General features: G+C 55.8%; 3 protein-coding genes and 1 long non-coding RNA gene across 6 annotated transcripts; 1 reads left to right on the forward strand and 3 right to left on the reverse strand.

Moving 5' to 3' along the window:
* Nucleotides 1-26124: 26124 nt before the first annotated feature.
* IER5 (immediate early response 5) lies at nucleotides 26125-28802 on the reverse strand. The gene has a single exon (XM_084211127.1). It carries the CDS (start codon nucleotides 27445-27447, stop codon nucleotides 26734-26736), a length of 714 nt encoding a protein of 237 aa, XP_084067253.1. The 5' UTR covers nucleotides 27448-28802; the 3' UTR covers nucleotides 26125-26733.
* A 1011-nt stretch (nucleotides 28803-29813) lies between these two features.
* LOC311157265 lies at nucleotides 29814-37587 on the reverse strand. The gene is made up of 3 exons (XR_014616402.1): nucleotides 37481-37587; nucleotides 37101-37312; nucleotides 29814-31305 (listed from the first exon to the last, which is right to left on the reverse strand). It is a non-coding gene; the product is annotated as an uncharacterized lncRNA (long non-coding RNA).
* A 95-nt stretch (nucleotides 37588-37682) lies between these two features.
* Nucleotides 37683-51612, forward strand: STX6 (syntaxin 6). 3 transcript variants are annotated; one of them, XM_084211496.1, is made up of 10 exons: nucleotides 37683-37791; nucleotides 40250-40430; nucleotides 40991-41074; nucleotides 42776-42838; nucleotides 44895-45017; nucleotides 46245-46351; nucleotides 47853-47947; nucleotides 49454-49503; nucleotides 49626-49840; nucleotides 51014-51612. In XM_084211496.1, the coding sequence occupies exons 1-9, from the start codon at nucleotides 37757-37759 to the stop codon at nucleotides 49815-49817; spliced, it is 930 nt and encodes a 309-aa protein (XP_084067622.1). In that variant the 5' UTR covers nucleotides 37683-37756; the 3' UTR covers nucleotides 49818-49840; nucleotides 51014-51612. The 3 variants fall into 3 exon arrangements, with proteins under 3 accessions (XP_084067622.1, XP_084067621.1, XP_084067623.1); XM_084211495.1 differs by having other exon boundaries at nucleotides 49626-51612; XM_084211497.1 differs by lacking the exon at nucleotides 51014-51612 and having other exon boundaries at nucleotides 49454-49753.
* Nucleotides 51613-52360: 748 nt separating this feature from the next.
* On the reverse strand, nucleotides 52361-59212 carry KIAA1614 (the record flags this gene model as incomplete). Its single annotated transcript, XM_084211326.1, has 9 exons — nucleotides 52361-52777; nucleotides 53003-53187; nucleotides 53316-53428; nucleotides 53808-54012; nucleotides 54692-54821; nucleotides 54897-56128; nucleotides 56721-56870; nucleotides 58014-58077; nucleotides 58609-59212. The coding sequence occupies 9 exons, from the start codon at nucleotides 59210-59212 to the stop codon at nucleotides 52584-52586; spliced, it is 2877 nt and encodes a 958-aa protein (XP_084067452.1). The 3' UTR covers nucleotides 52361-52583.
* Nucleotides 59213-60948: the final 1736 nt, after the last annotated feature.

Genomic DNA, 60948 nt, shown 5'->3' on the forward strand with positions numbered 1-60948 from the left:
TCTTCAGTTCTCGGTCTCAAGGTTGTTCATTGTTCCTTATCTATAAAATTCTTTCTCCTGTCCAGCTGAGTCTGTTCAGCAGGACAGACAGAGGCACTCTGCCTGCCCCTGGGGCACTGTTATCTTTTATACTAAAAACTACGTGTACAATATTTACAATCACTTCCCAATCCCCATCACCTGTGTTAGACAGTGAGCTTCTACTCTAAACCAATCCAAAAGTGCCACCATCACAGCAGAAGGTGGAGGCCAAGAAGAAGAAGGAGAAAGGCTGGCCATGCCCAGATTCCTCCATCTTGCCCCCTGAACTCCCACTCTAAAAACCCCAAAAATCTATTTTTCACCCAGTGATAAATTCACCATCCTTCTACTTAAACTTTTGTGGCTTGCAGATCTTCATCTAAGCTTGGTAATTTGCTCCACAGGTCATAACCAAAACCACAGGCACCTGGGGCTGTGTGCCAGGGTCTCTGAGCCCCCTGGCAGGGGTCTGGGCTGCTCAGGACAGACAGAGGGATGTCCTGGCTCCTGACAGTCTCTCCCCCCTCGCCTTCCCCAGAGCTCACACCTGGGCAGCTCCAGGTGAAGGCAGCCAGGAGCTCAGGGAATTGTTGCTGGGAAACTGTTGAGGAGCCCTGGCTGGAGCAGCACCTTCATTCAGGCTGGCCCCTGGGTTTGGGCCCTCCTTCCCAGCTCAGGAAGTTGCAAATCAGAGCCTTGTTCAGGATGCTGATGCTAATCAGAAAAGCACATCTGCCAGGCAAGCAGGGTGGGGTGTGGTGGCCTGCTGGATCCCATTTGTCAGTGTGATATTCTCTGGAAAATCCTCTTTGCCCAGGATCTTCTCCTGAGAAGTCTCAGAAAAGAATGAAAACAATAATTATGTGATCGCTTAGGAATGTGGTCTGGAGATCGTTTACCAACAGGTGCAGCTTTGATTGGTTCCATGTGAATTGTTTTTAATTTATGACCAATCACCATCAGCTGTGTCAGACTCTCTGAGTCGGTCAGCAGCTTCCATTATCATTCTTGTGAAGCCTTCTGATGCATGCTTTCTCTTTCTTTAGCATAGTTTTAGTCCAGAATAATATAGCATAACATAATAAATGTAGCATAATATAATAAATTTAACATAATATAATCAATGTAGCATAATATAATAAATATAACATAATAATAAATCAGCCTTCTGAGAACATGAAGTCAAATTCTCATCTCTCACCTCATCCTGGGGACCCTCACAAACACCACACCCATTAAAGGCTTTGTGGGGTTTTTATTTTTCCCCTCAAACCACTCCAGGGCTGGGGTGAACTTGCTCCCCCTTTGGTCTCCAGGTGCCTGGACCAGCTTCTCCTCTCTGGCTCTTTTCCAGGGTGGATCCATGAGCACTGCATCCCTCTGCCTGGGGACAGTGGGATGGCATCCAGTGCCACCAGGGACATCATCCTTTGTCATTCTCCAGGCTGGAGAGGAAACCACCAGCCTGGAATGTCCACCTTTGTCCTGCCTGGAGCGTGTCTGAGCCTGTAGAGAGCTTTGCTCTTCTGCCACTGCAGCCTTGGGGATTTGGTTGGCCGGTTCCAGCCTCCCAGAGGGACCCACAGCAACCCAGGGGATGCAGGAGGCATTAAAAAATAATGTTCCCTGCATTAAAAAATACTGTTTCCTACATTTAAAAAAATATTGTTTCCTGCATTAAAAAATATTGTTTCCTACATTAAAAAATACTGTTCCCTGCATTAAAAAAATACTGTTCCCTACATTAAAAACCATTATTTCCTAGATGAAGAAAGCCTCTCCTGGCGCTGTCTTGCTGAGTCAACTGTACTATCTAACACTCCCCGGCACATGGTGTGAATTTTGGGACTGTGCAGGGCCAGCATGGGCTCGATGATCCTTGTGGGTGCCTTCCAACTCAGGATATTCTGTGACTATAAAATCTGTATTTTGCACAAGATGGATCTGTTCCATTTCCCTATAAGCACACACACCCCCCTGCTGTCAACCTGCCTGCTGAGCCCCACCAGCTCCAAAGCATTGATTATATGATAAAATAGAAATAAGAAGTAATAAATAAATATAAATAATAAAATAATGTGTCATTAAAGCTGCCCCATGGAGGACACCCCAGACAATTTTATTCCACTCCTGCTCCAGCTCTGCTGGGTGCCAAACCCATCCAGCACAGACAGCAGAGGGTTAAATAAATGTTTGCTGCACTGCCTTGAGGAGCTCCGTGGAGCTCCAGCCCTTTCCCCAGCGCCCAGTGTGAGGATGATGGGGAGCACATCCCTCATCCCTCTTGCTCTGAAGCTGGGAGGCTGGGGGCTGAGCCAGCTGTTGGTCCCAGATGTGATGGGCAGAGCCGAGCACAGCCCCAGCTGCAGCAGGAGCACGCAGGGATGGAGAGGGATTTACAGAGAGCTGCTGTGCCTCCCCCAGGGAATCACCTCCCCTCCTTGCTGCCATTCCTGGGCAGGGATCAGGAGGAGAGCTGCTCCCCCAGCCCCTCATCTGCTTCTGCTGCAGGTGGAGGATGCTCCTGGCCCTGCTCACGGCTCCTCCCAGCCCAGGCTCAGCCCCTGGGGGACACAGATCTCAGCTGGGACCCCCAGAGCTGGAATAAAACGGGGTAATAGCAACTGGAGGGTGAATTAAACATATGAATCACTTCCTCTCCTGGCTTTTCCTGCTCCTGTTGTTTCTCTTATCCCCTCGCTTGGAGCTCGGTGAGAACATCCATTTCCTGTCCTCCCCTCTCTGCAGTGAACACCAAGGGGGTGATTTTGGTCTCATCGTTTCCAGCTGGCATCCAGGGAGTGCTCCCGAGGCCATTTCTCCACCACAGGGCAAAGCAGAACCCTCAGCCTGCCCCTGTCCCCTCTCCCAAACCTCACCTGCCTGCCCTGCTGCAGCCTGGGGCTCTCTCCATCCCCCGTGCACAGCCCGTGCTCTTTTTATGCAGCCTCCACCTGCCTGAAGGTTGGGATGGGAGCATCCCCCCCCCCAAAAAAATGCCATTTCACCAGGGTGCCAGTGCCAGCTCCAGAGCCCTGAGGGGGCTCTCCTGCCATCCCCCCACCCCAGGAGCAATCCTGCCTGTCATTAGGGAGCTCAGGCAGCCCTGGGGAGGGGGCTCTGGTCCCCCCACCCTGGTGGCACATGGCAGCAGCGGGGTCCCCTCCCCTTTATCAGCGCTCCAGCTCCCAGCTAATTACTGCCTGCAGGGAGCTGCTGCCAGAGACACCAGCCAGGAGGGACAGCCCAGACAGCAGCCAGCCTGGCAGGCACAGAGGGTGCCAGGACAGCTGAAAGGCAGATGGATGCAGCCACCACCCCCTGAGTGCCCAGGAAAAGCCTCTGCCCACAGCCTGGCAGGCAGCACAGCAGGGCAAGGCTTTGGCACCAGCTCTTCCTCCCACTCTGGGGCTGTCCCTGCTCTCTCTGCTGCCAAGGGGGAGGATGCAGAGCAAAGCAGAGCTTGCAGAAGCCCCCAGCCAGGCTCTGGTGGGACCATGAGGCTGCAAAGTCCTTTTGGGTGATCAGGGAGCCACGGGCTCTGCAAAGGGGCAGGAGAGACAGAGCCCTCCTCATCTCAGCAGCAGGAGCTGCTCAGGGACATTTGGTGCACCCCTAGGAGGGCACTGAGGGTTTGGGGTGGCAAATGGAGCTGCAGATCCTTGTGCCAGCAGGCAGAGAACAGGGACAAGGCTCCAGATCAACCTCCCTTGCAGGGATGGTGCTGAGGGGAGAGATGCAGCTCAGGTCAAACAGGACATTCCTCTGGCTGCCCTGGAGGGCTCCAGCCCCTGCCCAGGGGGCTCAGAGACCTTGGCACACAGCCCAAGACCCCTGTGCCTTTGATTTAGCCCTTGGAAAAAACAATTGCCAACCTTTATATGAAGGATTACAAGCCACGACAGTTTAAGTAGAATGATGGTGAATTTATCACTGGGTGAAAAAATAGATTTTTGGGGTTTTTAGAGTGGGGGTTCAGGGGGCAAGATGGAGGAATCTGGGCATGGCCAGCCTTTCTCCTTCTTCTTCTTGGCCTCCACCTTCTGCTGTGATGGTGGCACTTTTGGATTGGTTTAGAGCAGAAGCTCACTGTCTAACACAGGTGATGGCATTGGGAAGTGATTGTAAATATTGTACACGTAGTTTTTAGTATAAAAGATAACAGTGCCCCAGGGCAGGCAGAGTGCCTCTGTCTGTCCTGCTGAACAGACTCAGCTGGACAGGAGAAAGAATTTTATAGATAAGGAACAATGAACAACCTTGAGACCGAGAACTGAAGAGCTCTGACTCCTTCTTCAGTGCTGGGCTGGGAAAAGAGACTTTGTGACACATCTGGGGGTCACTGTGAGCAGCAGAGACCCCGAGAAAACACCTCAGTGCACCAAGGTTTTCAACCCTGGGAGCACTCCAGAGCCCAGCTCTGAATTCCCATGCTGAATAATCACCTTTTCTTTGCTGTCTGAGACAGCTGAGCATTGAAGCACTGCAATTTCCTCGTGGGGAAAACTGTTTTGTCAGCTGAAGGAAGAGTAAATTGGTGCAGTCAGAATTTTCATCCACCTCCCCTCAACGTGAGCTCCTCCTGTCCCCCACACAAGGCAGTCTGAAGGCTTCCAGCACCTCAGGTGCCAAACACAACAGATCCTGCCAGGATCCAGAAATAGATATGGAAAAGATTCCCAAATTCTCAGCTGCAAAGAGGGGGGGTCACACCACAATGCCAGAAGATGCTGTCACAGCAGACATCACCTGCATCTCTAAGAAAGGTCAAAGCAACAGCAGAAAAGTTCCATTACAGCAACAAAAGCAGATTTAATCATAAAAGGATGATTTTATCAGTTCCTGGGAGATGCCACAAGACATACACTGATACTTTTGTGTTGCAAACACTTCCCAAGCTGCAGGGAGCTTACAACAAAAATTCCAATAAAGAATTCCAGCTCCATGGGAGACAGGAAGGAACAGAGCAGGAGATCAGGGCAAGGGCTGTCTGCAGAGATCCCAACCACAGTGGCACTGAGAGGAGCAGGGATTCAGGAGCAAGCAGCACTGGGGTGAGAGGTGCGAGCTCAGAGTGGTCCATTGCACCAAAAACCAACAGAAACAGCCCTGAACTCATCCCAAAGCACAATGAATTTAGAACAACAGTCAGATCATCTCCAGGGTGTTTGTTGGTTGGTTTTTTTTTTTTTTTTTTCTTCAGACACAAAGGCAATTAACCTGTGGGATTCATCAGCACACAGCTAATTGAGAGCAAGGGCTCAAGGGAGCTGCACACAGAGCAAGCAAAGAGTACACACAGCAAAGAGCACCCACGCTGCCTGGGGATGGGGTAAAATGTCCTCCAGGGTGATGTTCTGTCTGGGTTTGGAAAGCCAGGTGTCTGCTGAGGAAGGCAGGAGCTTCCCTTGAAATGGGAAATGTAAACCCCCTCCTCTGAATTATTATAAATTTGAAATTAAAAGGCTCTCAGGCAAAGGTCTAGGAGTAGGAATAAAAGTTCATTATTAGGAAACTAAAACCACAAATGCAATAATAAAAAAAAAAACAGTGACAGAGTCAGAGCATGCCCTGTCCCCCTGTGTGTCAGGGTGGTGGCACAGCCCCATCCCAGGGGCTGGCACAGTCTCATCCCAGGGTGGTGGCACAGTCCCATCCCATGCCTTCCTTAGCAGATGCCTGGCTTTCCAAACCAAGACATTTAGTCAGATCAGAGAGAAATCCAGGAGATGTGAGTCCCTCCCAGCCAGGGAAGGTTATGGTGACTTTGGAGAGGGCTGGCACAAGGAAGGGGTTTGCCTTTCCTGGATGAAGCACTGGCCATCTCCAGGGGCAGGCAGGAGGGCAGGGATTCCCTCAAAGCCCACATTTGTGGCTCTGGGATCCATCCAGCCCTTCTCAGCCCTCTTTGTACACAAGGGGATCACCAGGTAAACCCCAAACCCCCCACATTCCTGAGGAGCTCCATGAGCTGCCTGTCCCACCCCAGTCTCTGAGCTCTGCCAGGGATGAAGATGAGGATGAGGAAACTTTCCCAGATGTTTCTGGAGGGAAGTTCACTCTGCCCAGCAGCCAAGATAATGACTGTTCAAATCCACTGCAGCTGCTGCCAGAGAGGAGAATTGTTCAGAGGGGAAAAAGGATGGGCTAGTGACCCACTGCCTTCCATCCTGTGCTCCAGAAAGGCACAAACCTCCCCAGTTTGCCTGATTGCATCCTATGGCATCACCAGAGGCTTCAAACTCACCTGATGAGAGAGAGTTGCTTCTACCTGCAGCATCACTGGGACAGTCCCCAGCCCCACGTGGGGCAATGCCATCACCTCTCGTCACCCTCCCAGCTCTCAGAGCCTGCAAACCTGGTGTCAGAGCACAGACAAACTCATTTTTATTTCATAGACCTCCACAGTCTTCTTTTTCCAGGCTTCTTCACCACCTGAGCTCAGAATTTGTTTGGTTTTTGAGCACCCACAGCTCTCTGCAGCAAGCACCACACAGCTCCATGAGTCTGGATCCTGCTGCTTCCAGCTGAAGCCCCTTAGGCTTCACATAAAATCCAAAATCTCCTCATTCCCACACCCCCTCTCTGAGTCACTGGTGATTTCACAGAAAAACAGCTCCAGGTACTCCCCAGACCTCCTCTTCCTCACCTCAGAGAGCACCCAGCAGGGAAGCTGATGGCAGCAGGAAACTCCAGCACCATGGCTCAGGGAGGAATGGATCTGGCAAGGAGACCTGACCAAATGTCTTGGTTTGGAAAGACAGGTGCCTGCTAAGGTAGGCAGGAGCCTCTCCTGAAATGGAGAATGCAAACCCTCCCCACCCTGAATTGCTATAAATTTTAAATTAAGGGGCTGTCAGGAAAAAAAATATGGGGGCAGGAAATAACAGTTCTTTAATAGGGAAGAAAATAAAAGGATAAAATAAACAATGCAATACACTAGAACAACTCTGACAGAGTCAGAACACAACCTGACACTCTGTTGGTCAGGGTGTTGGCAGCAGTCCAACTGGAATTGTGGCTGCAGCCCTCCTGGAGTGTTGGGCTTGGCTCTGTTGGAGCAGGGATCCTGCAGAAAAGGGTGCAGTCTTCATCCAAAGATCCACTGGAAGAAGAGGCAGCTGCTGTTCCTCTGGGGAATCCAGTGGAGAAGCTGTGGAGTTATTCCAGAACCTCCAGATTCTATCTGGGTAGGAATGCTTGGCTCCTCCCTCTGGGCTCACATCTCACAGTGGGATGCTGTGGTTCTTATCAGCCATGCAGTGACATTCAGTAGCCTCTTATCAGCAGATGTTCCCTGCTGAGGGAGGAGTGGTTGTGATCACTCAGAGAGAGAGATAAGACAAACTGCCCACTTGACACCAGACAACTGCCATACAGATGGTGATGGAATACTCTTGCCTTGCCATCTGGGACACCAAACCAAGGTGACCAGACCAGGTTTTACCCCAAACCTCCTCTGCCTGCCAGAAAAGAGGCAGGATGGGGCCTGGGGCACTCCTGATTGCCTTCCAAGAGCACAGCAGCAATGCTGACAGTCATCTCCCAGCTGGGCCAAGTGCTCCAGGCCATTCCTCAAGTCCCCTGGAGCAGAGCTGTCCCCAGGGAGATGCAAAGCAGGATGAGAACAGGAGCCAGGAGTGACAAGGCCTGGAAGAGGATGTTTTACAGCTCGAGCCAGGCAATGAGAAAATCATTCATCTCCACCAACTCACTGGGCACCCAGGAGGTTTTTATTTTATTACTTTGGAGATGGCTGAGGGTGATTTATTGATCAGAGATGCTGCTGAACAATTAAAGTGAATGCTGCATCTGGATGCTCACAGGACAGGAAAGTGCCAGAGTTCAGAGGGGGATGCTGATGCCTTGTGCAGGCTGAGCTAGAGCAGAGGCTGGACAGGGCTAAAGAATAAAGCAGGGATTTATTAAAGGCCTCAATGGATCCACCTTGGGCAGCACAAGAGCCCAGCCAGGGCTGCACCCAAGATGGACCAAAATGGTCACAAAATGCACAACAGGTCACAGGGTCTGACACTTTGATCAGTTCTGCTCCATTTGCATCTTGGAGTTCATTGTCCCATTCCAGCTTTAGCCCCTGCAGTCCCATCCTTGTTTTTCTCCCTCCAGCCCACGCTGTTTGTGCTCTTGGGCTGAGATTTGGATCATTTGTCCCTGGTCCCCAGCTGGAGCAGGAATTGTTTTGTCTCCCTGCTCTGTGCACAGAGCTCACCATCCCCTCATGTGAAGCCCAGACCCACACACTAAAGCAGCACAGAACCTGAAAAACACAAAAGCTCCAACCTGAGGCATCAAGAGGAGCACCCTGGAGTGCTTCATACTCTGTAAGCCTGCAGAATATACGCCAGGAGATGCCTTTGGAGGCATCCAGAACAGGGAAGAAGCCTGGGGGGCCATCCCAAATGGCTGTGGGGTGCTCAGGCACAGCAGGAGCAGAGGGGACAGCACAGGACACGAGCATTCATCCACAGGCTCCTCCTGACCTAAACCTCCCTCTGGTCCAGCACAAGTGTGTAGCTGCAGAACACTTCTGTTCTAAAAAAAAAGGAGAAGGAGGTTCCAAACAGACAGCAAATCCATGCTCTGGTGCCAGCAGAGCAGATTCTCTACATCAGTGTGGTCCTGACCTGAGCCCAGCCCCCAGCCCAGGAAAAAGGAAAAACAACACCAAGACTTGAGAACTCGCTGCATAAATCCTACATTTTTGGCAGATGGGGAAAGGGTCCCCCAGTGCATGGCCAGGAGCAGCTCAGAGGTGGCTTGGGGCCAGGCTGAGGATTCCTTCACCCCAGGTGTGTGTCCAGGCTGAGCACAGCAAGGAAAGCCTCGAGGAAATGCTGAGTTCAGCTGCTGCGAGACAACAAGGAGGCAAAAACAAAAATGTGCAAAGGGGCAAAAACTCTCTGGGAGGGGCTGGGGTCAGGAAACATCCCTGGGGCACCCCAGCAGTGCCTGCCTCTCAGAATCTCTGCTGGTCTGAGACTCTGAGGTATGTCCAAGCCTCTTTCCCCAGCCCAGCAGTCAAGGAAGGAGTCAAAATTTTTGTGTTCTCGTTCTCAAGGCTGTTTATTATTTCTTATCCATAACATTCTTTCTCCTACCTGCCAAGGTCTGCCTGGCAGGTCGGGTTGAGGCACACTGGTGTTACCTTTTCGTACTAAAAACTACCTGTACAATATTTACAATCACTTCCCAATGCCCATCACCTGTGTTAGACAGTGAGCTTCTACTCTAAACCAATCCAAAAGTGCCACCATCACAGCAGAAGGTGGAGGCCAAGAAGAAGAAGGAGAAAGGCTGGCCATGCCCAGATTCCTCCATCTTGCCCCCTGAAATCCCATTTTAAAAACCCCAAAAATCTATTTTTCACCTTGTGACAAACTAACTATTATTCTATTTAAACTCTTTTTACTTGCAATCCTTCATATAAAGGTTGGCAATTGTTTTTTTCCATAGGGCTAAATCAAAGGCACAGGGGTCTTGGGCTGTGTGCCAAGGTCTCTGAGCCCCCTGGGCAGGGGCTGGAGCCCTCCAGGGCAGCCAGAGGGATTTCCTGGGTTCCTGGCTCTGCAGCCTCCTCTGGAGCAGCTCGCCGTGGGCAGGAGCCCCATCTGCCGGCTTGGCCACGGAGGATGCACATTGCAGCTCTGCAGGGAGAGGGGAAACCTCCAAGGCACACAGCCCCGAGCTAAACGGGCAGCAGGGATCTGTATTTTCACAAGGACATTTCTGCTGCAGGGAACAGTGTGAAAGATCCTAGGTTTTTTGTTCCTCAGATATCTTGCTGCATAGAATAGCTCTTCTTTTAATTTTTTTTCCCTGCTAAAGTATAGGGTCTGTTCTTAACTTATTGTGATGCTAGCTCATTATCATATATTCTGCAGGCTTACAGAGCATGAAGCAAAGTTTGCTCCAAGGTAAACAAGTCCACATCCAGCCCTCTGCATTCCAGCAGAAAACCAGCTTCACCAGGCCACTAAAACCTTTACCAGGCAAACCACCCCCCCCCCCAAAAAAAAAAAAAATCAAAGAAATCTGCAAAAGGAACCCAAAAAATCTGCAAAAATCACCTGCTGCCAAGCAGCCACAGCAAAGCTGGGGACAGGAGCACAGAGATGCACCCACTCCCCAGCAGGATGCAGCAGTAATTTTGTACCCCCGAGCCCCAGCAGGGTGGAAGCCAGCCCCCAGAGCCCGAGGAACAAGCCCCTGCTGGCAACAGCAGAGAAGGTGGGCTGGGAAAACCAAGAGGCTGCTGCCAGGGGAGCAGAAATACTAAATATTTACACAGCCTGCCATCAGCCCTCAGGCAAGGGGGTGGCAACTCTACAATTTGAGAATTTAAAAGTGCAGCCAGCATAACAATTTTTGCATCACTAAAAGTGCAGGAAAATTACTTAAACGTACCCAACAGGGGGAATTAAACTCAGCCAGGACAAAGGGAGCCAAGTGCTTAAGCAGTGGAAAGAAAAATCCCAGCACCTGGGGGTTTGGTGGGGTTTAGTGGTCAGGAGGTACCAGTGCCTGCAAAAACAAAGGCACTGCTCCCCCACCAGCAGAACAGAGCCAGGATTGAGGTGGGAAATCTCCCAGTACTGTCAGCAGCACCAAAGGGGCTCCCAAGGAGGAAATATCTCCTTCCCTGTGTGCTGCAGGAGAACAGCAGGGGAGATGTGTCTTGGTTTGGAAAGCCAGGTGTCTGCTAAGGAAGGCAGGAGCCTCCCTTGAAATGGAAAATGTAAACCCCCTCCCTCTGAATTATTATCATTTTGAAATTATTACTTTAATTATTCTTTGCTCTCAGACAAAGATATGGGAAGAGGAATAACAGCTCTTTATCAGGAAAAATAAAAATACAAATGCAAGAGTACAAAAAAGAAAACAAACCACTGCCAGAGTCAGCCAGGCCCTGCCCCCTGTGTGTCAGGGTGGTGGCACAGTCCCATCCCAGGGTGGTGGCACAGCCCCATCCCAGGGTGGTGGCACAGTCCCATCCCATGGGGTGGCACAGTCCCATCTCAGGGGTGGCACAGTCCCATCCCAGGGTGGCGGCACAGTCCCATCCCATGGGGTGGCACAGTCCCATCCCAGGGTGGTGGCACAGTCCCATCCCAGGGGTGGCACAGTCCCATCCCAGGTGGTGGCACAGTCCCATCCCATGGGGTGGCACAGTCCCATCCCAGGGTGGTGGCACAGTCCCATCCCATCCCAGGGGTGGCACAGTCCCATCCCAGGGGTGGCACAGTCCCATCCCAGGTGGTGGCACAGTCCCATCCCAGGGTGGTGGCACAGTCCCATCCCAGGGTGGTGGCACAGTCCCATCCCATGGTGGTGGCACAGCCCCATCCCATGGTGGTGGCACAGTCCCATCCCACGGTGGTGGCACAGTCCCATCCCATGGTGGTGGCACAGCCCCATCCCATGGTGGTGGCACAGTCCCATCCCAGGGTGGTGGCACAGTCCCATCCCAGGGTGGTGGCACAGTCCCATCCCATGGTGGTGGCACAGCCCCATCCCAGGGGGTGGCACAGTCCCATCCCAGGGGGTGGCACAGTCCCATCCCATCCCAAGTGGTGGCACAGTCCCATCCCAGGTGGTGGCACAGTCCCATCCCAGGGGTGGCACAGTCCCATCCCATGGGGCTCAGCCCTCCTGCAGTGCCAGCTGTGGCTCTGCTGCAGCAGGATCCTGCACAAGGGGGGAGTTTTCCTCTGCAGCTCCAGGGCTGCTGGAGCTGGGCCTGCTCTCCCTCTGGGAATGCAGGGCAGGAGAAAGCTGCTCCTCTGGGAATGCAGGGGGCAAAGGCTGCTGTGCTGTTCCAGGGCAGATTGGATCCAGGTAGGAATGCTTGGCTCCTGCCCTGGGCACAGCATCTCCCCATGGGATGATGGAATTGGATCAGCCCTGCAGGGACACTCACTGGCCATGGACAGGAGATAATCAATAATGAATGGCCCATGAACAGCAGAGATCTCCTGGAGGGAGGATTGGCTGTGGGAGAGATAAAGAAAACTGCCCAGTGAACAGCAGAGAACTGCCCCAGCTCTGACAGATGGGAATTGAACACACACCCCAGGTGCATCTTACAACCCAGGACAAAATGCTGCTCCAGTCTGATCCACAGCCCCAGCCTTCCTGCACCAGGCAGGGCCAAAGGGGAAGCTCAGAGGAACAAAACAACCTAACCACCCCCAAAGAGCCAAACTCGGAACTAAGAGCCCTGAGCTGAGCTTAAATGCAGCCTTTGGTACAGGGTGTGGGGGGATGGCCAGGTGAGAGCAGTTGGGACCCAGCCTGGCAGGTGAGGAGAGGTGAGAGCAATGTCCCATCACCCAGGTGCTCCCAGGTGAGCCAGGACACGCTGCAGTAAAGAAAATGTCACCTTGGGAGAGTGATGGGGACAGGACAAGGACCCTGCCAGGAGCAGCACAAAACACTCACCATCCTGTCCATGTCCACCCTCTTAGTGAGCCTTGCACCTCCAGGAGGAATTCTGGAAGGGTGTTGAGATGTTTGAGCACATCCAGAGGAGGCTGGAGAGGGGCTGGGAACACAAACCCTGTGAGGAACCTCTGAGGGAGCTGGGGGTGCTCAGCCTGGAGAAAAGGAGACTCAGGGGTGCCCTCATCACTGCACAGCTCCTGAAAGGTGCCTGTGCTCAGCTGGGCTGGGCTCTGTCTGCAGCAGCACTGACAGAACCAGAGCACACAGCCTCGAGCTGCACCAAGGGAAATACAGGCTGGATATTACAGAAATGGTGATAAAGTTCTGGAATGTTCTGCCCAGGGAGGTGGTGGAGTCCCCATCCCTGGGGGTGTTTAACAAAGCCTGGATGTGGCACTGGGTGCCAGGGTTTAGTTGAGGTGTTGGGGCTGGGCTGGACTCGATGATCTTGAAGGTTTCTAGTTCCAATCTAGTTAAATATTTTTTTTTTTTTTAGATATTGCCATTGTCTCCTATAGGAAGGCAGAGAAGCCATTGCAAAGCAGGATCTTCCCCATCCCAGTGTCTTCCCCTCTCCCAGCCAGCAGGTCTGCCCCAGCAAGGTGTGTTTATGCTGTACCTGGGCTTGGCTTCATCTCTGAGCCTCTTTCACATCAGGCCTCGCCACAAGAAATTGACACCCTCCACTGCTGGCCCCAGGGAATGATCCCTGCCAGGGCTCTGGGGACGTGCGTGGGGTCTGGGGCAGATGCAGGCAGCACCAGCTCTGGAACAGCCACACACTGTCCCACCCTGGCATCCCTGTGCCAAGTGCCACAGGCTGGGGGTGGCCTGTGCTCTCCTTACAAGGACACAAAGCCAAAGTCACAACCATTTTCCCCACCTTTTTTATATATATATATATTTTTTTTTTTCTTTGAGGGCCCCAGGTGCCAAGAGAACAGGTTCAGCAGCTCCCTGGAAAAACCTGGGAATCCCCATGGGATGGAACGCAGTCACACAGCGCTGACGTGCACTTCAGGGGTGGGGTGGCACCTTTGGGCCTGTCCCACCTCCTCTGAGGCTGGGGCCACAGGGGACAGAGTGACAGAGAGCAGACTGCGTCCCCCGGGAAGAGGCAGCACATCGCAGCAGCCGGATTTTCCCTGGCAAGCTACTGCCAGCTTCCACGAGAGGGCTTTGCTGCACAAGGAAAGGAGATGAGAGGAGCTCCTGCTTCCAGCTGGGTCCTGCTTTCCCCCCCACATCTCAGCCAGGGCTGAGCAGGCTCCAGCAGGACACGGTCACCAAGGATTACACCCAAAGGTGACACCATTTGTGGGGAGTGACGGTATTGACGCGCCTTTTTTTGTCACTGAAGCCTCTCTTTCCATGGTGAGCTGCATCCCAGGCTGGCCACAGCTGAGCCCAGCTTTCCCAGGGGGTTCTGGCACTAAACCTGTCCCCAAAGCAGGGACACACCTTCAGCACCCCCTTGCACAAGAGGCTGGCCCGTGCATTTGGAGAGGTGTCACTACAGGACATGAAATAACACGACGTGGACACGCCGCTGTTCTCAAGGTGGAAAAGGGGAACTTAGTTTCTGACTCCAATATTTGTAGATTTCCAAAAGTGACAGCAGATTGCAGGGTGACAGTGCCACCTCTCCAATGACACTGGACAAACCAACAGTCCATGGAATTTCTCCTCCTCCATAAAAGAATGCAAAACAACGAGTTATTTGCATAATATCTGTGAGAAAGTTCATTATAAGAATGCAAACATCAGAAGGCTTAGAAAACCTTAAAAAATCAGGGTGACAAAGCCTCTCTTTCCATGGTGAGCTGCATCCCAGGCTGGCCACAGCTGAGCCCAGCCTTCCCAGAGGACTCTGGCACTAAACCTGTCCCCAAAGAGGGACACACCTTCAACATCCCCTCGCACAAGAGGCTGGCCCGTGCATTTGGAGAGGCACCGGGCTGTCCCCGCAGTTCCTCCCAGCAGAGCCGGGCGCTTTGAAGCACATCTACTGATGGATGGGCAGTGCCTTGTTCCCACGGAGATAAGCACCCTTGGCTGCCACCGTGGGAACTCGCAGGGCAGAGGGGGAGGAGCAGGAGAGAGGACGATGAGTCTCCTGCCCCCGGCACGGCCGAAAGAATTCCCCCTGATTTCCGTGCACGCTCAGGTGCCGTGAGTCACGGTGCGGGTACGAGTAGGGACAAGCCAAAGGCCACCGGCTCCGGGAAATGACAGCGCTGCACCTGGCCTGGCCAGCCCTGGGCGTGTCCCTCCACACCAAGCCCGATCCGAACAGATGCACCTGGGGCTGGCGAGCGCTGCCTTGGATCCTGCTGGTTTCTCGGGGTCACCCACTGTGGTGGTGTTCACAGGGGTGCCAGGACGAGGGAAGAGACGAGAATGTTGACTCCATGATTTATTATTTTATGATATATATTATATTAAAGCTATACTAAAAGACTAGAAGAAAGGATTTCATCAGGAGGCTGGCTAAGAATAGAAAAAGAGTGATAACAAAGGCTCGGACTGACCGAGACTGTGATTGGTCATTAATTAGAAACAACCACATGAGACCAATCCCAGATCCACCTGTTGCATTCCACAGCAGCAGATAATCATTGGTTACATTTTGTTCTTGAGGCCTCTCAGCTTCTCAGGAGAAAAATCCTAAGGCAAGGATTTTTCAGAAAATATCATGGATGAAGATCCCCCAGGTCCCCGAAACTCAAACAAATCCCCAGAACGGTGAGGTCTGGGCTAGGACAGCCACTGAATCCCACGGGGGGCTGAGTTCCATGAGGGCAAAGCCCGGCTGATCCCTTGGCAGGCTCTCTCCAGGCTGCCTGGAGGGCTGGAAGCACACAGCATCCCCCCCCCAAGGTCACTCCAGCCTGTTCCACTCGGGATTTAACACGAAGCGACGCGCGGCCGGCCGGGAGCCGCAGGGGATGCTCCGGCTGCTTCTGCCGAGCAACTGCTTCCCCCCGGGGCTGTGCTGGGAAAAGCAGCGAGGGAGGCACGGCTGAGCACCCGGCCAGGCTCCCCCTGCCCCGGAGCTTCTGCACACCCCGAGGAGACGCGGTCTGAGTTGGATATTAGGAGGAGACACGGGCGGCTGCGCACCGGGGGCTGCAGGGAGCGCCACGGGCACAGAACCGGGATTGCCGGGCTGGCACCGCAGCTGAGAGGGAAGGAGCTGTGGGAAGGGACAGCGAGGCACCGGGGTGACCTGGGAGGGACTGACCTCGCCAGCATGGCAGCGTTGGGATCAGAGCCCAGCTCTGGGCTCGGCTCGCCGGGCATCGCAGCCACCCTCCCTTCCCTGCGGACACGAGGTGGCTCCTTCCTCCCGCACCCTGTTTGTTCTGACAGCCTTCCCTGCTGCCTGGGTGTGAGCCCCCTCTAGGAGCGATCGGGGGTAGGATGGTCAGGACGGACGGAGAGCAGAGATCTCTGAGGCCAGGCCGTGGAACTTGTGGGTTATTGCACAGGGCCTGGGTGCAGAGCCCTGCTGGGAGCTGCCAGCCACAGCCCAGAGAAGTAAAGAGAGAGAAGGCAAGAGCGTGGTACAGAGGATGAGAGCGCGAGGAAGAGTAAAAGAGAGAGAAGTTCCCGTTACAGGACCATAAATCTTCTTCTGTGCTGAACATTCTAATTCTCACTAACCAATCTAGTACAAGATACAAATCCTACAGCATTTACATACAGCCTGTAAGAATCATCACATTACCACACTGGGTTACATTTTAAACCCTAAAAACTCCTCTTTGGGCCCCTTCTGCCAAGCCAGTAGGGTCTGCTCTGACCTTGGACCTGCCTGCAAGCAGAGGGTGTTGTTTGATCAGAAGGGAATTACCTTCAGCCAGCCACACCATTGTTTTCCAGTTGTTCAGTAACTGAGGTATCTCAGAGTTTGCTTTCATTTCAATCTCGCTTATAGTTTCTGTATTCTCAAAATCTTTTGCCAGGCAATCATATTTATAAGGGTTTTCTGTTTTATTTTCCCCAACATCCCCTGAGAAGCGTCTCCTGGTGCTGTCCCAGTGGCAGCCAGCTCCGTGGCACTGCTGTGAGCCCAGCCCCGTGGCACTGCTGTGAGCCCAGCCCCGTGGCACTGCTGTGAGCCCAGCCCTGTGGCTGCTCCCTCCCCAGCTGGCCCCTGACCAGGGACATCACGTCACACCCTCCCGAGCTGAAGGCAAACGCTCGCTCCTCTGCTGTTTCCAGGAAGGGAATTTCAGTGAGCCCGGTGCAGGGAGCGCTGCCAGGACCAAAGGGAGACAAGGTCAAGCACGAGGCATGTGTCACCCTGGCCACCACCCTGCACATTGGCCCTTCAACACAAAACAGTTCCTTCTGGGAAACCACAACAAGGACAAGGCTGGGAGAAATTCAAACTGCTGTCCTCTAAGGACAGAGCCACGCTCCGAGAAGGGATGGGAGAACAACACCACAAATATCCAGGGGGGTTTATCACAGATTCACAGACTCACAGAATCACAGAATCACAGAATGATGAGGTTGGAAGAGACCTCCAAGATCATCGAGTCCAACCCATGCCCTGACACCTCAACCAGACCATAGCACCAGGGGCCGTGTCCAGGCTTTTATTAACACATCCAGAGATGGTGATTCCACCACCTCCCTGGGAAGAGCATTCCAGTGCTTTATTATTCTTTCTGGGAAAAACTTTTTCCTAATATCCAACCTGTCCCTTCCCTGACACACCTTGAGGCTGTGTCCTCTGGGTCTGTCAGTGCTGCCTGGTGGGAGAGACCAACCCCACCTGTCTGCAGCCTCCCTTCAGGAAGGTGTGGAGAGCAATAAGGGCACCTCTGAGTCTGCTTTTCTCCAGGTTTTTAGCCAGCTCCCTCCATCCAAGGTTTACATCCTGCTGACATTTGCTTTCCACTAACAGCAAAGCCACAGGGCTGGGACACAGCAGTGAAGGAAGGGACCCAGGCTGGGGGCTGGGTGCTGCCATGGCCCCTGTGGCACGGGGTAAATCCCTGCTTGCAAACACCACACAGGGTTTTGCAGCTCTCCCTGGCCACCCATGCCCCACCACAGAGGAGGGAATCATAGAATAATATGGGCTGGAAGGGACTTTAAAAGATCCAATCCTCCTGCCACGTGCAGGGACACTTTCCTCTATCTCAGGTTGCTCCAAGCCCCATCCAACCTGGCCTTGGACACTTCCAGGGATAGGACATCCATTTATCTGGGAAACCTGCTCCAAAAGACAGGAAGAAAAGTCCCGATTCCCTCCCCGGTCCGTCCTTCCGTCCCTCCTGCCTTCCCACGGGAGCTGTGCCTTCCTCCGGATGTGGCTCCTCCCAGCCTCCCCACCGTGTCCAGGGCTCTCGGGGTCAAACATTCCCAGCAGAGCACACAAGGCTGCAAACCAACAGTGGTCAGCTCTGCCCTCCCCACACCCTCACCTCTGAGAGTTTTCCATCCACTCAGCCCTGGCCTGGGGGCAAGTTTGGGGTTTCTCTCTCACCCCACAGAGGTGAGGGTGTCCCATTGCCCCTCCCAAGTTGCCCATTCCCACAGGACTGTAGGTGCTTGTTGATGTTGCACCCTGCTGTAAAACTGCCCCGGGCCAGTTTGGGGCAAAAAAAAAAAAAAAAAACCAAACACATCAATTCCTCCTGCCTTAAAAAGCAGCAGTCCCATTGCCATGGAGATAGAGCACTGCACTGCTCCCACAGCCTCCCTCCTGGAGGCAAGGCAGGGACACTTGGTGTCCCCAGCATCGTGCCTTGGGGACAAACCTGTGACCTGCTGGCTTGGCATTTCCACCAACACACACTGCTTGGGAGCAGCTGGCATGGAGAACCACGGGTGCTGGCAAAGCCCACCTGCCTGCACGGCTCCATGCCCAAGCTGGCAGGAGTCAGCCTGAGAAACTGAGTGGGACACGCTGAAACAGCCACGGCCTCCCTTTTTTATCCCTAATGATGCTCCAGCCACACTCCAGCTGGGACAGGGGGACAGCGCTGGGGGGGATCTGCTGCTGCTGCTGTGCCACACTGCCAGCATCCTCTCTGCTCCTGTGCCACACTGCCAGCATCGTCTGCTGCTGCTGTGCCACACTGCCAGCATCCTCTGCTGTGCCACACTGCCAGCATCCTCTCTGCTGCTGTGCCACACTGCCAGCATCCTCTGCTGCTGCTGTGCCACACTGCCAGCATCCTCTCTGCTGCTGTGCCACCCTGCCAGCATCCTCTCTGCTGCTGTGCCACACTGCCAGCATCCTCTCTGCTGCTGTGTTACACTGCCAGCATCCTCTCTGCTGCTGTGTCACACTGCCAGCATCCTCTGCTGCTGTGCCACCCTGCCAGCATCCCCTCTGCTGCTGTGCCACCCTGCCAGCATCCTCTCTGCTGCTGTGTCACACTGCCAGCATCGTCTGCTGCTCCTGTGCCACACTGCCAGCATCGTCTGCTGCTGTGCCACACTGCCAGCATCCTCTCTGCTGCTGTGTCACACTGCCAGTATCCTCTGCTGCTGTGCCACACTGCCAGCATCCTCTCTGCTGTGCCACACTGCCAGCATCCTCTGCTCCTGTGCCACACTGCCATCATCCTCTGCTGCCTCCAGGAGGGCAGCAGACACCCACAGGACTGCCACAGACCAAGCACTGGGGCTCGCACCTCTGCATCCCATGCTCCTTGCATCCTGCCCTCTCTCCCCTTTCCTGTCTCTCCCATCCCACCCTCCAGATTTCCGAGCCAGCCGAGTCCTTCCTGCCCTTCCCAGCAGGGCCGGCGTGTCCCATCCGCCGGGGCAGCCTCGGCTCCTCCATTCATTCCCCTCCCTGCTCCCCGCTCCCCGCCTGACCCGCACCGCTGCCAGGGCGGAGGCTGCGGCTTGCCAAAGCAAACAGCACACGAGGAGGAGGAGGAGGAGCAGGCAAAGGGCAGAGTCCAGCAGCGGGCCCTGCTCTGGGCTGGGGAGGTTCCTTCCCTTTGCTTTCCGAAAGGCAAGCAGCGGCAGTCAGAGACAATCCTCGGCTCAGCAGAGCCCGGGATGCTGAGCAGCACCTCAGGGGGCTGAGCACCTCTGGGAAATTAATTTCTATTATTTATTTAAATTTAAATTATCTATTTACCTTTAAAAAATTGCCTTAATAAAATGTTACAAAATTCAAAATATTTACACCTTGGCTCAGCAGAGCCTGGGATGTGGAGCAGCACCCCAGGGGGCTGAGCACCTCTGGGAAATTAATTTGTGTTATTTATTTACCTTTAAATTATCTATATATATATATTTTTTAAAATACCTTAATAAAACTTTACAAAATTCAAAAATTTTTTATCCTAGTGCCCAGGATGCTGAGCAGCATCTCAGGGGGCTGAGCACCTGTGGGAAATTAATCTGTATTACCTGTTTTCCTGTAAATTATCTATTTACAGATCATTAAAATGTTTTTTTTTTAATTACCTTAATAAAACTTTACAAAATTCAAAATGTGTACACCTGGGCTCAGCACAGCCCGGGATGCTGAGTGGCACCCCAGGGGGCTGAGCACCTGTGGGAAAATTAATTTGTATTATCTATTTACCTTTAAAATTTATATTTTTCAGAAAATCACCTTAACGAAACTTCACAAAATTCAAAAAATTTACAAAACCCATTATTAAATGATTCTTAATCCATCAAGCACCCTTTGTGCCATCCCTGTGTGGGTCTGGGGTGGGGGCTGAGCTCCACGAGGTACAGGAAGCCAAGGGAAAGCCGATCCCGGGCTGGAGTTCTCCTGCAAGCAATTTAAAGCAAGCTCTTTTCCTCCCACTCTGCTCGCTGCCAGGAAAAGCAGCAGGAAAATATTTCCCTGGGAATTGTTTTTGTTCCTTCCTCTGTGTCTGAGCGCATGAAGCTCTCCTCCCTCCGCCTTGGACATGCCTCAACCTGTCCCGAGGCTCAGATTAATCCCCTGCACCGCCAGGGACGACAGCTGAGGTCAGACGCTGTCAGCAGAGGCAAGGAGGAGGAGGAGGAGGAGGAGGAGGAGACCTTCCCCCGAGGAAACCACATTCGTTCCTGTGAAAAATGCGTATTTTATGATTGGCTTTTCGCAAATATTCAAATGAATATTATATGTGTTGCGTTAGGAAGTGATGCTGCGTTCATTTTCTTAAGTAGTGTGTTAAATACAGTTTTAGGGTATAACATAAGGTTAAAATAGAAACTGTGCTATGTAGGATACTTTTTATTCTAAAGAGAGGACTCTCACTGAGATAGCAGCCACAGGACACCTCAATCTTTCAGAGAAAGAGAATTTATTGCTCCATTATCAGAAATGAACTTCTTCCTGCCTCGCTCAGCCCTGCAGACGCTGTCAGGATTCAGAGGAAGAAGCTGACACTGCCCAGACAGAATCCTGTGTGTGAATGGAATTGATGCATCATGGATGAGGTGTATGAATATGCAACAGGCTGTTGCTTTTAAGGGTTAATCCTCTGTTCACGTGGGGCCTTTTTCAGGCTTGTGCTGCCCAGAAAAAAGTACCTGAAATGTCTGTAACTCTTTGTTTCTATTGTCTCATATTGTCCTAATCCAAATTGTCCAAAAAATTTTATTACTCTCATTATATCGCTATTTTTACAACAATTTTATTACTATTCAACTTTTAAAATTTTAAAACCAAGCGATTGGCGTTTTTCACAGTTCCCAGACAGAGCAGAGAGCATGAAAAAAGACAGCCCTGGCTGCTTCTCCTTCTGAGCAGGAGGTCACCCTGCTGCAGAGCAGCACACCAGAACATCCCACAGGATGGGGACACCTCACTGCTGGTCCTGCTGCAGAGCCTTAAGCCCAGCTTAAGTGTAAGGCTGGTCTGAGAGGCGGGGTAGCTGCAGGCAGCAAATGGATCTGCAGCCAGGCAGGTCACAGCATGTCACTTTTGGGGCATGCAGGTGCCCAAAAAAGGCTCAGTGACAATGGGTACCTCTGCTTTTCTGCCAGCCTGGGAAAGGTCTGGCTGGCCTCCTTGGCTGGGGCTGCAGGAGAGGGGAAAAGGATGAGGTGTCCCCCCCCCAGGCTGCCCCTGCAGAGAAGAGAGTGCAGGGCCAGCAGAGCCCTACAGGCAGCTCTGGGCACCCCACTGCCCAGGAGGGAAGGGAGGAGGGAGGGAAAATGGGGAAATTGGGATGGGGGAGACGGCATCGACCTCAAAGCCGGTCCTTTGGTGTGCAAGGTGTTCAAACACCGCCTCAGAGCAACTGGGAGAGCTCAGCCCCAGTAAATGATGCTCCTCAGCCCTGCCCAGGCAGTTTCCCTCCCTCTCCTCCCCTTTTTCCCTTTGCCTCGCGTGAGTGCTTGGGAAATAAACGATGACTATTTGCCTGCAGCTCTAAGCCCTTCCCTCCCCCTCTCCCCAGGCTCCATCACCAATAAATCACCCCGCTGGGAGAGAGGGCCAGAGGAAACCAGAGGCACAAAACCTCAAACAGAGCCTTTTTTTTTTTTTTCTTTTTTTTCCCCCTGCTCTCCCAAGCAGCTCTGCATTTCATTAGGCGGCCAGGCCAGCCCTCGCCCAGCTGGGGAGAAGGAGGGAGGGGAGGGGGCCCCTCAGGGTTTGCATGTCGGGAGCAGAAATCACAACCAGAAGGCCGAGAGGAGGGAGTTGTTTGTGTTTGTCGCTCATCCCGGTGCTCGCCTGGCCCTGACCCTGCCTCCAGGAACCCGTGCTGGCCTGGGATTACTCTCCTCTCTTGGGTTTCCTCCTTGCCAAAGCGGCTCTGGGCACCTTCCAGCCAGCTTCTCCCCACTCCAGTCATCCCCTCGCGGCGCCGACCCCTCTCTCTGCCCCGCTCCAGCCTCTCAAAGGATCCTCCTTGGAAGAAGCCCTGGAGTTTTCCATGAGCCTTAGCCCTGCCAGCAAGCTCCGCAGCCTTCCCCTCCCCCTGGGCTGGACCACCCTGCCCAGGAAAACACCGAGCCTCTCCCTGCTCCCTTGCAAGAGCCCCCCAACCTGCTGGGGACCGGGGAGGGGGGTTAGACTGAGGGTGGGTCCCCCCAGCCACCCTAAATATATATTGGCAGAGCATTACTGGCAAGCACAGTACATTGGAGACAGATGCAAGCCTCGCAGCAGCACGGGAGGTGCCTCTCCTCAGCCTTTGGAGCTATCATCAAAGCAGTGCAGCACTGTGCCACAGTACATCCCCACTCCTCCTTCCCCCCAAAATACCCTGTCCTGGGCTTCAGCCTTTGGCAAAGCTTCCTGCCAAAGCTGCACTGGTGTCCCCGAGCTCCTCAGGCAGGGAGAGACCCCAGGAGGTGCACCCCCCAGGGATGATCCAGTACCCCCAGGCAGGGAAATTTCTCAGGAGGTGCAGCCCCCGGGGATGCTGTGGTACCCCCAGGAGGTGCAGCCCCCGGGGATGCTGTGGTGCCCCCAGGAGGTGCAGCCCCCGGGGATGCTGTGGTACCCCCAGGAGGTGCAGCCCCCGGGGATGCTGTGGTACCCCCAGGAGGTGCAGCCCCCAGGGATGCTCTGGTACCCCCCAGGAGGTGCAGCCCCCGGAGATGCTCCGGTACCCCCAGGAGGTGCAGCCCCCGGGGATGCTCCGGTACCCTGAGGCTCCCCGTGCCTCCCCAAGCAGGGAGAGGCCCCAGCAGGCACAGCCGCGCTGCTGGCCTGCCTCCCGCCCCCCTCCCAGCAGCCTGCCGGATTCCTGAGCGCTGACACAGGATGCTCCAGCAGTGAGTGTGCAGAGCCTTCCTCCTCTTCCCATGCCCCGGGAGAGGAGGGATGGCCGGGTTGCATCAGGCCAGGAAGGAGCGAGAGCAGCCGGAATGAAACGCGGAGCTCCTGCGAACCCCTGGCTGCCCATCAGCTCCCAGCCCCGAGGGTCTCCCCCAGCCCGGAGAATTTCCCCCAGCCCCAGGGTCTCCCCCAGCCCCGAGGGTTTCCCCCAGCCCCTGCTGGCACCTTTAAAGGCCGGGATGATTCACACCTTTGACACTCCCTTCCTGGTTAGAGCCGGTTCGAAGTCCTTCCCTCTCCCCAGAAGGTATCCCCGAGGAGAGCCGCAGCCAGGCATTGCTCCTGGATGATTACAGCAGGAGAAAAGTGAAAGGCTGCTGCCTGCCCTCCTTCCCAAGCATCACCCCGGCAGCCCAGCTGCCACGCTCCCTCTGCCAGCATCTATCCCACCCTCCGGCGGTGCTGGAGGATTTTCCCAGCGCTTCTCCTCTCCCACGGGAGCTGACCCGAGCTGGGGGAAGGGCAGCAGCCGAGGCCAGCGCTTCCAGCAGCTCGTTACTATTCTAGGAAGGGTAGGATCCTGCCATCTTCCCATTAAGTCATCTCCTCCTCGACCCGGTGAGGCAGTTTCCATAGGAGTCAACCTCTGTCCCAACTGATGGAAGTTTTTATTTTTATCTGGCTTATTTATGCACTTCTCTTCCCTCTTTCATCATTTGCCTGGGCAATGAGTTGAGGTCATTAGCCTCAGCTTGAGCTCATTCCCTGTCCTTGCTCAGCTGTCCCCTCTGTCAGCCTCATCTCTGTAGCTCTGTGGGCAGAAAGAAAAGTCCAGAAAAGTACAAGCAGCATAACAGAAGAGATGAATTAAAGAAAACACACACAGAGCAGAAAAATTGATTCCAAAGGTAACACAGTGCCATTATTAGGGGTCTTTTCGATTTCAAACAGGTTTGGTCCAGACCCCTCAGCAGAGCTCGCCTGCAGCCATGACATCTCTATTTTTTGTTTATTTTTTCTGTCCCCCCTCAGCCACAGCAGCCAGGGGCACCCTGGGGACACAGGGGAGCAAACCCCACAGGTAAAAAGCCCAGCCAGGAGATCAAACCAGGCGTGTGTCAGCAGAGCAGATGGAGCTGGGCCGGGTCCTTTGGGGACACAGAAGGGAGGACTCGCTCACCTCAGGCAGCTCCACGGGAGGTCACAGCAGCCCCAGGGAGCTGCGTGGGCACCTGTGGGCAGTCTCTGCCCTGCTGGCAGAGGCCAGCAGCAATTAAAGTGTTGCACAACTGTCCTCTGGAAGACAGAGTAGATAGGAGCTCTGCTGGGTGCTCTGTGCCAGAGGGAGGTTGGGTCTTGTCTGTGTAGGGACCACAAAAACCAGCAGGACCAGGTGATCTTCCAGGGGTTGGATGCCTAGAAGACTTTTGGAAATGTCAAGATCAGGAGTGCCCCCATCCTATTTTTGGGATTTGGAAGCTGGGCAAAATCATTCACTTCCATGGAGATGCTGCTGGTGGACAAAGAGGACTGAGAGTTGCTACCCCCTGCCTTGGGAAGGAAACTGTGCTGGTGCAGGAGGCTGTTTCCATCCTCCAGTCCAGCTTCTGACCCTAAGAGCAGGAGAGCTGGGGGGAATAGCACCGTGTAGCCATCCTCCTTCTCCTGCTGTTCTCCTCTCACTGGAGAGATGCTCCTCGCCTCCCTTGAGACAGGAGTGAGAGTGTGGGGCTCTCCTGGAGAGCACCTGAGGGAGGGAAGCAGGGACAGCGCCTTCCCATCACCTCCCAAAGGTGAGTGAGCGAAAAGAAATGTCTCATCACACCCCATTTCCTTGTGTCATCTACCAGACTGAAATTATGTCACCATTAGTGAAATTACCTAGAAAATTAAGATGGTAGGACTTTTGCTTTTACCTATTAAATTATACATCAAGTAGTAGAGCTGCCTCAAAGCCACCCCAGACCAGGCAGTTTCTCCTTCTCTCTCCCATCCCCCTGCTTTGGGATGACCCAGCCCAACACTTGAAGTTTCTCACAGGTCCAAGGTGTTAAAAATCCCACACTGGTCACTTCTCACGTCCCCCAAAAACCCGGGTTCCCAAGGTTCAGCCACATATCCCAGGCTGCATTTCACAGCACACAAACATCTTCGACTTGCCAGAGATGCAATCCCCAGTTGAAAAGTTCATTAATTAGGAGCAGAGAAGCCTCTAGTGAATCTTCCAGCAAGAAGCAAGGAAAAAAAAAAAATTCCCCCACAATTCAGTCTAATTACAATGCCTTGGGGCACTCCACTCACTGTGAAGCCGAGGCCAAACTTTTCTCCCCACCCCTAACAGCAGGAACTTTAACCCAGTTATAGTTTTACTGATAATGAAAGGGGGAAAAAAAAAAAAAACACCTCCTGATATTTATCGTTTGAACTATTCTGCAAGTAACAGCAAAGAAAAGGCACAGAAACACTTCCTGCAGAGCAGTAGCTGCGTTCTGCTGGGTGAAATCCACTCACACAGGTCTGTGAGCCGGCAATGCTGGAGGCCAGCGCTCAGCCCAGCTGTGCCACAGGCTGGTCAGACTGCACCCAGCTGCTCTCCTGGGATTTAGCAACCGCTTTCCACCCACAGACAGTGACTCTGCACATTAGGTACTTTCAGAGCAAGACCTCAAATGCCACGGCAGCTCCGGCCTCGGGAAGAGGCCGTGAGCAGCGGGAGCTCCTGGAAGATCGCGGGAAGGGCTCCAGGCACCCTGACATAAGTTCCCTTTCTTCCCCAGCTCCCAGAAGAGCTGGACTCCAACCCACCCCAAGCCTCTGGCGAGGCTGGGTGGATCCAGCCACAGACATGCAGAACCACACCCCGGCTGCTGCCTGCCCTCCTCCCCCTCGAGCCAGTGGGGCACAAACAGGAACTAGGCTCATACAGTTGAAAATATTTAATACGTGTTGTACACGTAGAAATTACATTTTATACAAAACATGATACATCACTGAAGGAGAACACTGTACAAAATTCCCTACGGGAGCCCCAAGCCTTTATACAACAAAGACCGGGAGTTACCAAGCCTAACAAACAGGCTCAAGGACTTTCCGTCAGAGCGTCTGTAAACTTCGTTCCTCTCAATAAACACTTTTAAAAAGCACCATGTAATAGTTCTGACCTAAACCTTTCCAAAATAGACACTTTATTTAATAAACTTAATACTTTCCAAGCTTAAAATATCACCCGCCAGGGGCGCCCCCGGGGTCGGCGGCAGCCGAGGAGCCTCCCCCAGGCGCCGGGGAGGGCGGCGGCTCTGCCGGGAAGGGGAATTCCGGGAGGGCAGGGCCGGGGGCGCTCCCAGGGCGGGTGCCGGCAGCCGGGACCCGGCGGGGAACGGGGAAGCGCCGCCGCTGCTGCCCCGCGGTCCTTCCCGTGCGGCGGCGAAGCGCGCCGGGTCTGGCCGGCGCCGGAGCCCCGCGGCGCTCGGTGGGTGTCACCTCCGGGCCCCCCGGCCCGCGGCGGGGAGCCAGTCTCTGCGGCCGGGCCATCAGAAGGCCACGATGGCCGTGCTCCAAGGGTTGAGGGTCCGCAGCACCGGCTCGTCGCAGCAGATCTGTCCCGGCTCGGCCGCCGCCTCGGCGGGCGCCGTGCCCGCCGCCGCCTCGCCGCCGTCCAGAGGCGGTCGCCGCCGGCCCTTGGGCTCCTTGCTGAGCAGTCCCGAGAAGCTGGAGCCGAAGATGCTGATGAGGCTGGCCACGTTGCCCGTCTCCATGTCCTCCTGCTCGCCCGGCGGCGAGGGCGGCGGTGGCGGCGGCATCGGCGGCGGCTCCTCTTCCTCGCGGCGGGGCTTCTTCACCGGGGAGCCCGCCTGGCCGCGCTCGCCGGCGCTCCGCTTGCGGGGGCAGTGCGGCGGCGGGGGGGCCCCGGCGCAGCCCCCGCGGTTCTCGCCGCAGCAACAGCGCCGCGGCCGGGGGCCCTGGCAGTCCCTCCCCGCCTCGTCCTGCGGGGGCGGCGGCGGCGGCTCCTCGGCCGCCCAGGCGGCGGTGCGGGGCGACGGCTCCTCCTCGGGGTGGCCGGCGGCCGCGGGGGGCGGCTCGGGCGGGCAGCCCGGCTCGCTCAGGTAGACCTGCCGGGCGCTGCGCAGCACCAGCGACACCAGGAGGTTCTTGTGCAGCTTCAGGCCGCCGCGCTGGCCCCGAGCGCTGTAGATCTTGCCTAGCGAGATGCTGACGATGCGATGCGCCTCCAGCTTGAACTCCATGGGGAAAGCGGGTGGGCGAAGGGGAGGACGGGGGTAAAGAATTAAAAAAAAAAAAAAAATAAAGAAAACAATTAAAACTCCCGGCCGAGCGGGGATCCACGCTTCACCCCAGCTCCGCACGCCGCCCCTTCGCGCCGCAGACTGAGCGAGCCCACGCGCCCGCCCGCTTTTTATACCGCCCCCGCCTCGGCCAATCAGGGCGCGCCGCCGGCCGCTCCAACCGCCGGCTGGCCCCCGCGCGCGCGCGCCGGCCAATGGCGGCGCAGGGCAGCGCGTTCGAAAGCTCGCCCCGCGGAGAGGGCTCTTAAAGCGGCAACGCCAGCGCGCCGCGCGGGGTGGGGCCCACCGCGGCACCCCCGGCTCGCGGCACCCCACGCGGGAACGGGGGGGAATTTTAGCCTTGGAAAGCGACGGAAACGTTGCTCGGGGAGAAAAAAAAACAAACAACAAACCGAACAAAACATATCAAACCCAGCGCACCCTCCGTTTGGTCAGGTTGGGAATGTTTCCCGCAATTTCAGCCCCTTGGGTGGGATGTTATCGTGCTAGAGAAGGAGCTTCTGGTGGTGTTGGCTGGAGAGCGAAGTGTGTCTGTGAGGATTTCAGGGAAAATCTGCCCTGATGTGGAGCAGAAAGCCCTGCTCGCCCAGCTGCCAGGTGGAATTCTGCTCCAGGGGTCTGTCAGTGAAGCTCTCAGAAAGCCCAGGGCAGAAAGAAGATCCACAACAGGGTTGGGAAGGGCTATGGGGAGTACAAATAGGGCATCTCCAAGCGTGATGGGGACCACGGCAAACTGGAGCACCTTGGCTGGGAACTGGAACACCACTGGGCTGTAGCTGTGAAAGCGGCTGGCAGGATCAGCAGGGTGGCTGGGGGACACAGGGGACGACACTGTCGCCCCCAGACACAGCTCCAGGCACCAGGGAAGCCTCTGAGAAAGGTTGGAAGGTGTTTCAGAGCTTGGCGTGCAGACCCTCCTCCTTCCACCAAGGACTAACCACCATCTGCAAGCAGAAAAGAAGTGAAAGGGCCTTACAATTAAGGAAGTTCAACATGCTGCCCCAGAGTATCAGTTCCCACTCCCAGATGACACATAACAACTTGCTTCCATCCATTTTTTCCCAGGGGATGAATCCACAGACTCCCCCAAAGGAAAGCCACAGGCTGTCATGATGTTTTGCTGGCCTGTAACCCTGTCCTGGCTTTCTGGAAGGACAAAAGGGTGGATGGTCACAGAGGTAACAAAAAGAAGGTGAAGATGAGGCCACACCAAAGCATGGTTGACATAGCAAGAGCCTTCTTAAAAAAAAACAACCAACAAACCCAAGCTCAGGACAGATGTATGTTTTCCTCCTGGTCAAACACAGATGGAAAACCTCAAATGCCACTCTCTGGGTGTCAGACACAACAGCATGTCAGCCTGGGTGTTGACATCTCAAAATGCCCAGCCCTCCTCCACCAAACCTCCACCATCTGAAGCGACCAGACTGGTGCATGCTCAGCCACACGGCCAAAACAGCCAGGCCCAGACAAAAAGTCCCGGAGGCAGAAGGTCCCAGCTCAGCCCAGAGCAGGGAGAGCCTGTCCTGGTCACAGGGAGTGGGGCTGTCCCCTCCACACCCGGCGTGGGAGGCCAGAGGGACGCGAGCTCCGGTGGGAACCGAGGCTCTCCCGACCTGCCAAACCTGCTCCCCGCACCTCGGGGCCAGCAACACCCTGTCCTAAGCCCTGGGGTCAGCCTAACCAGCCAGGGCAGCTCTGGGCTTGCATGCCTGGGACTGCAGTCATGGCTCTTCACCCACATCTGCCCACCACCAGTGTCCCCTTGGTGGCACAGGGCTGGCTGTGCCCCTGGAAGAGCCATCACCAGCTCTGGGACTGCTGTTTGCCACATCTGGGCACTTGCATCTTCGGCAGAGGGTCAGAAAGGCAGATTTATACATCTCAGCTGGGCATACCCCAACTCAGGGACAAAAAGCAGCAGTGCAAAGTCACCACACCAGCTGGGAAAAGCCCAGGGCAGGAGGAGGAGGCAGAGCGTGGGAGCTGTGTGGGGTGAAGATGCCTGGATGGGAGCAGACTGACCTGTTCTGCTGCTCACCACCTCACCCCGATGGCATGAGGCATCGCTTCTCCCCAGTCCCTGCCTTTTGGCCGCTACCCTGCCTGGGAATAGGCGGCCCAGCAGCCTCTCCCGGCTCTGGCCAGGGATCAGCAGGATGGGGATGGGGACTGAGTGAGCCCTCATCCCTCTTAGTGCTCAGACACAGCACCAGCAGGGAGGAGCAGAGGTGGTACCCAGCACAGGAGTTTCACCCACCAACAGCATGCCTGGTGTCAGGCACAGCCATCAGCAGGGCATTCCTGGGCCACCAAAGCCCTGCCTCGACACCTGCCTGCTCTCTGTGCCCTTTGCAGAGATGGGGTGATGGTTTTTCCTTTTCCACAACAACATCTCATCTCAGAATCATGGTCCAAGACATTTGCCAAAGCAAAGGTGCACGCACACCATATTAATATCATTATCTAAAGTGGGCTGTTTCACAGACACATTTCATTCTCATCCCTGGGAGTGACCCAAAGACTAGACTGGCTTTTAGCTTGTGGGTCAAAGCAATCTTTTTCATTTGTTTTCTAGCAGGATCTCCCTTGAATGGCAATCATCCCTCGGGGGGATCCAGGGAAGAGGCAGGCGGGGGAGTCCCAGCAGCAGCAGCAGGGACAGCGGCAGCAGCCGGTTGAAGGCAGGCAGTATTTTGGTGGCAGCCCTGCCGCTCCCTCCCAGGCTGATGTCATGCTTTAGTAACTTTGAGGCAGAGTCACATGGCAGCTTCTGAGGTCAGCGCCTGGGGTGGCTTTGTCTGCCTTCCTTGTGCCTGCCCCGAGGCTCTGCCCGCGCCCGGAGCGGCCCCGCTGGCGCTGACCCCGCTGGGCACGGCGGTCTGCAGCTACCCAGGGCTCGCATCCCCGCGGTTCGCACAGCTGGGCACAGCTGGACGCACCCCTGCCCTTCGGTGCGCCCGCGGCAGGGACATCGCCCCCAGCCCCGCGGGTCAGGGGGGGATACGGCAGAAGGAGGCGGAGGGAAAGGGTGTGACCGGCCGCTCTAATCTCCTCATGTGATCCAGCGCGCTTGGAAGGGCTTTGACGAACAATTAACAATCCTCCGGCTCAGCTGCTGTTTCCCGAAATAGCTCTGGCAGCAGGAGGAGGAGGAGGAGGAGGAGGAAGGGGGCGGCCGGGCTGGCTGGCAGACAAAGGTGGCCTCTCCGCCAGCAGAGCCGCGGCCGGCACGGTGGCCAGGAGGCAGCCCCGGTGGGCCACCTGGAAAGGAAAACAATGCGACATAAAAGCAGCTCGAGGGAGAGAGGAAGCAGCTTGTGGTACGACTAATAATCGCAGAAGGCTGCGCACACACCACCGGCTTTTTTTTTTTTTTTGGAGGCGTTTCAATTCCGAGCGGAGGAGGTCGGCGCCGGGATGCTCGCTGGGGATCCGTGCGGTCGCGTCTCGGCCGGGAGCGGCGGGGGATGCTGGGGGAGCCCCGGCTCCGGCAGCCCCGCGGCTCTGCCGCCCCCCGAGCCTGCCTGAGCCCCGTCCCGGCCATCTGGCTCCCAGCACGGCCACCCCGCGGAATGAGGATGTGGTTAGCGAGATCCTGTTCCGACAGCGGCGCCTGACCCCCTCTCAGCCCCCTGCCAGCTCCTCGCTGTCACCAAATGTGCGGGCCAGGCCCCAGGGGGAAGCCAGATGCAGTAAAGAGGTGGAAAACCCTCCAGGAAATTCGGGTCTCCTCGAAGCATCCATCACCGGCTGTCCCAGCGCCACTGCCGTGCATCGATGCCTCTCTCTTCTATTCTGTGAAAAACGTCAATCGCTTGTTTTTTAAATTTTAAAAGTTTAACAGTAATAAAATGGTTATTAAAATAGCAATATAATAAGAGTAATAAAAATTTGGACAATTTGGATTTAGGACAATACGAGACAATAAGAACAAAGAGTTAGGGACAGTTCAGGTACCTCGTTCTGGACAAAATAAGCCCAAAAAAGGCCCCACGTTTACAGAGGATTAACCCTTAAAAGCAACAGCCCGTTGCATATTCATACACCTCATCCATGATGCATCAATTCCATTCACACACAGGATTCTGTCTGGGCAGTGTCAGCTTCTTCCTCTGAATCCTGACGGCGTCCTCAGGGCTGAGCATGGCGGGAAGAAGTTCATTTCTTCTGATAATGGAGCAATAAATTCTTTTTCTCTGAAAGATTGAGGTGTCCTGTGGCTGCTGTCTGGTGAGAGTCCTCTCTTAAAAAAAAAAAAAATCTTACATAGCATAGTTTCTATTTTAACATTTTGTTATACCCTAAAACTATATTTAACACAGTACTTAACAAAATTAATACAGCATAACTTTCTAACATAACACATATAATATTCATTTTATTATTTGTGAAAAGCCAATCACAAAATACACATTTTTCACACATTCAGACCAGGATTCATGAGTTAGAGCCTTCCTGAGAGGAGGGTGGGAACAAATCTACCAAAAGCCCCTCACCACCAGCAGTGCTGAAGAAAAAACCTTCACGCCAACAGCTGCCTGGAGCAAAAGCAGAACTTCAGGACAGCCAAAGCCCCTGGGAGATCCAGGCACGTCCCCAGTGATTGCTGACGTAAACCAAACAGGACAGGGAGGAACATTTCCAAATGGGAATCTATCCACAGCTTGAGTTCATTTCTGGATGGGAATAAACATCTAAATTGCAAGGCACCCATGTGGAGCTCAGGAGGAAGAGGAGGAAAGTTGCCTGGGGTTGGGCTTTTTTCCCAGAAAAATCAATGATTCACGTGGATGCCGCCTGGACCTGCCACAATCGGATATTGGTAACTAATCCCCCAGGGTTCCCAACTGCCCTGCTTTATCCTTGCTTGGAGATAAGGTCAGAAGAGCTGGGAAGCATCCCAAAACACAGCCCAGAGAGCCAAACACTAATCGCTGATGAATGAAAGCCAAACACAAGTGAAACAAATACAAACAAATCAATACAGACGTAAACCCAAAGGAGAGGAAGCAGCTCCCCTGGCTTCTGAGAACGCTGAGACACACGCCCCAAAACCACAGCGAGGTGTGAGCCTGCAGCACAGCCACCTACTAGAAAGCAAAGGGGTTTTCCAAGGTTAAAACCCCCTTCCCATGGCAGGGATCATAGAGCTGCTATCCCAGGGAGGGAGGACTCTCTCCTACACTTTTTTTTTTTTTTTTTTTTAGTTTTCACCAGAGATCTGGGATTCCCCCTTCTCCCCCTGCACAAATGGTTTAAAATTTCCCTTCCCTCCCTCTGAGCCACTGGCTTGGGATTTCCCTCTCATCCCCCGGAGAACAGTGACCTGTCCCTCTGCCCATCAGATATCCTGCTGCTCCTCCAGCAGCCTCTCCAAACACAAAGAGGGGGGAAAAAAAATCCCACTCCCAGCTATCAGCTTCTTCAGGCAGCTGTTTCCCTTGGAAAAAATGTGACCCCCTCATCTTTCAGTGGGTTATGGTACCGGTTTGGGTTTCCTGGGGAAAAAAATGCATTTATTTGTCTGGGGTTTCCTATCAGACAACCCTTCTATTGTAGTCCACCTTCCTGTATGTTTTTTTGCCCTCTCTGACACGCCTGCAACGGGTCCTGTGCCACTTCCAAAGGCTGCTTTGTGTCCAGGGCATAAAGAAGCAGGCCAGCCCTGGGATGCAAAGCCCGTGTTTTTCACTGGAGTGATTTCCTCCCCAGCAAACTCTGAGCTCAAGCAGGCAGCAGCCTCGGTGACTGGGGCGAAACATCCCCAATTAATCACTGCGCAGCCACAGCCGGCAATCCGCAGGGTGCTTTGTCTGCCCAAAGGAGGCTCTGCCTAATTATCTTTCCCCCCTCTCCTTGCATCTCAATGTCACCTTCCTCGTAGCCATGGGGCAAATGACAGCCGCATTCCCAGAGTGCAGATGTGTCCTCGGTGCCTTTGCTTCCCGCTAAGGCGGGATGGGGAGGTGGCACGGGGATGCTCCCGAGCCACCGAGCTGCCTGCTCTGCTTCCCGCTTCCATCCAGGTCCCCCGGGGGATCAGGGACCTTGGGACCTGCCAGAAAATCACACCACGAGAGGAGTAGCCACCGCTGAGAGCAACAAGGGCAGAGCAGATGCTCTGCAAGGGCAGAGCAGATCCTCTGTGTGTTAAATCCCTCCTCCCACCAAGGAAAAATGCGAAATGAAACATCTGTGCCTGGCAGCAAGGTTGGCTGCCTCAGCTCCTGCTGATCTCTGCCCCTTCCCTCTTCCTTTGACCACCTTGTTCTTCTCATGGTTTGTGGGGAGCCTGGAGCCCACAGAGATCATCCATGGACACAGGAATTACAAGGAAGTTTTTATGGTTTAAAGGCTGCCTGAGAAAAGTTCCTTCTGATTTCAAGCATTACAAGGACCCTGGCAGTCCAGCACCTCACTGCTTCTGCAATTGAACTATCTCTTTTTGGATACTTGTAAGATCTCAGCATCCCTGGCATCCCACAGCAGGCAATCCCAGGGATTCATCCTGGAGAAAGACATCCTGCCCTTCCTCAACTTCATGTCCCCATTTCATTCACCAGAACACTGAATATTTTACTCCACACCAGTGTTTTGTATTGTCATCCCTGCCTCAATCCTCTTAAAACCACCACTGACAATTTTCAACTATCACTAAAAACAAAAACGAGGTGGAAAACCACCAAAGCATCCGAAAGCCTTTATGGCTTCTTCCTTCAGCTGTAAAACCTTTTCAGGGGTGGGGAGGGGAAAGTCCCCTCTACTTTTATAAATCCAAATTCAAACCATTCCAGCTTTTCCCTGAGAAGAAAAGGCACCTCTTCCACACCAAATGCACATTCTTTGCACCAAGCTAGGATGGGATCACACACTCCCCACCATGCAAGTACACACATGCCACAAAGATTTTCCTGATAAAAGTTCCAGGGAGCCCAGCTCTTCCCTGCAGACAGCTGGGATTCTGATGAGTTGGCACTTTTCACGGTGCAGAAATGTTTCATCAGATCTTTCCTGACCAGTTCTGCAGCTGTGTGCTCTGCACCCAGCTCTCCCCTGCCAGCAGGAATTGCTTAGCTGAGCAAGCTGAAGAGCTCCCAAAAAACTCCTTGCTGCCTCCAAGCCCCAAATCAGAGCTTCCCTTATGGAATAGCAAAAACCAGCCTGGTTCTAAAAAATACAAACCACAGCGTGGTTGGAGTGGCTTTCAGGAGAAAATCTAAATTATTTACTACATCACGTAAATTAATTTCTAGCATCAAAGATCAGGCTGTCTCTTTTATCCCTTGAAAGTTTACAACTTTCCTAGATTTTGGTTAGAATCCTTATTTTCAGCCCTCAACAGCTCTGTGAAGCTTTACACTTTTTTTGCAAATGGACTCAATGATCTTAAGTATTTTCCAACCTAAGTGATTTTGTTAAAAAAAAAAAAAAAGTAAATAAGTGAATAAAGTGTTCAAATAATTTATTGAAGGATTTCTGAAAGTAAAATTCTAGGTAATTACTCCTAGTAATTCTAAGAGGCTACAGAACATTTCCCCTCTTCCATTTCCAGCGCAGTGAAGGTTTCAGGCACAGCTGGAAGTCACAGGAGGATCATGAGGTTTTGGGGAAGCACAAGGTCTTTGTGGGACAGGGACAGACAAACTGGACCAGCAACTCCTTGGAACTCTGTTTGTTCCTGGAGGGAACCTCCCATGCTAACCCCACCTTTGGCAGGGACGCCCCAAACGCTGCCAGCGTGGGAAAGTCATCCCAAATTCAGCAAGGAAAGGCCAGCAAATGCCAGCCCTAAAGCTGCCACCTGTTGCACCACTCCTGGTGTGGGGCTGGCCAGAGCAGGAGGTGGATTTCTCAGCCCAAGAGCTGCAGAAACCGGTTCAACGTGTGCCACAGCCTTCCCAGCCCAGGCTGAGCGTGAGGAAAGCTGCTGGGATTGCAAAAGCTGCCTCTGCTGTTCCCATGCTGAGGAGGCACCTCTGCAAATGGGGTTTGTGCCCCTTCCCTGCCTTTGCTTGGGATGCTGTGCCACCTTTGGGAAGTGCAGGGCAGGATGTGCTCTTTGCTCTTTTAAAATTTGGGGGATTCACAGAATTCTCAGAATGACCAGGTTGGAAGAGAACTTCAAGATCATCGAGTCCAACTGTGAAAAATGCGCATTTTATGACTGGCGTTTTTCACAAATATTAACATGAATATGTGTTATGTTAGAAAGTGATGCTGTATTAATTTTCTTAAGTAGTGTGTTAAATATAGTTTTAGGACTCTCACCGAGATAGCAGCCACAGGACACCTCAATCTTTCAAAGAGAATTTATTGCTCCATTATCAGAAGAAATGAACTTCTTCCTGCCTTGCTCAGCTCTGAGGATGCTGTCAGGATTCAGAGGAAGAAGCTGACACTGCCAGCCAGAATCCTGTGTTTGAATGGAATTGATGCATCATGGATGAAGTGTATGAATATGCAACAGGCTGTTGCTTTTAAGGGTTAATCTTCTGTTAATGTTTTTTCCTTTTTCAGGCTTATTTTGCCCAGAAAAAGGTACCCGGACTGTCTGTAACTCTTTGTTTTTATTGTCTCATATTGTCCTTGTCCAAATTGTTATTACTCTAATTATATTGCTGTTTTTATAACCATTTTATTATTATTAAACTTTAAAAAGAAAAAAAAAAAAAAAGTGATTGGCATTTTTCACACAACCCAGCCCCAACACTTCAACTAAACCCTGGCACCCAGTGCCACATCCAGGCTTTGTTAAACACCCCCAGGGATGGGGACTCCACCACCTCCCTGCGCAGCCATTCCACAACTTTATCACCCTCTCTGTAAAAACCTTCTGGCCAAGCCTCTGCAAAATCAACCCAGGTGGGAGTAAGGCAGGGACACCCCTCTGCTGTGTGTAATGGATGGGGACATCTCCCAGAGCTCTGCAGGCACCATCCCCCTCCTGCCAGCTGCTGCAAACCCAGGGCTACCTGTGCTCAGCTCCTAAAGAGCCCAGGTTTGAAAGAAGTGGGAATGAGGGATCCTCCCCCAGGGATGGACAACACCCAAGGCACACAGGGCTGCTGTCACCCCACACAAGGCAGGAGGAAGGAAGCAGTGCCTGTGCCTCTGCAGGGCAGGAAGGGCAGCAGGAGCCAAGCAGACTGCCTGTGGCTCCCTCCTGCTTCCTCCCTCACTGCCTGGGAACACAGCCTGGCTGAGCCACTCCTGCAGGGACACAGCCCCACAGTGCCAAGGTTTTTGTGTTTTGCTCCATGGAATTGGGGGAAGGAGGCTGGCTGGCTGGTTTATATGAGGTTTTAAAGATTGCAAATCCTGTGAGAGGGAAGGAGTTCAGTCTCCCGGGTTTGGCATAAAGCACAAAATTTCTTCCCTACAGGAGTCTGACATGAACAACACTGCTGCTAACTGCAGGTGTGTGAGGAGATGGTGCTTGAACGCCTTCCTCTCTGCATTGAGAAGGCTGCTTTTAGCTCTCTAAAATAAAAAATTAATCCATAAAACCCAAGGAATGGGACACACACCACCTCCTGCACGGTGTTGCTGGTGGCACGGTGGTGCTAAGGACCATTATGGGAAGGAACTACCTGGGAAGATGTCCTTATAGGGCTGCTGAGAGCCGAGTGTTGGCGTCGGCGATCCTGCATCCCTGTTCTCCCTGGCGAGAGCACACTGGGAGCGCTGCAGGCAGCTCTGGGCTCTGAGGAAGGGGCGCCAAGGAGATGGAGCCAGACTCTGCTCCGGGGAGCCAACCACTAGGATATGGGAGGCAAGGGGCAGAATGTACAGCAAGTTCCACCTGAATAGAAGGAAAAACTTTTTCTCTGCAGGAGTGGCCATGGAACAGCTCGCCGGAGAGGTCGCGGAGCGTCCCCCACTGAGGACGTGCCAGCTCCGTGTGGGCACAGCCCTGCGCCACGTGCTCTGGGGTGAGAGCGGAGGCGGCACCGCCGTGCTCCCTCCCCACCTGACCCATCCTGTGGGTGAGAGGGACACCGGGGCCCTGCGGGAAGAGCTGCGGGAGCTTTTTGGGAAGAACCGCGACAAGGCCGCGACCCCGCAGCGCGCCCGGCCCACAGCCCCGCCGCCGCCATGATGGGGTGACGTCACCCGGCGATGTCACCCGGCCACGCCCCTCCGGGCGCGCGGCGGGGGCGTGGCCCGCAGAGGGCGTTTCGGGGGCGTGGCCCGATGGAGGGGGCGTGGCCTGGCGGCGGCCGTGGCGTGCGGCGGCGGCAGCGCCATGTCGATGGAGGACCCCTTCTTCGTGGTGAAGGGGTGAGCGCCGCGCTCCGCGGGCTCCGGGCCGCGCGGAGAGGGACGCGAAACGGGCCGGGGCCGCATCCGGGCGCGGAGGGGGCGGGCACGGCCACCGCGCAGCTCGGGAGGCCCGCGGAGCGGGGGGCGAGCAGCGGGCGGGCGGGGGTCTGTGAGGGGGGGAAAATGGCGGCCAGGCCCCCGTGCTGCTGAGGGGCTGAGCGCGGGCTGTGCGGGCTGTGCGGCGGTGCCGGCCCGGGCAGCGAGGCGCTGCGGGGAGGCGGGCAGGTGCCGGGCCGCGGCCGGGCCTCCCCGGGCTCTGTGAGGGGCCCCCGGCCTTGGGGACAGTGGGCAAAGCGGGGCTGGGGGCTCGCCGCTGGAAGGCGGGGGGACAATGGGGAAAGGTGGAGAGGAGCAGGGAGCGGGCTGTGGGACAAACAATGGCCGTGAGAGGAAGCCTGCAGAGAGGAGCCTGAACGCAGGGAATGCCAGCTAAAGGTGGCCAAAGGAAAATTTTCAATAATAGGGTGGAAGTAGCTCTATTGGAGAGGGTCCAGTGGAGGCCACAAAGATGATTTGGGTCTGGAGCATCTCTCTGGTGAGGAGAGACTGGAGGAGCTGGGCCTGTTTAGTCCAGAGAAGACAGAGGGGATCTCATCAGTCCATATAAATATCTCTAAGGATGTCAGGAGGATGGTGCCAGACCCTTTGCAGCAACAGGCCGTAAACTAAAACACAAGAAGTTCCACCTCAAGGTGAGGAAGAACTTCTTTACAGTGAGTGTGGCAGAGCACTGGAAAAGACTTCCTAAGGGGGTCGTGGAGCTTGCTGGAGACATGCCAGACCCGTCTGGAGGTATCCCGTGTCCCCTGCTCTAGGTGACAGTGCCTTGACAGGAGGTTTGGACTGCCTGATCCACAGAGATCCCTTCCAACCCCAGCAATTCTGTGATTCTGTGAAAACAGCCCCGTCACTAAACACTGCCCTCGGGCCACCTTCAGCTTCTGCTGGGGGCTGGTCTTCTGCCCCTTGTCACAGTGAAACAGCCCAGGGGAGCAGCACAGGGGCTTCTGGTGGGGTGTTTGGGAGAGCCATGCAAGAACAAAAGTGTCGGAAGGGAAACTGATACAGCCAGGGAAAGTGAATCCTTTTACCAGGTTGAACTAAGAGGAAAGTGTAGGAGTTGCCATGGGTGGGGAGCAAACGTCCTGTCAAACTTTCCAAAGATGTTCCTGCGGCGTGTGGGGAAGGGCAGGGAGGGGAAAGGGGATGTGCTGCCGCTCCCACAGTTAATTATTACCTGGCAGGTCGGAGGGGCTGCTGGTGGTGTAGCCACCAGAACTGCTACTAGTTTGCTTTCCTGGTGCCTGTGGCTCCTCCCATCAGAGGACATCCAGCTCTGCTTTACATTCCTGATACTGGGGACTTCCACAAGTGTGGGGAAAAAAAAAAAAACAACAAACAAAACCAAAACTTGTGCTGGCAGGTAGAGGAGGGAATGAAGTTTTCCAGAGCCTCAGTGCAGGCTGCTGGCTTTAGGGCACTCAAGAGTGGCAGGCTTGGAGCCATAGGAGGGACATGCATCAGAGTGCTGAGAAACTGTCTGAGTGCTGCAGACTGCAGCTCACACAGCAGCTGGAGAACTTCAGGCCCTGGTGGAACTTAGAGAGCTGCAGTCCTGGCAGGACAGAACATCAGTTCATCTGCCCTGGGCCTCCCCTGCTTTCCTTCACTGGGGTGAAACATCTGACTGCTGTGTGCAAGCTCATGGTGGACACTGGCACAGCCTGATCTCGTCTCCCTTCCCAATCCCAGCTCCCTGTGACGCTGGGGGAGCAGTTCACAGCTTGGGACCACAGAATTTGTAAATGCAGATAACCACACTGAGAGTCTGTGACCCAAATTTACAAACCTGCTTGCCCCAAACCAAGCTGTCAGCAGTGCCTTCCCCTGCTGTGAATGCACTCGTCTCCAAAAGAGCTTAGAGCAGCAAAAAAACTTGTGTTTCCTAAGCCAGCATAGTAGGCCTGTGTATTTTTTTTAAATGCTGAATTAAAATAAACAGTTCTGTACTCAACAGTCTGCCTGGCTGTGTTGTGGGGACAGTTCCTGTAACTCTGTGTGCCCTTGGGGTATCTTACATGAGTAGTTTAGGCCTTGAGAGGAAAATTTTTGAGAGAGGAATGCAAAGCGGGGATTGCCAAAGAGCTGCCTTGTTCAGACCCTCTGCCCTGGCTTGCCTGGGTGACACTCAGCAGCCTCCCCTGAAGAAAAATGTTCCTTCAGGAATAACTTCATGCTGCTGTAAGGTACAGGGCAAATCCTTATTTTACAAAATAAACACAAAGTTGTTGGAAGGAGAGATGTTTGGGAGGAAACTGTGGCATCCCTGCTCAGCTGGACACAGGGCTGTCCCAGTGTCACTGCTGCAGGGCAGCTGGTGATAATTCTTGGTTTCTCTTCACTCTCCTGGCTGCAGGGAGGTGCAGAAAGCTGTGAACACTGCCCAGGGGCTCTTCCAGAGGTGGACAGAGCTCTTGCAAGATCCCTCCATTGCCACAAGAGAAGAAATCGACTGGACCACTAATGAGCTCAGGAACAACCTGCGGAGCATCGAGTGGGACCTGGAAGACCTGGATGAAACCATTAATATCCTTTTTGTGCCCCTTTGGGGGTAGTTGCAGTTCTCAGGTTGACCTAAATAGCCAAGTCCCAGTGCTTGTCACTCTTTGGAAAGATCAGGACTGCTTGGGATTGAATTTTGCATTCGCATCGGCTTTTCACAAATTGCAAATGAGAAATTAAGTCAAGGGTTTTCCTTTTGCCTTTTTGTCTGCCTTTTTGCAAAGTATATTCTAAGGGGCTTTGTTCTAGAAACCCTATTGTGTTGTGGGAATCTGGATTTCTGCAGGATCAGTTCATTCTCTAGGCTGCCTTCCAGAAATACTCCTTTTCCCTTGTGTTCCTCTGAGTGCTCCTGAAAGCTCTGCACAGAACCAAAAAAACACATGGAAAAGAGAAACCTCGCGTGTGTGCTTGAGCTGCACGGTGCATTCCTGCCGTGTCTCCTGCTCCATCCAGCCTGCTGCTCTTTGCTAATCACATTTTGGGAGCAGGCACACCACAGTGGCCCCTTGGCACCCTCGGGGTTTGTGTGTCCATGTGTGTACCCAGCCCTGCTTCCAGGGACTCCTTGACTCCGTGCCCAGGCATCGTGGAGGCGAACCCGCGGAAATTCAACCTCGATGCCACGGAGCTGGGGATCCGCAAAGCCTTCATCACCAGCACGCGCCAGGTGGTCAGGGTAAGGAACCTGCCCTTGGGCTGAAGGCCTGGGGGGAATTGGTGGCTAAAAAAGGAAATATTGGGGCTGTTCTGTGGTGGAATGGAGAGCAGAGAATAAATCTGTTACCTGCTGAGTCTCAGGCTTCCTACTCTTCCCCGTGCGTTCCCTCCTGGTGCTGCCCAGAAGGGTTTGCGGGCGCAGATGCCCCATGGAATTCCCTCCTTTTATGCTGCTGACCCTTGAAGTCTTCACACTGCTCTGGGAACAGTGAACTGGGAGCCTGTGGCAGCAGGAGGAAGAGTGAAGACACAGCTGCAGTGTAGAGCCTCCCTTCAGAGTTGAGGGAAATCTCAACAGTCCTGACCATTTGTAGCACTGGTTTTCAGCAACAAGGAGACCACTTTGAACGCTGACAGATGGTTAAAGCCTGCTGTTACTGACATGGTGACTTCAACTTCCTACCCCTGCAAAATAGTCCAAACAACCACTGGATTTATTTTTAACTTGAGGAAGATTTTTTTTAGTTTAAGCTTACACTTGAGAAGCAAAAAGGGGATTTTAACAACGTGGTGGTAACAAATAGAGAAGAAACATCTTTCCAAAAGCTTCACTGCCTGGTAACAAGCTGATAGTTAGGAAGTTTTCTGTCTATTAATAGCTACACTGAGTTTCTGGTGTCCCTCACAACTCTGATGTTCCTGCTCCACAGAATGCACTGGTGTGGCTGGCAGCAAGCCTGTTAACCCTACCTGCAGTCCTGTGGTCTGGATGCAGTTCCTAAGGCTTGCTGCCTGGGAACTGATCCCAAAACCACACTGGCCCCAGGTAGCAGGCATATGCTTACTGCCTTGTCCTCGGTGTAGTCCACTCCCTAATGGGCAGGATCAGGCAAGCCTGCTCTCTGGTCCTCTTCTCCTGGCTGAAAAGTGCTGGCTAATGGCTTTTGGAGCAGTGTCTCCCACTGGGAAATGAAATTTTTAAGTGGCCCTGACTTCCAGTTGCCATGGGGGAGATTTGTGATGTGCTACAGCCAGTGAGAATTAACCAAGTGGGATGTGGTGGTGCTCTTTGGTGATGTGCTGCACTTCTCTGAACAGTAAAACACATCTGAATCCTCTGGTGGCATCAGAGCTCTGCTGGTGGATCAGCCTCTGCCAGATGACATTGCCTACTTGCTAATTTATGAAAACTAGGTTATGTTACATTGTGCTGAGGAGCCTTCCCTGGTTAGTGACCTTCTGCAGGAGCTCCACAGCAAAAATTAATTGGTAGGAGAGAACATTGACACGGTCAGAGAGGATGGCCACAGGACAGGAAATCTACCTTCTACTATGGAATATAAAACCAGATGCACTTGGGAATAAAGCACAGGAGGTTACAGGCTCCAAGGCCTTGACAAACACTTCCTTACATTCTGTCAGGAACATTCATTTATTCACAAATCAACGTGGTTCTGGTTGTAGTGGAGAAAAATGAGTAGTAAATGAGGAATATTTTCAAAAAATCCCAATGCTGTTGATTCCAGTATTAGTATAATAATGAAACTTTCTACAGTATGTTTCCAGACTCTTCAAAAGTGTGGGTTTTCAAAGAAAATCTCCCTTCCCTCTTTTCCCCTTGTAGAAGCCTTGCTGGGTATAAACAGCCCTGTAGCACCCTGAATTTGCCTGTCACCTCAAATCCAATGCTCACACGCTCCTTCTTTTGTTGAATGAACAGGACATGAAGGATCAGATGTCAAACTCTTCCATGCAAGCACTGGCTGAAAGGAAAAACAGGCAGGTGAGAACCAGAAATGTATTTCTGCTACAATGTCTGTCCTGTCTGGAGTCCCTCCCCTTACAAACCTTGGGTGTGGGAAGGGGCTCCCACACTGCAGCCAGGCTGGGTTTGAGCTGTGTCCATTTGGCTGCCCTGAGAGAGCTGGTTCTCACAGGCTGCCAGCCTCTCCCAAGCCTCTCTCAGAGCAGTAAGTCAGCACTCACCATCTGTCTCTGTCTTCAGAGCTGGTTGTTTACAACTGTCAGCATTGCACCATCCCATGGAAAGGGAAATCTCCCTCCTCCTCCTCCTCCCTGGGGGGAAGCAGCTCAGAATCCATGTCAATGAATGTAATCCTGCGCTCTGCTGGATTTAGGAGCCAAGATGGTGCAATATCCTTTCATGCAGCTGCTTCTCGTAATAGCCGTGTAAGAAGATGGAAGGAGCTCCAGGAGTCTGGTGTTGTCTGCACTTGTAATCTAAAGAAGAGAAATTGATGCAGCTTGTGCTGCTTCCTGGCTGATGGAGAGGCTGTAAGGAGATACTGGAGCTGACTTCCAGATCCACTCCAGTAAAAGCTGATGTGTGCTTCCTGCAGTTAATTGTCTGTACTGCATCAGCCTTACCACATGTGGCAAAAACAACAAACTGAGAAGCACAGAACTCATTCCTGAGCTTGTCACAGGGTTAATTAATGTGCCTGGCAAACACTCCCAGCAACAAAGTCCCTGACACCCTTGCTCAAATAAGTCTGTAGCTTTCCCTGCAATTTTCTGCTTTCCTTTGCATGAGGTTCCTGATAGCTGCAGGAGACCATATGGCCCAGCTCATGCAGCGACATCTGGTCAGGAAGGCTGACTTCCCCTTGCTGCCTTCCTCTCCCTTCCCAGCTGCTCACCTTCACTCCAGACTGCAAGGCTTGTGCTGGGCTTTGTGTCTGAGGGGCTGGCTGGCAGTGACCTGACCCTCAGCCCAGGCTGGCAAACAGGGCCTTTCTATTGAAGCTGCAGGCAAAGCTAGTGCACTGCATTAAATAAAAAGGAGCTGCCCTTGCCACAGACTGGAGGGACCGGGGGCTTGCTCAGTGTCCTGGGGGCAGAATAAGCCAGATGTCCTGCTGGCTTCCTGCATGGTCAGTCTGTCAGCTTTCCTCACCCCTCCTTGAACCTTGTAAGTCAGATGAACCATTGACACAGTCTGGTTTTCAGCCTGACAGGGCAGCCTGGTCATTGTCTTGCTGTTCTTCACAAATACTCATCCTGTCCACAACCAGGAGCTGCAGGATGGTCTCATTACAAGTCAGCCTGGCTTCCACACTGGAGGGCAGAGTCCCTAACCCTTCCCTAGTGCTGCAGGGTGCAGTTCCTCACATGCAGGTCATGTTCATTTTCCAGCATCTGTAGCTTGGGTTATTCCCTTTTCAGAGGCCAGACATATTTGGCTGGAAAGCCACTTCTCTGCAGGCTTTGCAGAGCTTATCTGTTCAGGTTGTAGGCAGGTAGCAAGAGTAACTTTGTATGCTGGCAGCTGAAGAGCCTGCTGGAGAGATAGGCAGCCTGGATCATAGAACATAAGCATACAGCACTGCTCTGGTTATAGATTGCATTATTTTACTGTCAGCTCAACTGGTTAAGTACTTTATCCAGACCCTCTTAAGCCCCTGTCATTAGCAGCAGAGTGCTCAGATGGAGCTGTACATCTGTTAACACAATATACCCAGACACTTCCCAGCTCACATGTCCTAGCACACAGTGCTGTCTCTTGAGCAGGCCTCTGCCAGTGCTTTGTGCTGTGCAGGCCTCCTGCACACACTGCCAGTCGGCCACACTCCAGCTCTCCTGCTGCTGGAGAGGCATCTCTGCAATTCCAGGCTGCAGAGACTTCCCAGGCTGGCATTTTGGCTCTGTGTTGGTTTAGTTCATGACAGCACTTTGGCTCAGTAGCAGCAGAGCAGGAGGAAGGGGATGCTGTGTGAGTGTGTACACGAGTGTTGCCTTGTCTGCCTTCCCACCTCACCCTGTAGACGGACTGTGAGCAGACACAAGGGTGTTGCTAAGAGCTCTCTGCATCTGTTCAGGCACTCCTGGGAGACAGTGGGAGTCAGAGTTGGAGCTCTGGACCTGACAAATACAGCCGTCTGGACCGGGAGCTGCAATTAGCAAATTCACATTTCATCGAGGAGCAGCAAGCTCAACAACAGGTAAGGCAGCTGGCATCACAGACTAAATAGCTTTGCTTGCCAAATGGGTGCCAGGGGGCTGGTCTGGCTCCAGGAGCCTGACAGTCCTCCTCTTTGCTTGTGGCATGTGTCTGTGCCTGCATTTCCTGTGCAGCACAGCTTTGGGTGATCTCGGCACAGGGTTTTTAACCCTGGAGGCGTGGGGCTTCTGCTGTGTTTAGGAGGCAGCTGGCACAGTCTGAAAGATGTAGCACACTAAGATTTAATAGTGCAAGGATTGCTGAAATCCTTGGAAGAGGAGAAACACTGCAAAAAGAAAGGACCTATTTGTCTTACGCAACTTCCCCTGGTTAAAAAATGTTTGGTGGTGTTTGTGTGCATCCCCCATCAGAAGAGGCTGGGAGCAGGAGCACGCGCCTGCTTCCTTTTCCTGCTTTTGTCACCGTGAGATTAGTGAGAAGGGCCGTGTGAGGCCTTGGGAGAGCCCCTGGTGAGGCACTTCCCAGCTGCACTTCCCAGCTGACAGGGGAGTTTGCCTGGAGAAGTGCCCAGGCCAGGCACAGCCTGGAGAACTGCAGGCCCTTGATACAGGCAGTGACTCGGAGGTGGCAAACTCTGCTAAAGCTCCTGACCTGTGCTGCCACCTCGGCTTCCAGACACGTTTTACCTACTGACTCCAGGGGGATAAATAGCTTCAGAAATAGGTAACTAGGGTAAGGCTAATCCTTAGCGTGACTGTGCCCTGAAAATGACTTAAAACAGCAGCAGACTTATTCCTTTGGCACATTCAGAGCCAGGCTGGCTATTTTTAGCTGTAGAAGCTGCAACAGCCTTCTGCTTGCATTAACCCCGTGTTAGCTGTGGCACATTCCAGGTGGCGTTTCCCAGGCATCAGTGTGCCTCCCTGGCCTGCTCACCTTGCCAAGGCTTTGATGACCAGCCCTTGGAGCCTTCCAAAGTCACTCCAGCTCTGCATGCAACATGGATGAGCTGAGGCTGGATTTGCAGGGATGTCTGGAGGCTGCAGCCTGCTGTGCCATGGAGATGCCATGGAGACTCTCCCCTGGTTGTCTCCTCTCCAGCATTTCTTAGGAATGCAGTCCTCATTCCTGGTGGCTTAGGTCTGAGCCCAGGCCTCAGAGCTGGTGTTGGCTGAGCAGCAAGTGCCTGTCCACTGGATGGACTGGCTCCAAGCCAGCTGCAGGCAGCAGATCTGTAATTGCCCATTTCTCTTCTCTTTGGCCCCAGCTGATTGTGGAGCAGCAGGATGAGCAGTTGGAGCTGGTCTCTGGCAGCATCGGGGTGCTGAAGAACATGTCCCAGCGCATTGGCGGGGAGCTGGAAGAGCAGGCAGTGTAAGTGTGAGACATGGTGGCAAAAACCTGGCACGGGGCTGGCTGCAACATGGCTGGATGTCCTCACACACCTATCTCTGCCTCTGCTAGAGCCTGGAGTTCCCTGATCCCTCAGGCAGCCTCTCCCTGCCAGCCTGTGGAAAGCATTTTGTACTGCAGTCTGCAAAGATCCAACTGCAACCTCCTGCCTTTTGAAGCCTGCATCTAGGGCAGGCTTAACTGCCACCTTACCTTTCCTCCTCTCCTTTTCACATGCTCCCCCTCAGGCAACCAGCAGATAAGGGAGGGAGGTGCTGTGCAATGCAGATGCTGGCCACCTCTCCACTCTACAGGGTTTTGTGCTGCCCCTGGACAGCTGCTGGGGCCAGGAGCTCTCAGCTGTGCCCTGAAACACACAGCACAGAGCTGCTCTTCATCACTGAAGTTAAAAATAACTCTCACCCACGCAAAGGGTTAAAGGGCAGCTCACCAAGTCATTTTGCATCCATCCATTTACATATAAATTAGATTTCTTTCCCAGTTCTTGTCCTTTGCAAACAAGTTCCCAGTTGTGCATGCCTCCAGAAAGGCTTGAAGGGTTCATGCCTAAAATCCCTCCTTGTTTGGCTGGTAGGAGTCTGCAGGGCCATGTCCCTTGTGAAGTGATTTCATCTTGGATGGAGAGGAGGAACTTTCAACCTCCCTCCTCTGTGAAGCTGTGCAGCATGAGAATCCTCTGCTCTCACACAGGAGATTGGTGTGGTGTGTCTGTTTCTAGATCATCACACAGGCCATCAATGCTTGCAAGATAAGCTCATAACTACCACAGTGAGGTTTTCCCCACTGAATGAAGGTTTAACAAGTGCCCTGGCACTCCAAATGAAGGAGTCTGTCCTTTTAAATGCATTAAGCTTTAAATTCCCACTGGTTGGAGACAATTGGCTTAGTATCTTGACTCTGGATGTGCACTGGCATTGACAAAGCAGAGATTCAGGAAGGCTTTCAGATTCATTACAGTCACTGTGTGGAGGAAGTAAAAGGGTAACTTCCATGCAGAGCTTGAAAAGCACCTTAAAAGCAACTGCAGATGTCATTCCCACTTGATACATGATTGAAACAAGATTTTAGTTTAAACTGCAAGCCTTGAACAAGAAAAGGGATGTAAAGTCCAAGCTGACACATAGATGCTAATCACAGATTATAAATGAGGCTTTCCTTTTGTAAGGAGGAAGCCCCTCCCCTACTCCTCACCTTGCAGATGTGTGTAGAGTTCCGCCACAAACACCCAGGAGGATCAGTCTGGCAGGAATCCCGAGTTACTTCCCACCAAAGCAGAGCTGCTGTTTCAGCAGGTTTTTTCCCCTCCCTCGGGTGCTTCCAGGAGAGGAGGCCACATTCATTTTGTCTGCCAAGGTGTGATACTCTGCTCACATCAGTGTTTTGATCCACATTTGTGAGCATGGTGCAGAATCCCCAAGGGATGTGCCACGTGCTGACCAGTGCCCTGCTTCTGTGTCCTCAGGATGCTGGATGACTTCTCCCACGAGTTGGACAGCACTCAGTCGCGCCTTGATAACGTCATGAAGAAGCTCGCCAAAGTGTCTCACATGACGAGTGGTAGGTCCTGGGAAGTGGGATCCAGTCCTGGAAAGGGACAGACAAGCCCTTGGATCTTCAGGCTGGGACATTGTGCTCCCACCCACCCAGCCAAGGGGAGGGAGCAGCTCTCAGTTCTTGAAAGAAGGGGAAGGTTTCCAAGCCCGGCAGCTGCTCCTGCCCAGACACTGCTCTGCTGCCTGTCCCTCCCTTTGTTTTATTTACAGATGCCTTTCTATTTATGCTGCTATTGCTGGGAAAATCCCCCTCTAGCTGGTGGGAGGGGAAGCTCTGCAGCCTCCTGCTCTGCTGCACTTTCCCGGGTTGCCTGTGGAACAAAAGCTGTCAAGGTGCCATTAAACACCGGCCACCACCGTGTGTGGCTTGCCCCGCACCAGAACACCTGCAGCAATCCCCTTCCCAAATCCCACCTGCCCTGGGGCTGCTGGTGCCTGCAGGCTGTGGTCGGTCACATCTCTCTCAGCTGGTAGAGGAAAGAGCTGAATTCTGTGCTGAGCCCACAGAAAAGTCCTTATAAGGCTGTGCCTGAAGCCGGGGGGCCGCGGGCAGAGCAAACAGGAAGCCCGGCCTGGCTGCCAGGAAGTCCCGCGCTGCCGGCTGCCTCTGAGCCTGGCACCGTGCCCAGCCAGCACCTCCTCCAGCACCCCTCTCCCCTGGCTGCTCAGGACCTTGGGAAAGCAGCAGCCAGGAGGAAAAGCATTTCTGCTCTGCAGGATTAGGCTGTCCGAGGGATTTACGAGGTAGCGGGAATACAGCCCCAGAGAGACCACTTGGAGTGCTGACGGTGCACTTTGGGTCAGCAGTAGCTCAGCAGCAGCACAAACACGGGTGAACCCTATGTCTGCCCTTTCCTCTGGGAAAACCCATGGGTCTCTGCAGAGTGTTTCTGAGTGTTGGGAAAGAGCTGGAATTTCTGCTGGAATCACCTATTCCAGGGTGAGCGGGAGGGCTCTTTCTGGGGTAGCTGCTGTGCCTAGGAGTTGAGGGGATGCCAGCAGCCCTGTCCCCACAGCTACACCATCATCTCATGGGGCAGACAGCAGCTCTCAGAGGTGATGTGGTGCTGAGCCAATGAGGTGTAAAGATGTCCAGGGAAACCTGATTCTTGGCTCTGTCCTAAGGGAAGCCGCCACAATCTCTTCCTGGCAGAGCTCCTCAGGGCAGCTTTCACCGGATCCCTTCTTGTTCCTCTGGCAAACACATTGCTCCATGAATGAACAGCAAACACAGCAGCTCTCTGCTTGTTCTTCCCAATTGCTTTTGAGACAGCTTTTCAAAGCTGTTTGAACTTGGTTGGGAAGAAGCCTCAGAATTCCCACAGCTGTTCCCAAACCCCTGTGCATCCTGGAGGAGAATGCCTCGCTGCAGTATTCAGTGCCACAGCCTTTCTCCCACAGGAACTGCTGTTTTGGCTTTTGGTGGCTTAAGTTTGAATTTGGTTCCTAGCAGAACCAAATTTTCCTTCTCCACTATAGCAGGAAGACTGATGCTTCCATTTCTTTCCAGATCGACGGCAGTGGTGTGCAATTGTTGTCCTCTTCGTCATCTTGCTAGTGGTGCTCATCCTGTTTTTTGTCCTGTGATGACAAAAACTGAACTTCCTGGGACGCCCCCTCCCCGCCCCCTCGCCCCGGCAGCGCGGGGAAATGAAACTCTGCCCATTTCCGTCCGCCCACAGAGATCCCCGGCAGGAACACCCGCACCCAGCTCTCACCATCCTTCTCCAAGGACTGCGGCTCGGCTGCGCCGGCATCTCCCCTGGCCCCGGGGAGAGGGGGTGGAGCGCTGGGGCCGCCTCCGCCCCTGCTGCGGTGCCCCAGCCTGGACCTGGGCTCCGGCTCTGGATCCATGGAGCTGGAGGGGGACCTGACCCCGCGCTTCCACCCGCTGCAGGTAGGAGCCGGTGGACGCAGAGCAGCGAGCCCTGGGGAGGATGGGACGGGGGGAGGAGTTACTGAATTCACTGAGCATTACAAGCTGCGTTGCCAGTGCCAGCCTCAAGCATTACTGGGAAGGGTGAAACCCCCCAAGCCACAGCAAGGGAGGGGAGCCCTGGCCCTGTTCCCCGTGCCCCTCCCTGCCTCCTGTGGGCGGGCTCTGTAGCACCAATTCACTGCCGAGAGAGCACGGTGAGTCCTACCAGAGCTTTCTTGCCCCCTACCTGGGCAGGGCTCTAGGGCCTCGTGTCCTGCCATCGGCCACCCAGGCCCCGTCAGCCACCCCAGAGCCTCAAAGCTGGGGTGCTGCACACCGAGCGCTGGCAATCAGCTGCAAGCCAGAGAGGGAGAGTCTTGAAGCTTTTAAACTTGCCTCCCTCATTATACAGGCCTCTAAAGCTCATTGACTGATGCTTTCTTTGCCCCTGTATAACTGAGTCACTGCTTCTGTTTAACAGCTGCTTCCCTTTGGCAAGTGATTTGCCAAGTCTAAAATAACTTATTTTTTTTAAGAAAAAAAAAAAACTTTAAAGATTTTTTTGATGACCATTAGAGCCACGTTCTCTGCGGGTGCACGACACACATGATCAGAGGAACAGTGCTCAGTGATGTATTTTAAGTGTACATGAATTTGTAAATAGGATGTCTTAATTTTTCCCAACCGCTATTTTTTGGACACCTCCGTTGTAAGTAACCAAAAGGCAGGAGATTCAAAGCTACATCATGTTTCCATATTCCTTCCCAGACTTTTTGTTACCTCCCAGTTTTTTGTCACTCCAGTTGTCTCAGCAGTGTCAGATTCCCTACAGGGAATGTGGAGTAGCCAGGTGGGCAGTACCAAAAATGTGAAAAAAGCTCACCTGGGCGGTATCACTGCAGAGGAACAGGCAGAGGGACCGTGTTGCAAGCACCAATTGTGGGATAGGGGGTGACTCTTGAGGAAAGCAAAAACGGTTTCTTACTCCAGTCTGCTCCCATATTTTAAGTTGCAAACATGAAAAGACTCAGCACAGCCTGGCTTATGGCTCCCAGATGGGGCTGGGGGAGGAAGTTAATTGGCAGTGACGCAAAGACTTCTGCTGAAATTGCAAATCACCCCCAAAATCATTCCCCCCCCCCCCCGCCTTAGAATCTCGCCACCGGACGGCTTTACCTCCGGAACTGAACACTCCTCCCCCTCCCGGCTTCGCGGCTCCCTCCGAGGTCTGCGTGGCCCCCCTGTCCCTCCCGCAGGCGCTGGATGCACAGCCGGCGGCGGCTCGGTGCCTTCCGCAGCCGGGCGGGGCTGCCCGGAGCCTCCCCGCCCGCCCGGCTGCTCGTCAGTAACGCACACGCGGTGCCTCGGCGCCCACCCGCACTCACGAGTCGAGTGGCTCCTTATCCTTGCAGAGCATCCCTGCAGGGCATAGGTGGTGTCTGCTTTCCAAGGCTGGCTGTAGCAGTGTCTGTGCCACTCGGTGGGTCTGTAGCTCTCCAGGAGCACGGGTCTGGGCAGGGAGCAGGGCTCGCTGCTGGCTGCTGTTTGCACACCTCTGATCCCCGTGTTACTTCCAGCGTGTTTGTGCCTCCTTCGGGAATGACTCCCATGTAGGAGCGCTCCTTTGGTAGTCCAGGGGGTGGCCCAGCTGCTGACATCACCACAAGCCACCCGAGTGTCTGCTCCCTTTCCCCGTGTACATTTGCTTTTCTGTCGCTGGTGGTGCCCTTCCCTTGAACACTAAATAAAGGTGCAGCAGCGTAGATCTCCGCTCCTCCTTGCCTGACTCTTGCTCCCGGGACAAACTCAGGGTCTCCTGGCACCAGGAAGTGGGAAAAGCTCTCCCACCAGCATTTGCCAGGCATCACCATCCTGGTTTTTGAGGCATAAGCAGCATCTGCAGTTTCTGGGGTCACCTCAGCATTGTGGGCAGCTGTGCCCAGATGTGGGGATGCTGCAGAGAGCTGTACCCAGATGTGGAGCACCACTGTGCAGGGGGCAGCCATCGCTGCGGGAGACACTCCAAGGATGTGTTTTGCCTTCCATGGCTGGAAAAAAGAACCCCTCAAAATCTCCAAGGAGCCCTGCAGGTGGCTGAGCTCCTCCTGCCTACCTGCCCAGGGCCCCCCCAGCACCACAGCATGGTCAGGAGGTGGCTGGTGGAGCACCAGGGCTATTGGAAAACAAGTAGCAAAGGCCCCAGGGCCACAAGCACCACCCCAGCCCCTCCATGCCACAAGCCAAGGGCACTGTTTTGTTATTGCAGAGATGTATTTTTGGGTTTCAGTTTGAAATAATTTTTAAAAACCTCACCAGCCCTCCAGCACAAGGTGGCAGTGCTGGCAGGAAGCCCTCTGTCTCCCGGGGTCACAGAGATGGGGTGTCCCCATGCTGGTCACCCCAGTGCCCAGCAGGACAGGGTGGGGCCAGGCTGTCCCCTGCCCTTCACACCTGGACAGCTCCTGGGGACTCCGGGAGGTCCTTGGTCCCACACTCTCTCCCAGAGGGACAAGGAAAGCTACAGTGGAGCCAGGCAGGTCATGGCACTGCGAGGCAGCTCGGTCCATGCCATGCCATTCTGCAGCAGCCTGGGACATGAGTGGGACATCATCCTTCTCCCATCACTGGGACATCATCCTTCTCCCATCACTGGGACATCGTCCTCTCCCGTCACTGGGACATCCTCCTCCTCTTGCCGGCCTGGGCAGGAGCCGTGCCGGGGCTAGCGTGGCGCGGGGCGGTGCCGCAGCACGCGCAGGGACAGGCTGTCAGCCTGCAGCAGCAGCTGCCGCAGCTGGGCCAGCCCCAGCCCCGAGACGGCCGCGCCGTTCACCTGCAGGATCTCGTCCCCCACGCCCAGGAGCCCCGCGTAGAGCTTGGCCGTGCCAGCATCCGCCATCTCCTGCACGTAGACACCTGCGGAGGGAACGGGCGTGGGTGAGAGCCCAGGGGCCGCACAGAACAAACCTGTCAGGAACAGCCTTTGGCACGGGCTCTGTATCCCAGGCTGATGGACACGCAGCATGGCAGCGTCCTCCTTCCTGCATCACCTCAGCAGCGACGGAGCAACCCCCCGCACCCCTGCCCGAGCTCCCCCTGGGGGATGACAGCGTGCCAAAGCTTTGGGCTATCCCACGGTACCCGTGTCGGGCCGGCCGTGTCCGGAGGTGACGGAGAAGCCGAAGGCGCCGTGGGGGGGTCGCTGCAGCTCCAGCTGGCTGGTGCCATCAGGGAACACCTGGACCACGCGCCCCACCGCGCGCAGCTGGCCGGGCGCCCCGATGTCCTCCACGCTCAGCGAGCGCTGCGGCCCTGAGCCCCCCTTCCTGTGGGGAGAGGGGACACGGCTGAGTGGGGACAAGGAAGCTGCTGCAGCCCCTGGCAGTACTGAGCTACCACAGCACCCCAGAACAGCGTCCTGGGCACCGCAGGGATGTGCCAGGCCCCGTCCTACCTGTCAGCCGTGGTCTGGGGCAGGAGGTAGGCACTGGCACGAGGTGCCTTCCCCAGTTGGGGATGCAGGCTCTGGATAGAGGCAGCTTTTTGGGGCTGGCAGAAGGGTGACACCTGGGGAAAAACACCTGGCTCAGATGGGGACAAACACTGTGCAGCATCGCAGCGCTTCACTGCAGTGCTTCACCCTGATGTGCCAAGGGAATGGAGGAACTGGGATATCCCACCCCCCTGGAGCACTCCCCAGCTCACTGCTGAGGAGCATATCTTCTCTTCCACTACCACCCATCTCTCCCTCCTTCCCCCTTCCACTTCCCAGTTGGCTCTGGGCTTTTCAAACGCAGCAGGTTTGGGATGGCACATCTCCCCCTGCCCCCTCCAAGACCGCCTGAGCCACAAATCCATCCTCAGGAACACTTCATCCCAGCCCAGCATCCTCTCCCTTGTGCCACCCAGCCTCCCCATGGGCACCCCCCCGCATGTGCAAGCTCACCAGCTGCAGGGACTGCAGGGACGGTGACTTCTTGACGCCGGGGCTGCCCTGCGGGGAGCTGCCAGGGGCCGGGAGCTGCTCCATGCTGTAGCAGCGGAAGCGGCCCAGGCGCTGCTTGGTGCTCTGGCTCAGGCTGCACAGGAGCTTCTTCAGCCCCGACGCCGAAGCGCTGCTGCCCTTGCGGCTCACCGGCCGCCCCGGCTCCCTGGGTGGAGGAGGAGAGGCGTGGCGGTCACACACTGAGCGTCTGCAGGACCTGCAGCTGCCGCTGGGCTGGGGGTGCATCCTACACCTGCCTTGGCAGCCTCGAGAGCTGCAGCACGGTGAGATCGGGGTGCATGGTGAGATTGGGGTGCACGTTAGATCGGGGCACGCGGTGAGATCGGGGGCAGCCGCCTCCCCGCAGCAGTGACCCAGCACACACAAGTTGGTCACTACCCAGAATGACCTGAAGGGCTCCCTCCTTGTTTTCTCCATTATTTCAGGGGTTTAACACATCTCGGAAGTCCCCGGCTCTGCCCCAAGGGATCACATCCTGCCAACGGGCTCAGAGGGCCCAGCACCACCTTGGAACTCTCCTGCCAGGCTGACATGCAGTGCCAGGCACAGGGCTGGCAGGATTGCACTTGGGAAGCCCCAAGGCAGCAGATTTTCTCCAAAAGGGAAGAACCCGACACCAGCGAAACACCTCTGTCACATCTGCTCTAACATCCCCGGCAGAACCAGATGTGGGGGAACGCAGCTCCCCCAAACCCACAGCAACACACGGGCACATTGTAACCCCCATACTGTGGTTTCTGGGAGGTTTTTGGAGCCAGGGAGCTCAACCTAGCAGCATCCTGCAGTGCCCAGGCGGGATGCCAGGACTGCCCGTGCTCACTCACCCGTACGGCACGCTCCCGGCCGGGTGCCGCTGCGGCTGCGCTCCCGACATCCCGGCACCTTCCCCGGCAGGATGGGCTGCCTCCGGGGGCACGGCGGTGACAGGGCTGCCTGCGGGCTGTGACAGTGTCCCTGCAAACACACAGAGACAGTCACACGCCTGTTTCATTGCCATCCCCCCCAGCACCCTATGCGTGCGTCTCTTACCTCTGCCCGCCCCCGGGGCGTCCTGCCCGTGGGTGTTGTTGCAATTGTTGGTGGACAAGGCACGGAGAGGGCTCCCCGGGAGCCACCGGGGGCTGCAGGGACCCCGCCGCTCGGCCGGCCCCGCCGTGCCCCCGGGCTGCGGTGGGGCTGCGCTGCCAGCATCCGGCTCCGGGCCCCGGACTCCTTGGCTCGGCGCCTGGCGGCTGCTGCTGGAGAACAGCGCTTTCCTGCAAGGCACCTGGGCGCAGGCCTTCTTGGTAGGAGGGGGAGCAGGGACGTGGGTGCCTGGGATGGGGGTGCTGGTCCTCAGCTGCGAGGAAGGCTCCAGGGGCTCACTAGGCTGCTGCGGGGGGCGAGCCGTGTTCCCCACTCCCTTGCTGCTGCCCCCCGGATGTCGATGGGGTTCCCCATCTTCCCGGCTGCTGGTTCTTCCCGGTGGTGGGGGGCAAACAGGCCCCGGACCCGAGTCCCCATCCTCGGGGCCGCCGCTGGCCGCACACGTCCCCTTCCTGGCCCTCGGCTCAGGCTGCGGGGCGGCGCGGGGAGTTCTGTGCCCGCGAGTGCGGGGGTCCCGGTGCCCCCGCAGGTGGGGGCTGCGGGGTCCGGCCTCCTCGCTGTCCGTCCGGCAGCCGTCGGAGGTGTCGGTGCTCTCCAGGGCCGAGTCCACCTCGTCGATGTAGGTGACATCCCCGATGTAGGTCTCCTTGATCTTCTCGGTGTGGATGCGCTGCCGGGAGGGCAGGATCCACAGCGGGGACCCTCCTGGGCCCAGAGGCCTGATTTTAGGTTCTGTCTGGGCAGCGCTCGGCCCTCTGCTATCCCCTGGGACGCTTCTTTGTGCCGCAGGGCTACTTTTGGCCAGGTCGGGGGCAGCTTGCGCGTCCGTGCCCCGGCCGGCGGCAGCGCCAAGGAAGGAGCCGCAGGCGCTGCACTTGCCCCCGGCCACGAGGTCGCCACCGCGGGCCTTGGGCTGGCCGGCGCCGTCCCCCGGCTGCCTGCTGCCGGTCGGCTCCGGCGAGGCGATGGCCGAGCCCAGCGCCCTCCGGTGCCGCAGCTGCAGCCGCTCCAGGTACCGCACCTCGGCGTCCCGGGCCGACTCGTCCTCGAAGCGGACGCGGGACGGGGACGGTCCCCGCGGCCGCCGCGGCCGCCCGCAGCTCGACTCCCCGCTGGACGAGTCGCTCAGGCTCCCGCCGTCCCGCGGGGCGACGCTCGGCCTCCCGCCGGGCTCCCTGCCATGGGGACAGACAGACGGACGCCCTGCAGGCGAGCTGCTCGGCAACCCTGGGAAAGCAGGGCGGGAGGGGGAAAACCCAGTGCAAAAGGAGGAAAGTGCAAAACCCAGCGCAAGGAGGAAAGTCCGCCCGGTGCTCCCCGGCTGTGCACGGCCCCGCTTCCCTCCAGCCTGAAGCTGAAATCCGGAGGGGCTGCGGCACCTCCCTGCTGCCACGGCTCGACCTCCATCGCCCCTTCCCTGCCCGAGGTGCGTGGTTAATCATTCCGGGAACACCACATCGCACATGACCTGGCGAGACGCCGCTGTGGTCCAGCCTCCAGCAGCGAGTGTAGCCCGGGAAAACATTCCCCATCAGCGGGGAAACGCCATCCTCCCACCATTGAAACTTCCGTGCCATCACAAACCACAATTAACTCCCGAACGCCTCCCGAACAGCGCGCCGTGAAGAGGCCGGGCACATCCCGGGTATGGGGCAGCGGCTCAGACCCCGGCTCCGCACACACCTGCCCGCTCCAAACGCCGTGTGGATGTGCCCCAAACCCGGCTGCGGGCCTGGGAACACCGCGGGGCAGGGAGGTGGCACTGACCTGGGCTGCGGGACGGCGCTGGGGAGCAGCAGGATGTCGTGGCTGGCGCGCAGCGGGTTCGTGCGGGCCTTCATGCGGGCGCGCTGCAGCAGCTGCTTGGCCTGCTCGTGCCGCGGGCTCAGCTCCAGCTCCTGCCCGGCCACAAAGGCCCTGCGGCCCCGCAGCGGGCAGCGGGATTAGGAAAAAATAACAGGGATTAGACGTGCTTTAACAGTGACGGCGAGGCTGCCCTGCCCAGGGAAAGCGGGGCTCGGCCGCCACTCGGGGGCGGGCTGGCGGCCGCGCCGGGGGATGGCCGGGCGGGCACCCCGCAACCCCGGAGCCAGGTGAGACTTTGGGGCAGGCTCAGCACCCACCCAGCTCTGGCACAGGTTCAGCCGAGCCACTGCTCTGTGCCACGGGCATCCCGGAGGTGGACGGGGAAACGGGGACAGGCACCACTTCCCATCCCTGCCAGTGTAAATCCCGCGGCGGTGGGGAAGCAGGGAGGTTTGGGGTGGCACCCTGACCTGATTGTCTTACCGCCTTCCCTTCCCTTGCAGGGGGTCTTTCCCCGCACCCCCAGCCCCCTCTGAGTGCAGGGTGAGGGAGCTGACAGCTCTCCCTGCTGCACCACTGCCTTCCTGGTTGGCCATGGCCCTAATCCTCCTGATTAAAATAATCAGCTCAGGCAGCCTCCTCGGGAAGCCTGGCCTTAACCTCTTCAGTGCGGCACGGTGGGCACACGCTGCCCCCCCAGCAGCACCATGGGGGGCCCAGGCCTCCCCCAGGCTTTGGCTGCCCTGCCCGCAGGAGGTGCCGCATCCCCGGCTCTGCCTTGCACCCCCATCACCGATCCAGCTGCCAGAGCAGAGCAGAGGCAGTGAAGACAAGACTGGATGGGATCTTTCCCCCTCACCGTTCTGCCCTTTGCAGCCCCCAGCCTCTCACCTGCCTTTGCCACCTCCTTATTTTTAGTCCATACCTGTAAGGTTTTTCATTAGCCCAACAAGATTACACAATCCTGCCGCCTCGATCCTCTTAAGCACCTGGAACAAATTTCTGTCCCATCCTCTTCCCCAGTTCCCTTCCTGCCCTGGCGTCCTGGCAGGGATGTCCTGAGCTCAGACACCAGGGGGACACCCAGCTCCTGTCCCTTGTCCCACCGAAGCATCGCTGGGGCCCAGCCACACTCCCTCACCAGCTGCCCCACAGCCCTTCCCTGGAGCTGCTTCAGCAGGTGCATTTAAAATACAAGACTGGGGAGTGGGAAAGAAGGAAATGTCCATTTCTGCCACGCTGGGACTGACCTACCTGCAGCCCTCAGCATCCTGCAGCGAAACCCCCGAGTCCCAGTCCCCATCGCTCGCTGGCATCTCTGAAATGCAGGACAGGACAAGACAAGGCATTAGCCTGGTTGGATAGCACCCCCCATATAATCCCATCCCACCACCCTCCACAGGGCTCTCCCAGATATTTGGCTCTGGGAGATCCCAAAGGAGTGGAAGGTGGGGCAACAGCACCTGGCTGTAGGTGTGGGACTGTGGGGATGGGGGCATGGGGTCATTGGGGCAGATGCTATCAAAGGAGAAATTTAATTCTTTTGGTGGCAGCCTGCAAAGGGACAGTGATGCCCACAGAGCTGGTGTGTCCCCAAAATTTTCTTGCTCTTGCTTTCAGCAGTGAAATTGCTCACCAGGACACCAGAGGGGAACAGGTATCACCCATGAGCATCTCCTACGTGCCGGTGAAGGGGATGGGGCAGCCCTGCGGTGTGAGGCAGCAGGGAGCTGCACCTGCAGCGTGGGAGGCTGGAGGCTGGCCCTGAGGCCTCCCGACATCCCAAAGGTTTTCCCTCCCACTTCCCCCAGCTGTCCTGAGCGAGCCACCACCTTCCCAAAACACCCACCGGGAGCGGCAAGGCCCAGCACCTCCTGCAGCAGCCGCCGGTTCCTCTCCACCCGCTCAGCCAGCGAGAGCCTCTCCCAGCTCTCGGCCGCGGGGGCGGGCACGGAGGGACGCCCCCGGTCCCGCCGCGGGCTCCGGGCCTCTTCATCCCGGGAGGGTCTCTCATGGAGGGAGGCACAGTGCCACGACCCGCTGCCCTTGTCCGGGGGGAGCTCGGGGCCGCCCGGCACATCTCCCCTGGCTGCCGGGACCCTCCAGAGCCCCGGGGCTCCGGCGCGGGGTGCGGGGGCGCTGCCGGGCTCGGGCTCGGCCCCGTCCAGCAGCCCGTCCGTCAGGTAGGTGCGGAGCTGGACCCGCGGCTCCGCCTCCGCCTTCCCCCGCCGCGGCCGCGGCTTCTTGGGCGAGGGGCGCTCGGGGGCAGCCGCGGGGGTCCCGGGCCGCCCGCCCCGCTTCTCCTTCAGCGCCTTCACCTTGCCCTCCAGGACGGCGTGGGGGCCGCGGGCGGCCTCGGGGCGTTCCGGCGGGGCAGCGCCGCGGCCGCTCTGGGGGTGCTGCTTGGGGGGCCGCGGCAGGCGCCGCGCCTCAGCGGGAGGGCTCCCCTCCATGATTCCTGCGGGGATAAAACCCAGGGAATGAGCCCCGCACTGCCCTCGCCCACCCACAAAGGGCATCGCCCCACCTGCCCCGGGGGTAAATGCGCGCAATGCCACCGGCGTGTGCCTGGAGAGGGAGGGGACATGGAGGTGACACAGCACGAGGCCACCCATCCACCCCGGGCACCGACGCTCTGCCAGCATCACCGGGGAGCAGCGGGGAATGGGGCAGCAGGGAGGGATCGGTGGTTCCCCAAAACGGGTGGCCAGGGGCTGCCCAGAAGCGTCAGTGCCCACCCACACTGTTCCAGGTGCCCCGGGGCACCCCGCAAGAAGGCCCGGAGGGAACTGACACTTCCTGAGCTAAACCCGGGCCCCGAACCTCCGCGGAACACAAATCCCTCCCGGCGACAACTCGCCGAAGGTGCCAGCAGACAGAGCCAGCCCCTGCTCCGCCCCGGCCCCGGGGCCACACGTGGCACTCGTCCTGCGCCCGCCTCGCCGGCCCGGCCGCACCGAGGAGCCGCTGCCCTCCTGCATCCCGCCGGGAGCATCCCGTCCCATCCCGTCCCCGTGGTGGCCCTGGAGGAGCCTCCCCCGTGGCAGGAGCATCCCCGTGGCACCCCCCGGGCCGCATCGCCGCCCCGCAGCCCCTCACTGCCCCGGGCTGAACGGGACGGGGCCACGGGCGGGATGCGAGGGCTGTCCTTACCCCCGGAGCGGCATCGGGAGAGGGCTGGGAAGAAGGAGAAAGAAAGCGGAAGAAGGGAAGGAAGCAGGGGAGGGAAAAAAAGAAATTAAAAAAAAAAAAGGCCAAACCAGCAAATCCCAGCCCCTCCAGCCGAGCCCGAGCTCAGCCGCTTGGCTGGGCTGCGGGGCCGTGGCTGGCCCTGCCTCCCGCCCCGGCCTCCTCCTCCTCCTCCTCTTCCTCCTCCTCTCCGCGCACCCGGCCAAAGCCGGCCCGGGACCGCCCGGTCCCCGCAGGGCCACCGCGGCCACCGCCACGCTGGGGACAGGGGCTGACCCCGCGCTGCCAGCCAGGGAACGCCACCGGAGGGGAGCCCAGCGGTCCGGGACGGAGGGATCCTGCCCGGGCCCTCCCTCAGGAATGTCCTTTGTCTGGGCTGCGGAGCGGAGCCGGGCCCTGCCCCGCTGCCGGGGGGGCTGTCCCGCATGTCCCCGCCGCACGGGGCCCGCCGGCTCTCGGCACCTTCCTGCGAGCATCACGCGTTTGCAGCTGTGCTCAGTTCTCCTGCTTCCCCGAGGCCAAATCCTGCTTGGACCCACGGCGAGCCAGGGCCGTGGCATTTCCAGCCAGGAGGGCGGTGGGGGCAGAGCAGGGCGCATCCATACACATCCCTACCCCCAAAGGCGGCATGCCACACCCGCCTGCCCACCGCACACCGACACCCCCCTCCTGCCCCGCTCCCCCGAGCTCCCCCACGCAGGACGAGGGTCCCGGGTGGGCAGCGCCTACCTGGAGGTGCCAGGGCTGCCGTCCCTGGGGGCGCCGGGGCTCCGAGGGGGCCCAGGGCGTCCCGGCCCCGCTCCGGCTGCCGCTTTAAGCTGTGGCTTTTGATATTCGTGATTGGTTTCATAATCCCGATCAAAAGGAAATCACCAGGATTATGAAATTGTTTTAATCCTCCTGGCTCTGGCCGCACCGGCCCCTGCCAGCACGAGCAGCAAGAAATCACTTTTATCTTCTTAAAATGTCCCCGGCCACCCTGGTGGCCCTGGGGCCCTCA

The sequence above is a fragment of the Fringilla coelebs genome (assembly GCF_963513975.1).
Source record: "Fringilla coelebs genome assembly, chromosome: 9".
In the NCBI taxonomy this organism is placed as follows: Eukaryota; Metazoa; Chordata; class Aves; order Passeriformes; family Fringillidae; genus Fringilla; species Fringilla coelebs.

Excerpts from the sequence above, each read along its gene's own strand:
- IER5 (XM_084211127.1), bottom strand. The coding sequence starts at position 27,447 with ATGGAGTTCAAGCTGGAGGCGCATCGCATCGTCAGCATCTCGCTAGGC.
- STX6 (XM_084211495.1), top strand. The coding sequence starts at position 37,757 with ATGTCGATGGAGGACCCCTTCTTCGTGGTGAAGGG. Across the intron at positions 37,792-40,249 it reads CCCTTCTTCGTGGTGAAGGG|GGAGGTGCAGAAAGCTGTGA; the intron begins GTGAGCGCCGCG and ends TCCTGGCTGCAG. Across the intron at positions 46,352-47,852 it reads GAGCTGGAAGAGCAGGCAGT|GATGCTGGATGACTTCTCCC; the intron begins GTAAGTGTGAGA and ends CTGTGTCCTCAG.